Consider the following 69,072-nt stretch of genomic DNA (forward strand, 5'->3'; position numbering starts at 1 on the left):
GCGCAGTTTAAGCTGATCATCAGTTCAGTTCACACATGAAGATGCTGTTTGCAGAAAGAACCTTGAGACACATCATTTCACGGACCCCCTCAACCTGTCCGAGGCTCCCCTCATGGCAAAGGCCAGCACCCCAACTCTCGGGCGGCGGGAGGCCCGGCGGGCAGCCTCGTTTCCAAGGCCTAGGTCGGTGAGGAGAGTCACACGTCTGAGTCCCGTCCCCTGTGCTCACGTGCTGGTGATGGGCGTCCAGAGAAACGTGTCCGTGTCACACAAACCCAAACCGCAAACAGGCCCTGGAGGGCACCCGGGCAGGGCGGGACCCACGGGACCCGCGGGACCCCGTGAGAACGTGGCGGAGTCATTTGCCCAGAGAGACGGTGGGAGGTGCCCATGTGGACACCCCGCGCCGCGGCTCCCGTAGGAGCAGACTCTCCCCAGTAGACAGCGCCGGTGCCGCTTCCCCCAGTGATGCAGTCAGTGGCAGCAGTCACATCCGACTCCCCCAAGACCCCTTCTGCCGTCTAGGACCCGACTCTCAGAGAGCTGGGACTGACTCCCCAAGCTTCCCGAAGCAGGGACACTGTGTTTCCCCGCCTTATGAAGACAAACCTGCCGAGAAGGCAGGAGCTGCTGCTGCCCACCTGAGTGCCCGCTGCTGCAGGAGAGAAGCGCTGGGGCCGGCACATAAGCCTGACGGGACCTCGGGGGCTTCAGAGGCCCTGCTGCGCCAGGCGCCCTTCCAGACCCCTCCAGGCCCTTCCAGGCGCCCTCACGTGGGCCTCACAGAAACCCTGCAGAAGGGTTCAACCTCATCCCTGTTTCACAGACAAGGAAGGACAGGGAGGCAAGGGGGCATTTCATCTCCAGGTCAGGCCAGACCCCACGTTGCTGTCTCTTCACGGCAGAGAATGTAACTCCTGTGACTGAGAAAGACTCGGGACTTGTGTCAACTCGTTCCCAGAGCAGATTCACCACTCGTTACAACAGGGTTTCCAGGATAATCCTTTAATTCTGAACCTGGCGGGGGGTGGGGGGGGAGGTGACTTGCTGAGACCGATGCCAGAAGACAGCCCTGCCCGCGCCGGGAGGCCCGCCCTCACCGCAGCCGGCTGGTGAGGAGGCTTTCTGTGCAGCCCGAGGACGATGATGGCAGAAGGGCTGGGTGTTCAGCACGTACTCTAGACGGAGGCCACTCTCAGATCACAAGATGGCATGGAGTGCGTGCGGCTTCAACTCTGACTAAACACACTTTTCGGCACACTGGCTGCTCACCCAGGCACATGCTCGAAGTCCTGGCTCAGAAGTCCTTCCGCAAACACGGGAGTCACTTTCTGCCTCTTGTCTCAGGAGCCACACCCGCTTAATGAGTCTTGACGATCAAGAGGCTCATAGAAGCCCTCTGCTCCAGGTCAAGTTCCCAGCTTAGCAATTTAAGTGCTGAGAATGGGAACCCAGATCCTGTTCTGACCGACAGCCTGACGTCAAGGAGCCAGCTCGGAAGATGTTCTGAGACCGAGTGCTTCCACTCAGCAGGGCGCCCTGTTTGCTGAAGCGAGAGCCTCTTAGGCCAAGGGAGCCCCAGGGCCACCATGGGCGCCGGCGCCCCGGAGAGGGGAGTGGAGAGGGCGGAGTGTGAGGCACAGGTGTGCACAGGCTCAGGCTGTGAGCAGCGCGCGCAGGGTGCCCACCTGCTGTGCCCACTCCTCCAGGCTGAGCAGGGGATACGGCTCCACCCCCCCGTGCAAGAGGCCTTGCTGAGGACCAGACCCCCGCACTCATGTGCCTGCGAGAGGAGCCCAGGGAGGGCGGGGGCCGGCTTGCATGGACCCCACCCCCACCCCCCAGGCCTGAGTGGACGGTGTCCTCACCTCCCCGCTCGCTGCCCTCCTCCTGGGCCTCTTTCCAGACTTCCTCAAGAGTCCAGTCCTTCTCGGAGAACCACTCCTCCTCGGAGAACTCCCTGACCCTCCAGCAGGAGTTGCTTCTCCCTTCCTCAAGTTTCGGGACCTTTCCGGCACCTCTTTCCCACACGCACCTGCTGGGCCCACCTGTGAGGGTGCAGGTGTTGCCCCCAACTGGGGGCAGACCCACATTCGCAGCCCAGGCTCCCCCTCCCCACCAGAGCCTGGGACCTTCTATATGCTACTTAGATCAGGAGTGTGGAGGTATATGTCACTGCACCTTCCAGAAGAGACTTTTCAGGTCTCCAAGTGAAAGTGTTCTTCTCTTTTTCAGACGATAATATTATATAACCAAAATATCTCAGGAGCTGAGAGCAAAGGTGGCGTCTTTGAGATCTATCTCCTGAAGCCGACAGTGTTCTAGATCTTTGAAGTGATAAAAATGTTCGGGAGATATCAGACCAGCCAGGGCAGCAGGCCCTCCTAAAGGAGAGAAGGGTGGTCTTTGGGGAATGAAGTGGTATGGGAAGGGGTGACGGGAGCCAGGCCAAAGGCCTTATAGGAACTGGGAAGAGAAACAAGGGGGTTGGAGAGGAAGCAGGGAAGGCACATTCAGGCGCATTAAGCGGCTTCCACATCAACGCACAAAGATCAGCACCTACATCTATGTCCACACAAAAAGATCAAAAGCATATCTTGTGGGTTTTGCTTAGGCTTTGTTTGTGTGTGTGTGTGTGTTTTGGCCCAGAGATTTTTTAGTCCAAGCATCCCTAGTGGCCTCTATATTCATTAGGATTAAGTTTCTGTGCAAGTAACAGAAAAATCCCAAACAATCACTTAAAGATGGAAACGCTTACTTCTTCTCACAACCGCAACTGCCAGCAGTAGCCACAGACGGTTGGGAGCATCCTTCATGTGGCCCAGGACTCATGCTTCTTCTCTTGGGTTGGCGTGCTAGCATGCCTTCCACTCCCAGAATCGTCTCGTGTCCCAATATGGAGGCTGTGGCTCAAGCCACACTCACCTTCCAGCCAGCAAGAAGGCACCCTCTCATCACATGCACCCTTCAAGTCCCACGAAGCTTGTGCTTGCATCCCGTCTGCTGCCAGAGCTTACATTAACCACGCCTGGGGCAGGTGGGCTGGGGAATGCAGTCTGCTCTGGCTGGCCAAGCTTCCCTCTGAAACGTGCGTGTCCTATTGCTAAGGAGCTGAGGCCAGGTGTGACCGGGCCTCCGACCCTCCTCACAGTGAATCGCCTGCTTCAGGAACATGCCCTTCTTCTGAAACGTGAGGTCTCTCTTTGGAACTTCGACTGTAAAAATATTCCGATGCAGTATTTCTCAATGCCAACTGGAAAGAGTTACTATAAGCAATTTTTTCATAAAAGATCACTCCTTTGAGAATGTGTTCATATTTTGCTTTTTCTGACATTTTGGGAAGCAAAATTACATGCAAACATTTGTGCTGCAATTGTAATGTGTGAAGAAGCTGTGCCTCTAGTTTCAAAATCTAGTTTGCGCCGAGGCCCACAGAAGAGCGCGTCATCTCGGCTCAACGTTTCAAACTGGGGAGCCCTCGCTCCATGCCGAAAAATGGAACAGGTGATGCTGCTAAAGGAAAGGGGGTGTGGTGATGACCAAACTCCCAGGGCCATTCGTCTCCGTGAAAGGGGCTTCGGATCGCCAGCTGCAGCCTCAGCGTTCCCCCACGTGGGCTATTAAACGACGGCTGGAAACTACACATGAGATGGAGCATCGTGTCGAGTACCTAGATTCTGACTTGAGGCCCAGGGTCTTTATCTTTGAGGAAAACAATCTTGTCTGGAATCCGCGTGTTGTAGAGACAGGACCTCTCTCTGGAAGGCCACCTGCAGAGACAGGTGACCCAGGACACGGACCACCCTGACTCGTCCGCAGGAGGAAACAGCTTCAGCCTTCACTGGTCCCGGATCGGATCTCAGCCGCTGTCTCCTGTGCGGCGATTGTCCTGTCTATGAGATGGCTCTAACCTAGTCCAGGTGAGAGGGACGTAGAGGAGGGGTGGGCGGGTAGGAGAGGCCAGGAGAGACGAGGGAGACTGGGGAAGCTGCTGTCGGGGTGGATGAGGCGGGGGCGCCGCCAGCCCAGGGAAGGTGGGCAGAGACTCCAGGGGCATCTGGGGGCCCGAGCAGGAAGGCTGAGAAGGAGGGGGTCAGCAGAGAGATGCCTTTGAGCGTCCAGGGACCCGCGGCGGGAGCATCTCTGGGAGGGCGGGCAGCCTGTGCCAGGCAGTGGGTTCAGGCGGCTCTGGGTGTAGCGGCTCCAGCCCGTGGGGCCCACAGTCCAGAGAAGGCGCCTCCGCCATCCTGCCACCTCCAGAGCTCCCAGGACCGCCAAGGTGCTACAGGCAGCAAACCAGTACAACGGGACCGAGACGCGGGACCAGCCGGCCCCTCCTGGGCAGCCCGGCTCTGCCCGAGACAGAGACTCCCTGGGCCCATCCTTGTCTCTGCCAGGCCTGCAGGGTAGGAAGGGCCTGAAGGCCACCCACCCAGAACCCAGGAAACACCAAGGGAGCCGTGTCGTTTTAAGGAGACGTCAGTTCCGTAGTGCACAGAAGCAGTGTCTTCCTTGGGTTTCCACATTGGACTGTGCTCTCTGAGACCGCGTGGAGTACAGAGAAGATGCCTCTCTTCACTGAGGACCAGATGCTTGCAGACGCGTGCAAGAACTCTCGGCTGGCTGACGCTCAACATCATGTGTGGACGGGTGGCAGTCCCCAAATAGGTGATATTTTCTTTTCTTTCTTCAGATTACATCAGTGTCAAGTTGAATAAGGAAGCTCCTGATTCAACAGGGGCTCCTTCAGAGCCTCAGAAGCACACCCACCCACACCGTCCCCTTCTGCCCCCTGCCCTGGGGAGGGGCCCTGGGGAGAAGCCCCCATGGCTCTCGGGGGTTTGTGCCGCACAGACACCTCCTCACTCAGAACACACCAAGGACTGGCTGGCCGGTGGGTGCCTGGGGCAGCTCGGCCAGCAAGATGCGTGGTTTGGAGAACGTAGAAACACCGCAGCGAGCTGGGCGCCCGGGCATCTCATGGCAGGGTGTGTATGGAAAACCCTCCCAAAGGGATCACCGAGCGAAGCGAAGAGGGAGAGGGTGCTGGTTGGGTGGGGGCCGCGGTGACCCCAGGCCCCAGAGCAGGAGGGGCCCCAAGGCCCACGGGAGAGCTCGTCCAGGGCTGGCGCGTCCTGTGACTCCCTGAGCCGCCTGCAAGGGTGCCCGTGCCGAAAGGTCGCTTTGGGACGCAGGGGTCTTCGCTGAGCTGCTTCCACTGAGGTGACGACGCCCAACCCACGGGGCATGGAGTTCCGAGCCCTGACCTCGACCGGTGACGGAGGGGATGGCCCGAGGGGCCAGGTGCAACCAACACAGGCTGAAGTCCATCCTTATCATCTATTCATGCATTTCGCCAAAAATTGCCCAAGATTAGCTGGCTGCAGTGGGGTGGACTGACCCTCCTCCCACTCCCCTAACCCCCGCAGAAAGACATATCCAGGTCCTGACACCCGGTACCATGGGAAAAGTGTGACCTTGCTTAGAAACAGTGTCTTTGCAGATGTAATTAAAGTAAGACGTTAAGATGAGACCCCCCTGGGTTTAGAGAGAGCCATACATCAATGACTGGTGTCCTTCTAAGGGAAAGAGGGAGGGGACTTTCTTGGTGGCCCAGTGGTTAAGAGAAAGAGGGAGATTGGAGACCCCAGATACTACCCTTCAGCTATAAAAGAAACTGAATCCAAGTTTAAAAAACACTCACGGAAAGAAAACTGCACACCCGGAGGGCTTCATGGGAAATTCCACCAGACTTTTAAAGAAGAGATGGTGCCAGCTCCACATAAACGCTTCCAGAATTTCCAGAGTACTGAACACCCTGTCGAAGGGCTAGCACCGCTCTGATCCCAAACCCAGACATGGTTGTTACAGCAAAGGCGGCAACGCGGTTTGTGAATATGGATACAAACCTTTGAAATGTCTGCAAACAGAAGCGAACAGCATAAGATAAGGACTATACGTCAGCCCGTGCCAGAAACGACAGCGCCGTCCACCCTCACGCCTTCTCCCCAGAGCCACACTCCTCACCAGTAGGAGAGGAAGACAAGAGAGGAAGGCGTGAAACTGCCTTCATTTGCACAGAACGTGGTTTTCTGCTTAGAAAGCACAGAACCTGTGAAACAGACGGTGGGCCTTTCAGGCGGGTCCAGTCAGCTCCGGACACGGAGTCTGTCTGAGAACCGCACTGCGTTCCCGTGTGCTAGCGACGGACGGTCAGAGCGGACGTCTTTCCACCAGCGTTTCCCGCATCACACAGGGACCGGCACTCGATATCTCGCGTTCCTGTCGTGTCCTGCTCTTTGCAACTCCATGGAATGTAGCAGGCCAGGCTTCCCCGGAGCTTGCTCAAATTCATGCCATAGTCAGTGACGCTATCCAACCACCTCATCCTCTCTCGCCCTCTTCTCCTTTTGCCCTCAGTCTTTCCCACATCAGGGTCTTTTTCAGTGAGTCAGCTCTTCCCATCAGGTGGCGAAAGGATTGGAGCTTCAGCTTCAGCCTCAGTCCTTCCAATGAATATTCAGGGTTGATTTCCTTTAGAATTGACTGGTTTGATCTCCTTGCAGTGCAAGGGACTCTCAAGACTTCTCAGCACCAGAGTTCGAAGGCATCAATTCTTCAGTTATTGGGAAAAGTCAGAAGCTAACACAATATTGAGCATCAGCTACCGTGCTGTTCAGCAACTCAGTCACAGTGGGCAGAGCAGACGGTCCCGAAACAGAAGCACACATGTGCGGTGGACTGCCGACAAAGACACAAAGGCAGGTCTGTGGAGAGAGGACAGCCTTTACAATAAACCGTACGGAATCACGAATGCCACGTGCCAAAAAATGCAACATCTCGCAACTCATAAAAAACGAGCTCACAGGGACTTCCCTGGGCCCCGCGGCTAAGAAGCTGCCTTGCAACGCAGGCGACTTGGGTTTGACCCCTGGGCGGGGAAATAAGATCCCTGTTAAGCACAGATGCTTTCAGGTATGACATTAAAATGCACGATTCACTTAAAAATGATGGACCAAAAAAAAAAAACGACCATGAAGGACAGAACTCAAAATAAGGAAAATGTGATCGAGCAGAGGCTTGTCCAGAAAAACAAGGTTGGTTTAAGGTTGGGACATCATCTCCGTTAATTCAGCGTATTAAGAGGACTGAGGAGAAAAGCTAGATGATAGATCTTTGACAAAATGACAAAAATTCTCAGCCAGCTCCAGCTGGGACTAGAAAGGAACGTCCTGGACTTCACCGAAGGTGGCCGTGAAGACCCGCGGCTGAAGTCAAGATGGGACGTGTTTCCCAGGACTGTGAACAAGGCCCCACCTCTGCTCAGCATTGCGACCTGACGCCACCGTCAGTGAGGTGACAGAAAATAAGAACAGAAGGCATCGTGTTCGGAGGGGAGTGTGAAACTACCACGACCCACAGGGAGCATGACAGGGAACGGAGGAAGCCCTGCAAACACGCCATCAGAATGCCAGTGAGTCCACCAGGGCTGAAGCACACAGCATGAACGCGCGGAATCCAGCGGCGCTTCTCTGTGTGAGCAGCAAACTTGCAGAGACCGAGATTGAGAAACAGCCCCGCTTGGGATTTCCCTGGTGGCCCAGTGGTTAAGACCCGGCGCCACCACTGCTGGGGCCCAAGTTCATCCTCGGTCTGAGAACTCAGATCTCACAAGCTGCAAAGGTCAGTCAATAAAAAAGAAAGAAAAGAAAAGAAAGTCCCATTTACAAGGGCATCAGAACATAGAATACTTAGGGGCAGAATTAGAAAAGCACAGGCAAGACCTATAAGTGATAAGCAAAAGTTACAAAGCACAGCTGAGAAAAACTAAAGAAAACCTAAATGAATGACATAAATAGCACGTTCAAGGACAGACAACAGTATTACTCAGATATTGATTTTCCCAGATGAATCAGTAGATTCAACAAAAATCTCATCAAAACCCCCAGCAGATGTTTTGAGACATTAACAAATGGATTCTAACATTTGTAACGGAAGTGAAAGGCTCTGGAAGAATGAAAACAACCCTGACAAAGAGGAACGAGGCTGCAGGACCCACGTGATCTCATTTCAAGACTCACCACAAAGCTTCAGCAACCAAGGCAATGTGATGTTAGCAAAGGTTGTCGGCACACAGGTAAACGGGACATGGGGTCCAGAAATGAACTCCAGATTCACGCCACAAAGTTGCCAAGGTGAGTCAAAGCGACACACATGGTCTCATCAATAAATGGTGCTGGACACCCTGAGAGAAATAAACATTAAGCATCTGCCTCCATCCTCTCCACAGGGCCTCAAAGCATAGCAAAGTGTGATCCATCAAAGACACACATGAACCAGGCTTCATCAAAATTCAAACCGTCCTTTTTGAGGAACGTTGTTGATGCTTGGAATCCACCCCGACACTCAGGGACCCACTGTTCCTTGTGATGCTGCGGCTTTCCTGGGAGGTTTGCGCCCTGTACAGGCTGGGGTCCGTCACTCAGCTGCGACGGTGGGGGAGTGGGGGGCTGCAGGAACCCCCCCAGGGCCCCTCCCCCCCAGACTAACCTCACTCAATCCCCAAGATCAGCACTGTCCCTTCACGCGAGTCAGGAACAAGTAGAAAAAGGAGTAAGAAACAAGATTCCTTTATTTTGCAACTGCAAGATTACAACAAATCCAGGAATCAGTCTAAGAAAACGTGGGATCTTTATGTAGGAAAGATTTGAATGCTATCAAAGAAGTAAAAGAAGACCAGTGTAAACGGAAGCATAATCGCACTGGTGAAAGATAATGCTTAAACTTGCAGTGTCTGTATCTTCCGCACTAATAATGTTTTAACACAGTACTCTGATGTCTTGTGCAGAAGGAAACGGCAACCTACTCCAGTAGTCTTGCGTGGAAAATCCCCTGGGCAGAGAAGCCTGGCGGGCTACAGTCCATAGCGTCTCAAAAGAGGTGGACATGACTGAGCGACTGAGCACACTCTGATGTCTCGGGGCCCGGCTGACCCAAGGGACCACCCTTAGGGCTGCTTTCATGGGGCTCATCCTTCCAAAGCAGACGGGCCAAGCCAGAGCCACACCCAGCCCTCCGCCATGGGGCTCAGACTCGCAGCCACTGTCACAGCCAGCAACAGTCCCCTGGGACAAGCGCCAGGAGCCAGGGAGGTGATCCACAGCAGCCAACTCTGGGCCCGCTCACCCCACCCGGGCCGTGCCCGCCTGCGGGCACCACGTGGGCAGGGCTGGCCCTCACTTTCTCCCTGCCCTCGGCCTCCTGAGCAGCTGGCGCTTCCCCAGGGGCCCCGAGGCTTGTCACCACTCCTGTCTCCGGGGACCCGTGGGACCCGCTTCTTCCTCCAAACCCATCTTCCTGTATCTGTGTATCTCACCAAATACAAAGCAAAGCCCGGGTCCCCTTACAGCACATTCTTACCAAAGTAATACAGACACTCCATGCACTTCCAGACAAAACTGTCAGTGGGGGTTTTCGGTGACTGCACACACTGATTCTATGCTGTTCGACAGCTAAGTCCTGTCCCACTCTTTGCGACCCCATGGACTGCAGCACGCCAGGCTTCCCTGTCCTTCACGATCTTCTGGAGCTTGCTCAAACTCAAGTCCATTGAGTCAGTGATGCCATCCAACCGTCTCATCCTCTGTCACCCTCTTCTCCTCCTGCCTTCAATCTTTCCCAGCATCAGGGTTTTCCAATGAGTCAGCTCTTCCCATCAGGTGGCCAAAGTATTGGAGGGAGTCTCAGCTGTAGCATCAGTCCTTCCAATAAATATTCAGACTGACTTCCTTTAGGATTAACTGGTTGGATCTCCTTGCAGTCCAAGGGACTCTCAAAAGTCTTCTCCAACACCGCAGTTCAAAAATATCAATTCTTCAGCGCTCAGCCTTCTTTATAGGCCAACTCTCACATCCGTACGTGACCACTGGAAAACCATAGCTTTGACCATAGGGACCTTATCAGAAAGCGGTGTCTCTTTGTAACACGCTGTCCAGGTTTGTCCTAGCTTCTCTTCCAAGGAGTGAGCGCGGTGGCTGCAGTCATGAAACCGATTCTATATTTGGATGGCAAAGCTGAGTTCTATGAATCATTAAGACAGCTCTTCTTCAGTTTGGCTGCACTGGGTCTCAGTCGTAGCACGTAGGATCTTCGCCGCGTCACTGGGGATCTTTCGTCGTGACCTGCAGGCTCAGCTGCTCTGTAGCACGTGGGATCTTAGTTTCCCCACCAGGGATCGAACCTGTGTTCCCTGCATTGGAAGGCGGATTTGTAACCACTGGGTAGTCAGGGAAGTCCCAAGACAGCTCTTGAAACAGCAACTGGAACTCCTGCTACTGGTGACCGTGGCACCTTACTCCACAGGCATCGAGATTAGAACAGTGTGGAACCGGCACAGGGGCCAACAAACCGATGCGGTAAACAGGGCGTCCGGAAAGAGCTTCATAGAAACACTGCTGTGTGCACCCAAGGCAGGGCAACGGCAGGGAGACTGATCACTGGTGTCAAGAACATCCATGTACCATGCGGACGAGAAACATCTGCAGACGGGTTAGAAACAACCCCGAACGGCAGATCCAAAACCGAACATTGGAGCAGAAATGAAAGGGCCGCTCTTCCTCTTCCTCAACAGCTCTAGAATTCAAAACATAAACAACCCCCACCACCCCCACCACCCAGCAACAGGCGAGGCCCAAGAACGCTCGTGACCTGGAGCCGGAGGTGCAGCGCCTCCGTCTCCAGCCCCAGCAGGCGCGCACAGACAGCGGCAGGTCTGAGCTGCGTCCCCAGAGCACAGCCAGCGCCCCTGGGTCCGAGGGTCCTGGAGGTCCCAGGCGACCGGCTTCAGTGGTTCAAGGACACACCAGGAGGTTTCACCAAAACCAAGAAGCGAGGGCCCAAAGATAGTTGAAGCCTTTCTTCTTCGTCCACTGAAAGGAGCTGCTGTAACTGCCCACCAAGAGCAGCTTCTCCCGACCAAGCTTCTGCAAACTTCCACGGCACCGTGAAAACCAGAGCCCGCCTGGGAAAGACCAGTGTGAACTGGCGAGCTTCCCGGCCCCCGCCCCTGCCCCACCCAGTTCCCAGCTTCCTCATGGGGGACCCTCGCCCCCAGAGGCTCCCCCCAAACCCGTCCCCTGATCTGGGACCCTTCAGGGATTCCACCTCCCCTGTAGGGGGCTGGCTTTCTGCTTCCTGCCCCCAGACCCTCCCCCAGGGAGCCTAACCCCCTGGATCCTAGCCCCCTCCCCAGGCCTCCACCTCCCTCTTGCTCCTCCAGCCAAGCTTTCCCACTGCCCACGGCAAGCGGGTCTCCACCGTGTTGACAACCACAGAGTGGCCATCCCAGCTCTATACTGGCCCGTCCTCCCAAGGGGATGACCGCAGATTCACGCCTCACTCCCCAGCCCAGCTCTCCCAGAGGGCGGCCCTCCACCCTCCCCAGTCACTTGGGGCCAAGCAGGTTTCAGCCTGTGGTCAACAGGGACGCGCCTCCACCCCCTTCCCCTCCACCTGCCCAGACCCTTGCATGGTCCCACCAGCCCTCCATGCCGTCAGAACAACGGCAACTTAATGTCCAGGAGGTCAGCAGAGGGCCAGTGGCCTCAGAGAGTCTCCCACGTCCAGCAACACACAAGGTCAGCATGGTGCCCAGGGCGTTTGCGTGGCCAGGCACTGCTCTACTGGCCTCTTACAGACGCGACTCCCCAGATTCTGCGGACTGGTCACTCACCCAGGCGAAGCGTGAGGCTTCGGGGAAGCCTGGACCCAGCCTGCACTTTGCCTTCTGGGCTAACAACTCCCGTAGGACGCCAGAGACTTCAGGGGGGACCCCCTCCCCGCAACGTCTCTCCACAGAAACACAGAAGGGCCTTCAGTAGGGCGAGTCTTCACCATGTCATCTGGTAACGCCATCCGGTGGGTCATCGGAGGCCCGACCACTCCCTGACTCACCGCCCAGGCCCGGAGTGGCCCGGAGCCCGGGCCTTGGCAGGCCAGCCAGGCAGGGCTGTGGTTTCAGGCGTACACATGCCAGCTGATCCTTGCTCAGCGGACACCCGCGGCCTGGCCCTCTCCATCTCCTGCCGTCTGGGCCGCAAGGACAGACCTGCAGAAATGTAGCTATTTGTGACACTAAGGCTTTGAGCCGGCTTTGAAATGTACAGATTTTTAACAGGGTGTACTTTCAGTTGCCCTAGTAAGCACTGTGCCCACCACGAACCAGAGACCCCCGTGTCCCCCACTTCACCCACAAGGCCATGCCAAGAACTAAAGTCATTACCCCCTTCTCAAACCACTGGGTCCCAGTCAGCAAACGCCTGGACCCTGTGATCGGGGTGGACCCCAGGCGTCTGGGATGAGGCCTGCCCTTCTCGGCCGCTGGTCCCTCGCCCAGAGCCGGGCGAGCGGGACCAAGCAGCGCGGCGGGGCGCATCTGAGGAGGACCCGGGTCTTCGGCGGGCATGCAGCGGGCCCTTACACACGCGGCCTGGCCAGGCGCGGTCCAGCGGTGTTCCTCTGGTTCTGAGCGGACAGCCCGGAGGCTCGGCGCCCCCAGCCCGGGGAGCGAGCGCCAGCCGCGCCGGCCGCCCCCACGTGACTGCAGGCGCCTCCTCTCCCGGCCGCGCCCCGGGTGGGCGCCTGAGCAGCGGAAGGGGACAACGTGGCGGGGACCCAGGGGGCGCGCCGCTGTGGTCCCGCCGCCGGCACGGGCTCTCGGCCAGGGCCTCGGCGCCGCTCGGGACCCGCCCCCAGCGGCTCGCCGAGCAGCCCCGGAGCCGGGCGTCGGGCGCAGAGGGCGGCGCGGGGCGCGGGGGCGGCCTCTCGGCGCCCGCGGGGCGGGGCCAGCACACGCCCCGCCCCGGCCCGCCCGCCCCGCCCCGCTCCGCCCCGCCCCGCCCGCCCACGTCATGCAGCCGCCCGTCCCGCGCCTGCGCGGCCGCGCGCCCGGCCCGCTCCAGCCGCCGCGCATCCTCGCCCCGCGCCCCGCGCCCCGCGCCCCCCGCTCCGCACCCGGCCCGGCGCCCCGCGCCCCTCGCGGCGGGCGGCGCGGCCATGAGGCTCCGGGGACGCGATCCTCGCGCCGCCCCCTCCTCCAGCGCAGGGGCCGGCGACGCGCGGCGGCAGGCGCCCCCGGGGCGGAACCCTTTCGTGCACGAGCTGCGTTTGGGCGCCCTGCAGAAGGCCCAGGTGGGTGTCCGCCGGGAGCCCAGGCCGCCCCGGGCCCGGGGCCGAGCCGAGGCTCGGGGATGCGCGGCCGGAGGGGCCCGGGAGGGGGGCCTTGGGCGCGGCCCAGCTGCGCGCTCCCCGGGGCCCGCTGCCGCCACCCTTCCCTGCGACCCGCAGCGCTCATGCCCCGCCGTCCGCGCCGCATCCCCGGTTCCCGCCGCCAGCGCCCGGAACCTGGCTCCGCATCCCTTTTCCCCAGGTCCCCGCACCCGGCTCGTCCCCCCTTTCCCCGACCCCTGGACCCCCCGTACCCCTTTTCCCTAGCCCCTGCATCCCGGCCTCGGAGCCACTCCCCGCTGGGTGGGCGCCGCGCGGTCCCCGGTCCGGGCGCCCACTCCCGCCGTGTGCAGGCCCCGCGCCGAACCGGAGCGGCTCCCTCTGGATGTAAGTTTGTCGCTTGATGCGCTTCGCGTGCGGGGACCTCGCTGGTCCCTGGAGTCGGTGCAGCAGCGGTGGGGGCGACTCTGGGGTCCTGAGGTGACGGCAGAGGGGTTTTGGGGGGGTTCTGGCCTGCCCCGGTTCCAGGTTGTTCTGGGGGATCCTGGCGCTTGTCTAGGGCCTGAATCGGTTACACAAAAGCAGGTCCCGCCTGGTGAACAGTCCAGGCGCCTGCTTTCCACACGCTGTGTCTGTGGGATGCTCTGGCCCTGACTGGGGGCCCCTCGGGGGCGCCCCTCTCCATCTGTCCTGCCTTCCGCCGCCCCTGACCTGGCGGGCTGCTTCTCTGCCCTGGCGGGACCCCTGAGTGGACCACGCGGACTCTGCGTGCGAGCTGTGTGTGCCTCTCGGTAGGACTGCCCACAGGCCGGCCTGTCTGTGACTCCAAAACTGCCTGCGGGAGGAGCAGAGACTTCCTGGTTCTCCCGGGTGGTCTAGCCCGTGGGGAGCACACCTCCGTCTGTGACAGCTTTTTGTGGGGACATCGGGGTTTTTAACGTGCAGAGTAATTCATCCGAAGTAATGTTAAGCGAAAAGTTCTTGAAGTCAGTTTAAGGTTGTCATTTCCCCAGATGCCTGCCTTTTTCTCTGTGTGCCAACTCAGCGGGCCTGGGCACCGGAGGCCCGGCCTGGCCCTTCTCCCTGGCGTGTGGCTGAGGTCAGGGAGGAGCAGGCGGGCTGTGTTCTCACCACCGGGCAGGGCAGGGGTCCTCTGCACATCCCTCGTCCCCAGGCAGGGTCGGGGCTGAGTCCATGTTTGTCCAGAGGCCTGTGGCGCCAGGCCTGACGCGGGGTGTGCGGTCACGGACTGTCCGCGTGCCAGCCCGCGGGAGCGTCTTGCTTTTCGCCAGCAGCATCCTGCACAGCTTTTCCCCTTCGCGTGCTTAGCTTGCAGAGCCGACTGGCCTGTCCACGCAAGGGCAGCCTTCCTCTCGAAATCAGCACATAAACGGATCCCTCGATGGCCGAGGGAAGGGACATCGCTTCCCTTCATCCTGAGTTGGGACTGACCAATCTGGTGCCCGTGTTTACCTGTTGGCCTTTGCTTGGGGGGAGGGACTGCGGCCTGTCTGGGGATTAATGACCCCTGGGCCCATCTGTCATTTAACGGCAGATCTAGTGAGGAGCTTAAGCATCTCTTGGGACAGGAACCAGCAAGTTGAGATCCGAGAGCTGTGACTCGTGGGCCATGGGGCCCTCGCGTGGAGGTGGTGCTGCTTTGCAGTTGGGCAGTGGTCTCCTGTCCCCCCTGGGTTTGGGGACTTCCCACTGGAAGCCCCGGGCCGAGCACACCCCGCAGCTCTGGTGCTTCCCCATTTCTGAGCCCCTGAACTGGTGTCACGGAGAGTTTACTTCCTGGGTGGCAGCCTGGTTTCCCGAACACCCTGGAACTGGGCCCCAGGGGTCACCAGGAGGGTGAGTCCAGGGACAGGCCTGTCCAGGGTGCCTGCGTGCAGCCTGATCCCCCAGAAGCGGTGGTCTTGGTCTGGCAGAGCAGCAGCAGGTACCTGGGGTCTTGTCTGGATGCAGCCTTAGTTAGGGGGGCCCTCGGGGAGGGGGGCAGGCACGCTCCCTGGCTGCTCACGAGGAGGAGTCTGGTTCACATCCGTGGTGTGCCCCTACAGACACACAGGCCAGGCCCCAGCCTCTCCCCCACATCTGGGTGCTCCTTGCACCCACCCTGGGCAGCCCTTCATCCAGCCCCTTCTGGGACCCCCAGGCCCTGCCTGGTGGGGTGGGGAGGATGGGTGAATGGGGAGGTGGCCTGGCCTGAAGCCCGTGTTCTTGGGGGACTGGTGATACCGCAGCTGGGAGCGGGTGCTGGGGTCCCTCCAAGAGTGCGAGTGTCCCAGGGCAGGCCCAGGCTCGGCCCGAGGCCCCCGTCACCTTCTGACGGCCAGGAGCGCAGCCCTGGGCCCCGGGCAGGTGAACAGCCGGACCATGTCCCCGCGTCCAGGCGAGGGGCCGAGGCGCAGGCCCCGTGCTGTCCCTGGACTCCAGGCCGCGTGGGCTGGCTCCGGGCGGATGTCTGACCTGCCCGCTTTCTCCTCCGACCTGCCGGGAGCCTCCTGTGACCCGCACGTCATCTTCCGGAAGGGTCCGCGGGGGAAGCTGAGCTGTGGTCAGTGATGGGGACTGAGAAGGGGGTCAGGGTGGCAGGCCACCGCTGCCGCCTCCCCGCGCTCTGCTGTAAATATTTGGCTGTGCCGGGTCTTGGTTGCAGCCCGTGGGATCATGTTCCCACCCAGGGATGGAACCCGGGCCCCCTGCGTGGGGAGCGTGGAATCTTGGCCTCTGGACCCCCAGGGAGGTCCCGGGGCTTCTCCCGAATCACGCTCTTCTGTCCTGGGAATGCACACGTGCAGTTTTCTCTTACCCCGCTCTCATCTCTGAGCACGGAGCTGAGCACGGTCAGCCTCACTCCTCACTGATAGAGCAGGATTTTGTCCCCGAGAGCGGACCCTGCCCGCCCGTCCCCGCAGGTGCCCGGGGGTCTTAGCAGGGCCCCCACAAGCCCCTGTCACCGGGGTCGACTCTGCCCCCCACCCCGGGGCCGTCACACATGGACAGAACAAGGGCCCGGGGCCCTCACCACACGGACGGGACAGGGCCCCCCCGCCCCGGGGCCATCACACATGGACAGAACAAGGGCCTGGGGGCCTCACCACACAGATGGGACGGGCCCCCACCCCGGGGCCATCATCACCCCCTCGCCCCCACGGCCAGGCGAGCGCTCGGGGGCTCCCTGCAGCCTCAGGGCGGGGCTTCCTGTTTCCCATAAGCCCCTGTCTCGGTGTGAGTTGCTCTGAAAGGAGCCCAGAGACATTGTGTGTCTGGAAACCCCTTGCTGAGGCTTGTGCAGCTGTGCCCCCTGAAGCCCGCCTCACCGCCCAGACGCCCATGCCGGTTCACCACGCTGTGCTCATTCATACACTGCTGCAGCCTGCGAACCAGTGTGTGTGTGTCTGTGTGTCTGTGTCTATGTGTGTATTTGTGTGTATATCTGTGTGTGTGTCTGTCTGTGTTTGTGTGTCTCTGTGTGTGTCTGTGTGTGTGTTTGTGTCTGTTTGTGTGTGTCTATGTGTGTGTGTCTGTGTATGTCTGTGTGTGTATATCTGTGTGTGTGTATGTGTGTGTCTGTGTGTGTCTGTTTCTGTTTGTCTATGTGTGTGTCTCTGTGTGTGTCTGTGTGTCTGTGTGTATGTCTGTGTGTGTATTTGTATGTATATCTGTGTGTGTATGTCTGTGTCTATGTGTGTCTGTTTCTGTGTGTCTGTGTGTGTGTGTCTGTGTATGTCTGTGTGTGTGTGTCTCTGTGTCTGTGTGTGTATTTGTGTGTATATCTGTGTGTATGCATATCTGTGTGTGTCTGTGTGTCTGTGTCTGTGTGTGTGTCTGTGTCTGTGTGTGCGTCTATGTGTTTGTGTGTCTGTGTATGTCTGTGTGTGTATTTGTGTGTATATCTGTGTGTGTCTGTGTGTGTGTCTGTTTCTGTGTGTCTGTCTATGTATGTGTGTCTGTGTGTGTCTATGTGTGTGTGTGTCTGTATGTGTGTGTGTCTGTGTGTGTCTGTTTCTGTGTGTCTGTGTGTGTCTGTGTGTGTGTCTGTGTATGTGTCTGTGTATTTGTGTGTATATCTGTGTGTCTGTGTGTGTGTGTCTGTGTATGTATGTGTGTGTGTCTGTTTCTGTGTGTGTGTCTATGTGTGTGTGTCTGTGTGTGTATTTGTGTGTATATCTGTGTGTCTGTGTGTATGTCTGTGTCTGTGTGTGTGTGTGTCTCTGTTTGTCTGTGTGTGTGTGTCTGTGTGTCTGTCTGTGTGTGTATTTGTGTGTATATCTGTGTGTGTATGTCTGTGTCTGTGTGTGTGTATGTGTGTGTCTGTGTGTGTGTGTCTGTGTATGTCTGTGTGTGTGTGTCTGTGTCTCTGTGTCTGTGTGTGTATTTGTGTGTATAGCTGTGTGTGTGTGCATATCTTTGTGTGTCTGTGTGTGTCTGTGTGTGTGCGTCTGTGTCTGTGTGTGCGTCTATGTGTTTGTGTGTCTGTGTATGTCTGTGTGTGCGTCTGTGTCTGTGTGTGCGTCTATGTGTTTGTGTGTCTGTGTATGTCTGTGTGTGTATTTGTGTGTATATCTGTGTGTGTGTCTGTTTCTGTGTGTCTGTCTATGTATGTGTGTCTGTGTGTGTCTGTGTCTGTGTGTGTCTGTATGTGTGTGTGTGTCTGTGTGTGTGTGTGTGTCTGTGTGTGTCTGTTTCTGTGTGTCTGTGTGTGTGTCTGTGTATGTGTCTGTGTGTGTATTTGTGTGTATATCTGTGTGTCTGTGTGTGTGTCTGTGTATGTGTCTATGTGTGTATTTGTGTGTATATCTGTGTGTGTGTGTCTGTGTCTGTGTGTCTGTGTGTATGTCTGTGTGTGTGTCTGTTTCTGTGTGTGTGTCTGTGTATGTCTGTGTGTGTATTTGTGTGTATATCTGTGTGTGTCTGTGTGTGTGTGTCTCTGTGTGTGTATGTCTGTGTCTGTGTGTCTATGTGTGTGTCTGTTTCTGTGTGTCTGTCTATGGGTGTGTGTGTGTGTGTCTGTGTGTGTGTGTGTGTGTCTGTGTGTGTAACCGTGGCCGATCGTCCCCCTCCCTGCGATCTCAGCCTCCCACCTCTGGGCCTCCCTCCTTGCACACCGTGTCCTTTGTGGTGCTCCGCAGGGGTCTTGAGTGGGGGACGTGTCCGGCGGCCTGGGGCCTTAACAGTCCCAGAGCCAGAGGAGTGACTTTTTTTTTTAATATAAATTTATTTATTTTAATTGGAGGCTATTTACTTTACAATACTTTAGTGGTCTTGCCATACATCAACATGAATCCGCCACGGGTGTACACGTGTGACTTCTTTTCCCTAAAAAGTTAGCTGCCACTCTAGAGTTGTTTAAACACTTTTTTCTGGACCTTCCCGTCCCCCGGGGTGGGGACACACAGCTGGACTTCACCGTGGGGGGGCTGCACTCGGGGTCCCGAGGTCTGGAGCAGGAGGATGGGCCGCCCGGCGGGCCCCAACCCCAGCCACCCTTGGACCCCACGCTGGCAGAGCAGCCTTGGTGCCAGGACCACAGGGTGCTGACGGACTGGGCCAGCCTTAGGTGGGGGCCTCTCCTCTGGGGGTCCTCTGTGCCCCCGGCCAGCCCTGGAGGACCACGGTCCCTGGTCCAGAGCAGGCGGCACGACGCCCTCCGAGGCAGTGGGCGCTTCTCCCCAGCAGGGAGCCCCCGCCGCTGCTGCGCCTGCAACCGTCGGCCGGCCCTCCCCTGGGACGCCTGCTCCCCCCTCCCGCCAGCTCCCTTCATGCTGCTGGTCGGGAGCCTGCGATCACCCAGCATGGAGCGACCGTGTGGGACGCAGGGAACCCACCCCCCCGTTTCCCCACTGTCCCCAGACGAGTGACCGCCTGGCCGGGGGACAGGCTGCCTGAACACCTCTCTCCTCCCGCGCCCGTGACCAGGGCCCCAGTGTGCCCAGTGGGCGCGGCGCTGCCTGCAGCCAAGGGGGCAGAGCTGGGACGTTAGGTGGGGGGGGGGTCTGTCTGCTACTGGGGAAGTCCCCGCCTGGGGGTCACCTGCAGCTGGAGGGGGTGTCCCACCGCTGTGATCAGAGCCAGGATGTGGTTGGGGGGAAACTCCTTGCATTTGGGGGATGGGGACAGGATTTGGGCCTGGACCTAGAGATTTGGTTCGGGGCCTCTCCAGCCTGTGGGGGTGGGGTTGAGCTGGGAGGTTCGGTGGAGGGGGCTCCTCGTACCTGAGGGCGGGTTGGTGTAGGAGGTGCCCAGCTGGGAGCCCGGCCCCCACCCCTGCCCTCCTGCTCTGGGCAGGTATTTGCTAAACAGGTGAAACCCGCAGGAAATGCTGCAGGTCTTGAACTTCGAGATTCTTTTACTCAAACCCTGCGGTAAAGGGCCCTGCGGAGCAGGCACGTCCAGCACCCCCCGCAGCGTGGCCTGGCTCTGGGCGGCTCTGAGATGGGGGTGGGGGCTGCTCCGAGCTTGTCAGGCCCCTCCTCTGCAGGCAGCCCTGCTGCTGGGCTCTTTCCGCACCCCGCTCCCCCCGCCTCATTCCCACGGCTCCTGCCGTTGCTGGCCACCCGCCAGGGCACCCACTTCAGACGGTGAAAGTGTGGAAGGCGTGTCCTTAGAGCCCCAAGGGCAGGGCTCCGGGGACATTGCCAGGGCCTCGCATATTGGTGACCACGGCCTCCAGCGCTCAGACCCCGAGGTGCCTCAGCTCCCCCGAGTCCCCTGCTCCCATCTCCTCAGGGAGACGATCCCTGAGGCTGCAGGACACCTGGAGCCCGAGCTTCTGACCCATCTGGGAGGAGTGCGGCCTCCTGCGTCCATTTCTGCAGGTGGGGCGCTCAGGACTGTGGACTTGCAATTCCAGGATGTCCAGGCCCGACCGGCCAGTCGCCTGGGGAAGCAGCTCAGTGGCCGCTGCATCTCTGAGCCCTGTCTCTGGGGGACCGTCGGGCCCAGAAAGCCGTCCTCCTGGGCACGGGCAACACTGGGCTCAGGGGACCGGGCAGCGCAGGAGGGCTCCAGCCTGGGGTGGGCTTCACTGTGAATGTCACGCCCAGACGGGGCAGGGGCTGAGGTCACAGTGACCAGGGCCCCGGGGCGCAGGGGTCCTGAAAACCCAGACGAGCTGAGATTTTGTACAAAACTCGAGTAAGTTGGGAGAGCAAGGAGAAGGCCTGAGGGGTCACAGGCAGAGCCTGGAAGCCAGCCTGGCGGCCGCCCTGCCCACCCACTGGCCCACCCGCTCCTCCAGGCCCAGCCCCACGTGCCGAGCTCTCCCCTTGCTTCTCACATGCTTCCTTCCATCTTTGCTTAAGTCCTGCCCGTTATAATTCCAGAGGCCTTTCTCAGCTGCCCTGGAGATGTGGCGTCCACGTGGCAGGCGGCTGGCTCGTGGTGGCCTGAGGCTTCACCCCCGTGCAGCCTCCGTTGTCCCGAGGGCTCTGCTGGCCCCTCCGTGCCTCCAGCGCTGCAGTCCCCCGGAGGGCCCCAGTGGTCCCACCACGCTCACCGCAGACCCTGGTGTTGTTTTTCTGACTCCTTCCCCTGTGGACTGTGGGTCTCGCTGCCCCCAGCTGCCCACGGGGTCTGGGAACTCGGGACCTGTACGCGCTGGCCCTCTGAAACCATCATTGTGGGGGCCGTGGGCCAGAGGGGCAGGATCGGCAGATGTGAAGGTGTGACCCTCCCGTCCCCTGCCCCAGACCAGTGGCTGGGGCTGCAGAGCCTCACACTTAGGGTCTGATCCCCCAGAGAAACGTGTGCAGAGTCTCATACTTAGGGGTCTGATTCCCCAGAGAAACGTGTGATGACCAGGGCTGCCCCCTACAACCCCATCATCAGCTGCCATGTGCCAGGAGTGGTGTATGTGGTCATCCGGAAAGTTGCTCTGTGGTTTTTTTCTCCTGTGGGACAGGTTTGTAAGCTCAGTGAATTACTGAAACACACCCGTCCTGTGGAAGCCTGCAGCCTCGGCGATCCGCGCTAAGATTTGAGTTGAAAGTTCTTGAATAGAGTGACTGGGATGGTGGGGAAGTTGAGCCTGCCTGAGGGTTTGAAAGAAAAAATAGCTCTTTTAGAAAAGCTATATTTAATTTTAGATTTGAGTGGGAGCACTCAGAAGAAACAGCTTCTATACGCAGTCAGCATGGGCTCTGAAAGGAGAGTTTTCCCAAGTGGAGGCACAGGTTATCCCCATAGACACAGCAGGGAGGAAAATCTGAGGTCAGATGACACCTTAATAAGAAAAAGACGGTGAACCCGGTGTGAATTTGGGCACAGGGTTCACCTCAATGGCAGACCCCAGAGGAAGCCCAGATCCCAGCAAGCATAAGGTGCCCCCTCAGCCGGGGGCGGGACCGGGACCCCTGGACCCCACCGGCGCTCCCAGTGACCCTCGCTCATGACTGACCTTGGGCCTCTCGCCACACTTGGCGTTTTGTCCGACAGTAGAGCGGAGCCTTGTCTGCAGGTCAGATGTGCATGTGACAAGGTGCAGCCGACAGCCTGGGCTCAGGCTGCCAGCTCTTTCTGCTTCACTTCTCCTTTCACCTGTTTGAACTATTCGAGTTACTTGTGAGGAGGACTGCCTGTTTGCTATTTGAAGACAGTGTATGGTTTGGACCAGAAGGCATTTTACCTTTAATAAAGGTGTTTTTGCAGATGGGGCAAGCGGAGGGGCGGTGTCTCCAGGTCGGTTTGCTGGGCTTGCACCTCACTGTTGGGTCCCCAGCCGACGCTCCCCCTTTGCCGCTGTGAACTCAGGGGCCTGGGATGGGCAGTGCCAGCTGGTGGGACCCTGGGACCATCGCTGTCACCGTGCCTCCTCTCAGGAGAAAACTGAGGTTAGGTAGACGTGTCGCTCTTTTCTCACTGCTGCGTCCAGCAGACGAGAGTTTCCCCGAGGCTTTGCCCACCTCCTGCCTTGCTAGGCTGGGGCGCAGCCCCATGCTGCCGGGACGTCCGTGTTGCCTTCACACTTTTAGCACCTTCTGTCCACTCTAAATCAGCAGTCTCAAAGACAGCTGGCTTTATCGTTTTTGATTTGTTTTTTAATATAAAGTGAAAGTGTCGGTCTCTTAGTCGTGTCTGACTCTTTTCAGCCCCGTGGACTGTAGCCCTCCAGGCTCCTCTGTCCATGGATTCTCCAGGCAAGAAGACTGGAGTGAGTAGCCATTCTCTTCTCCAGGGGATCTTCTCCACCCAGGGATTGAACCCAGGTCTCCTACATTACAGGCAGATTGTTTACCGTCTGAGCCACCAGGGAAGCCTTTTTTATTATAAGGCATCCACTGGGGAGGTACCAGGCTGGGGGAGGAGACCTGGAGCCTGAGGGTGACCGCAGCCCCACGCGCAGGGTGGGGAGGGGGCCTGGGCTGCACCTTGGGGTAGGGGCATGCCGAGTCTGAATTTGGGGGCGGAGCTGGGAAGAAGAGGAAAGAAAGGTATTAAACATGATGCCCAAGTGTGTGTCTGAGGAGCCGGCGAGGGGTGGGGGGTCGCCTGGGATGCTGGTTTGAGCGGGTTTCCAGTGACGCAGTTGATGCCTCTGGAGCCCAGGGCAGCTGGGACGGCAGTGTAGGAGCGTGGCGCCCATCAGGCCCACGTCCTGGACGTGCGAGTGCTCGCTGGAGGTGGGTCCCGTCCTGGGCTCCGCCGGCGGCCCCTCCTCCCCCGGGTGGCCCCTCCTCCCCCGGGAGGCCCCTCATCCTCCAGGTGGCCCCTCATCCTCCAAGTGGCCCCTTCACCCTGGCGGCCCCTTCTCCCCCGGGAGGCCCCTCCTCCGCCGGGAGGCCCCGCCTCCCCGAGGCAGCCCCTCCTCCCCAGGAAGCCCCTCCTCCCCAGGAGTCCCCGCTCCCCCCAGGCGGCCCCTCATCCCCCAGGCGGCCCCTCATCCTCCAGGCAGCCCCTCCTCCCCCAGGAGGACCCTCCTCCCGCACCGCTTCTCAGACTCTGGCTTGTCTCTGACCGACTTCCCTGGCTGGCCTCAGTTTCCCTGCCCGTCGGAGCCCATGAACTGTGGGTGCTTAACCGTGAGGGTGGTCCACACTCCGCCTCCCTGGAAAAGCCACCTCTGAGCCCCGCTCCCCCGGCGGCCTGCGTGCTGGTCGGGGGCCGGGCCTGCTCGCCGTGGTGCCCTCACTGGGGTCACCCGGCGCCTGTGTCCTGTCCTGGGGTCCTGGCCTCCTCCTGGGATTGCGGAGACCACGGGTCGGGGTGGCTTTTTCCCCCACACCTTGGAGCCGAGCATCCTGGCGGCAGGCTCAGTGTGCCCCCGGCCCCTGTGTGGCCTGTGTAGCACCCCATTCATCCAGGCTCCACCTGCTCCCCCAGGGCCCCCCGGCCAGGAGGGGTTGGCGCCCTCCCTGAGTGTCCACTGAGGCCTGCCATCCTTGTGAACACCAGTCCAGGCTGTGAAGCCATCCGGCTGTTTCTGTTTTGTCTCTTACCCTTTCCCCCAAGTGTCACGTCGGGGGGTATCCTCTGAGGCCCATGTAGCTGGTGGCTCCTCCCCGGGCTGGTCCCTGGCCTCCGTCATGCAGGTGACGTTCGGTGCACCTAGCCAGGTGCCCACCCCGAGGTCTCACCGGCTGCACAAAGGCCCCAAGGTCCTCAAGCCCGGGGCCGGCCCTGAGCTGTTGCTCCGGGAGCCCCAGGAATACCTGGACCCTGGCGGCAGCCGTGGCCCCGGCTCCGCGCTCGGCGTTCACAGCGAGGCCGCGTGAGCCCAGGGCCGCGTAAGCCCAGGGCCAGCGTGTCTGTGGCCCACACCCGCCTGTCGGCTTGCGGGCCCGACCCACCTCCAGAGGGTGGTCTGCTGTGGCCACGGGCGGATCGAGAGCCTGGCATGTCTGCTCCTATTTCTGTCGCGTGCCGCTCGGAACCGCTGAGAGCGGAGGGCCAGGGATGTGGGCCCAGCGCCAGCATCTGCGGCCAACAGGCCCGCGTGTGGGCTCGCTGACGTTTTCCTCTCAAAGCGGGAGGGGTGAGTGCATTTCCCTCCAGCCTCTTGGAGGTGCGATTCCCTTGGGATGGCGGGATCTCCCTGCGAGGCCATGGTGCTGGGTGGGAAGAGGCCTTCGGGAGAGTCTGCCGTGCCTACGGTCAGCAAGCTGACCACCGTCTTGGGCAGTGCCGACCCCCCCGCCCCCGTGCGTCCTGCCCACGCTTGTCCTGTCAGAGCCCCGCGCGGCTGACTGGGGTCCCCGGGGGTGGGGGCGGGCGCTGGACGACACGGGCCGCATGGTGCCCTGGGGCCCGTCCTCCCCCAGGAGAGGGCGCGGGTCTCTGCAGAGGTCTTGTCTCTTCAGTAGCACGCGGGTGCTTCCACGCTGGTTGTGAAACACAAGGCACTTGGGCCAGCTTGCACGTGGGTGATGCCAGTGACCCCGGTGGCCTGGGGAGGGCAGGGGCGGGGGAGTGCTCGCCAGGCCGGTCTGAGCCTGGCGTCGGACTGTGGGTGCTGCCCGTGGAGCGCTCTGGACCTGTGGGCTCCACACGCTCGCTGTGAGCTGGAGAGCGTTTTCCATCCAGAACAGGCGTTGTCACTTTCACGCTCTTGCCACAAGCCGTCGTGAGCACACAGCCAGTGGTTTGCTTGGGCAACTGGATCGAAGCACCGCAGGGGAGCGGCCCCACCCCCCGCGTCCCCTTCCAGCAGTGATCTGGAAGCAGTGCCCAGATGTCACCACTGAGCCCGTAAAGATCCCATGTATATCTGCGTCTCAAGGACAAGGACATCCAGCGGCCACCATGCGGGCTGTGTCGCCCTTGAAGGCACAGTGCGCTTCTTGGCACTGGGGGCAGGCACTGGGCTCGGCCAGCAGGTGCCCGGTTCTGGCTCTTGGCTGCGCACGCACCCGCACGCACCCTCTAATCAGAGGGTTCGATTTTTCTCTCGCACTGTGTCTGGGGTGTCTGTGCTTGCTGGTGAGTCCTGTCTTCTGTGTCTTCTGGAAGCTGGTGGCCTGACCTGGAACTGGAGGGCTCCCATCTCTCTCAGGCTGTCGGGCTGGTCTGGAGGGAGGGCTCTGGATGCCCATGCCAGCCCCTCACGGGCATGTCCGCAGACACGCCCCGTCCGCCCCTCGGCTGGTGCCACAATCAGAAATGAGTCTCCTAGAGTCCAGAGGCAGCCGGTGAGGCCAGGATGCATACGTGTGGACGTGGCGTGTGCCTGTGTGGTCCCCCCACACGTGGACTGTTCCTGTGTACCTGTGGCTCCATCTGCGGGCCCTGGGTCCTTGTGGTGGGAAGCGGAGCGCCGGGCCTGGACAGATCACCAGCGGGACCCACTGTGCCGGGAACTCACGGTGAAGCGTGCTGGCTGAGAGCGGGCGGTGCACGCACCTCTCTGGGTTAGACGACTGACCTACAAACCGGACGTGCTGGGAACATGCACGCCCGAGTCTGTTCTTGCTGAGCCCATTTTGCTCTGTTTACACCGAAGCCATTTTGTATCAGGGTGTAGCCGCTTAAGAGCGTTGCTCAGGTGAACAGTGAAGGGATTCAGCCAGGCGTGCACGTGAATCCATTCTCCCCCAAACCCCGCTCCCGTCCAAGCTGGTACGTAGCACTGAGCAGAGTTCCATGTGCTGTTCAGTAGGTCTTTGTTCGCTATCCATTTTAAATACAGCGGCTTGTACGTGACATGAGGACAGTTTCTCGTGAGCAACCTCTGATAGTTGTGCTGAGAAGCTCAGCCCAGGACCCTGAGTGTCACCCTCGTGTGGCCTTCAAGAAGGGTGGCCACACAGTCGACCTGGCACTTTTGAGGATAGTGGGCTCCTGAGGATGGCGGCGGGGTCAAGACTGTGGGCTGTGTCTCAGGAGGGAGGCGGGTCCCAGCTTCTCAGGAACCAGGCCCTTCTGCACCCCGTGGGCTCCGGAGGTGCCCGCCTCCTCCAGGCAGCCTTCACAGCCCAGCGTGCTTCCTGCCCGCCCGACCCTCCGCGGAGCCCGGGCAGGTCTGCAGCTAGGCCTCGTTCCCTCTGCGCCTGCCTGTCCTCGTCTGTCGGTTGGGGCTGTATGGTCACTCACACGTGTCCTCCCCTGCTGGCTGCAGAGCTCAGGCACCAGGCCCACATCTCCGGGGCACACGGGGTGGGCACAGGGTGCATTCCGCGGGGGCAGACGTGGTCACACGTCATCGCCACGGGAGTGGCTGGTGAGCCCCGTTGTAGTCAGGACGCTGTCTGCTCACTAAGCTGCACCTTCAGCAGCAGCACTTGTCGCAGCTTTGGGGCTCCCCCTCCAGGCCTGCTCATCACTCCCTGTTGGTCCAGACGCACTGGGGTGCTGCCCCCGAGCCCCTTTCAGCCTCAGTCCTCCGAGGCCTGGGGTGGGGCGTTGGCCACTGGTGTTCTTCCTGAGCCGCGTCGTTCCTCTCTGTCACCTGGAGGAGCAGCCGTCCTGGGTGTGGCTGCACCGTCCGGGTGTGTCGCTGTGCACCCGTGAGCGCTCTGAGCGTGGTGGCCCCCGCAGCTCCTGTCCACCGCCGCTGTCTGCTTGCTCTCTGACACAGGCAGCAGCTTGAGGGTCCATTTGTGGGGACACACAGGGGACTCTCCAGGGACCCAACCGTCTGCACCCTGGAGGGGCTGGCAGCCACAGGTCATAAGGCGGAGCAGGCTCGCAGCACAGTCCCTGGTGGGCCCTGGACGTTCTCCTAGACAGGCAGCCGGAGAGGCAGGGCCAGTGGCCGAGGAGGTGGGGAGAGGCGGGGCCAGACAACCTGAGAGGCGGGGCCAGTGGCTGAGGAGGCGGGGCCAGACAGCCCAGGAGGCGGGGCCATTGGCTGAGGAGGCGGGGTGTCTGCCCTCTATTTCTTTGCAACAAAGTTACAAGATAATAGCAAGGCTTCAAAAAGATATAACATTTAACCTAAATTTTAACAGGAAGGAAAGGCTGTTTTAAAACTAGTGGAGTTGAATTTAAGTACTTATAGAAAGCAGCGATCTCCGTGTGAACTGGGGGAGATAAGGTTCTTCTGAAAATAATGCTCCAGTCTCTTCCCTCAAGGAGTTAGAGCAGCAGAGGAAACACGAGCGGAAGAGAGAGGCGCCTGTGAGATCCAGAGTTCACACGGCTGAACGGTCACAGCAGAGACGAGGGACAACCTGCAGGTGGCTCTGTGAGCAGGTTCTGTGAGGGGCGAGTGTGTCCTCTCAGCCTGAAACGTCTCGGAAGCACAAATCACGCGAACCGCACCCTGGGCGTCAGGGCAGGGTTCACGAAACTCCAGGGCTGCAGCTTCACGCGATGGCCCTGAAGGTGAATGACGGGAAATCCAGTGGGAAGAGCGCCTGCCAAGGACCCCCAGAAACTTCCTCCCAGGCGAAAATGCAGACGTAACTCCAGAAGGTGGGAAATCCAGGTAAACAATTTGAAAGCATGGGAACAGCCATCAGAAAGCTCCGTAGGAATTCCCCCAACAAGGTGGGCTGGTGTCTGGGGTGATGTCCTCGCTGAGGATGGCAGGGTGGAGGCGGTGGCCAGGCTGGCCTTCCAAAGCCGTGTCTACAGACTCTGCGAGGCCTTCAGAGAGGTGCTTCCGAGCGCTGGAGCCGAGGCTGTGATAGAAAAGCATGAGGCATGAGGACGGGGTGACCCAGGGATGCTGTGTGGCAACGTGCACCCCTTCATGTCGACCCCAGAACAGGACCCTTAGAAACCCAGGATGGGGGGCACCTTCCCACCAACATGGTCCTGGAGTGGGACACACACCCCCTACTTAACAGGAAGCTTCCCACGACAGAGCCGGGGTCACCGTCCCTGTTCCACCTTGTGTTAAAACTGGAGGGTCGTCCGGGGGACCCCCGCCCCTGAAGGGCCGGGGAGGAGAGGCAGTTCAAAGGCGCTGTGGTTACGAATGCAAGTTACCATGCTTGCTTCTGTTATGAAACAGAGAGCGGGGAGGTGAGGAGGTAAAATGAAAAGGCCGTTAATCTTGCAGACATTTCCTGGAAGGGCCGGCCTTGGGGAGGGCCATGTTAATTCCTTCCTTCCTGTGACCTTCCACAGGTGGCCAGGGTTCCGCGAGTCAGGCCCTTATGTATGGACAGAATCCTTTTAGTGCACAAAAGCAACAGGAAGCAAAGGTTAAAATAATAAAACAGTTCCAGGGGAATCACGATTGGCTCCCGTAACAGCAGCGTCTGGAGACGGCCCACACCGGCCTCAGGCAGCATAAGCCACTGGTGGCTGCTGGGCCCCCAGAACGTGGCCTATGTGATTGAGATGCGCTGTGTCTGGATCCCTGGACATGACGGGAGAGAGAGTAAAGCGGTTCATGAGTGCCTGCTCAGATGATGGAATTTGAGGGGTGTTGGCTTAAATTAACTCCTTGTTGAATTGATTTCATCACCTTTGTGTTTTTAAATGTGGCTGCAAGAAAATGTAAAATGACTCACGTGGCGTGCGTTGTATTCCTGTGCCGGCCTTGATGGAGACCCCAGGGATCAGCAATCAGTCGGGCTGCGGGTCTGCAGGTGGCAGAGACCAGCGGCGGGGGCGGGGCGGCGGGGGGCGGCAGTGAGCTGCTCGGACTTGGATCTCTTCCTTTCTCTTCTGTGTCCTGTGCGCCAAACCTATGTATCTCGTGTGTGTATTCTTGCAAAGCACCAAAAACTGCACCTATTGGTCATGAGGCTCTGAGCGTCTTGAGTCTTTGCATCTCTCCGTCCCCTCCCCATTTTCTAATCAGCGCCCCCTGAGATCAAGTTCATCACAAAACTCACTGGTCCTGAGCATCCCCCTCCCCCCACCATGTGGAACCAGAGCGTCTTACGTGCAGAAGTGGTGGACCTCCCGCACCGCTGCCCGTCCACTCGGCCCTCCCTGACTCGGCCTCCGCTGACCCCGTGGGTCCACCCTCACCAGCCCCCGCAGACTTGTGGCTGTCCCCCTCTCCTGCAGGGCCTCCCCTCCCCACAAGCCCCAGCCAGCCTTCCCTGTGTCCTCTGGACCAGACCTGTGACTTTGGACGCCTCATCCCTGCTGGGCCCTCCTCCCGTCCCTGACTTCCTGGGGCTGGGAAGTCCTTGGGTCCCCCTCTCCTTGCGGTCCAAGCCCAGTCCTGGTGGCTCTGTGCCTCCCGTGGCAGGAAAGTGTGCCCATGCGGGGGCACTGAGAGCAGGGGGCTCCGATGGGCTGTCTGCTGGGAGTGGGCGGGCTGTTTGCTGGGAGTGGGCGGGGCTGTGCTGGGAGTGGGCGGGGCTGTCTGCTGCCCATGTTGGGGCACTGAGAGCAGGGGGCTCTGGTGGGCCCTCTGCTGGGGGTGGGCGGGGCCGTCTGCCAGGAGTGGGCGGGGCTGTCTGCTGCCCATGTAGGGGCACTGAGAGCACGGGGCTCCGGTGGGCCGTCTGCTGGGGGTAGGCGGGGCCGTCTGCTGGGAGTGGGCGGGGCTGTGCTGGGAGTGGGCGGGGCTGTCTGCTGCCCGTGTGGGGGCACTGAGAGCACGGGGCTCCGGTGGGCCGTCTGCTGGGGGTGGGCGGGGCCGTCTGCTGGAAGTGGGCGGGGCCGTCTGCTGGGAGTGGGCGGGGCTGTGCTGGGAGTGGGCGGGCCGTCTGCCGGGAGTGGGCGGGGCTGTCTGCTGCCCGTGTGGGGGCACTGAGAGCACGGGGCTCCGGTGGGCCGTCTGCAGGGGGTGGGCGGGGCCGTCTGCTGGGAGTGGGCGGGGCTGTCTGCTGGGAGTGGGCGGGGCTGTCTGCTGGGAGTGGGCAGGCTGCCTACTGGGGTGCTGGGAGTGGGCAGGGCGCTGTCCACCAGGAGAGACACCCCCATCTCCAGGTCGTTCCCTCGGCGGCTGCAGGAGGCATCTTGGCGGCTCCAGGAAGGGGTTGGGCAGCTGGGGCAGGGCGGGCCTGGCGTGAGGAGCCTGGGGGACAGCCCCCGAGTGACCGTGCCGTGTCCGCAGGTGGCCGTCTTGACCCTGACGCTCTTCCCTGTCCGGCTGCTGGCTGTCGTCCTCATGATGCTGCTCGCCTGGCCCCTGGCGCTTGTGTCTTCGCTGGGACCCGCCGGGCAGGAACCGGAGCAGCCGCCGGCTTTGTGGCGGAGGTGAGTCCGTGTCTGCGGAGGCTCCGGGGTAGTGGGGGGTGTCCCAGGGCCGTTTCTCCGAGGCTCCGTTCTCTTCCCTGTCCCGGGCACAAGCCCCCTTGCCCCTCGCACCCCTGCCGCCCCTGCTGCTGTCCTACCCTGAGGCTCCTTCCAGGGCTCCGCTAGCCGCCTGACCGCTGTGCTGGGTCCTGAGCGCAGGCTCCCGCGTGTTTCCCTGCCCCCAGCCCTCGAGGCCGTGTGTTAGCCTGCTGCCCCTGTCTGCTCTCTGTTTTTACACCATGGACGGTGTTAAACCATGGCTTCGCGTCGGTAGACGTGTAAACGCAGCTTAACTAAAGCTCCCACAGGGATCCGGCGAAACCAAATGAAGTCACAGCCCTTTCTTGTGTTAAGTACCTAGCGCTGTTCCTTAGCTCTCTTTGCTGGGCTTCCCTGGTGCTTCCCCACCTGCATTGCCCAAGCCGCAGGTTTGATCCCTGGGTCGGGAAGATTCCCTGGAGGAGGAAATGGCAACCCACTCCAGTATTCTTGCCTGGAGAACCCCATGGACAGAGGAGCCTGGCGGGCTGCAGTCCACGGGGTCACAGAGGGTCGGGCTGAGCGCACATGCGGAAGCTATTCTCCTCCTCTTTGCTGTTAGTGAAGGGAAACGTTGAGCCAGTGGACGGGTTTTCCTGGGCGTTCTCAGTGTCTTAAAAGAGGCTGTTCCTGCCCTAAAACCAGGGCACTCATCTGCTTTGTCCACATCTCTGATCCATCCTGAGGGCCCTGGGATGGTTTATTCAAAGCAGAAATGTCATGAGTTTAGTTCGGTTTTATCATTAACTAACAATAAAAATGTTACTAGTTTAGACGAGCCAACAGCCCAAACGTGCTGCCGCCTGTTCTGTGAAGCAGGTTTTATCGGATGCAGCACTGCCCATTCATCTATGCACCAGCCCGGGCCGCTGCTGTGCACTGAGGGCTCCTGTGGCCGAGGCCAAGGGCCCACACGGCCTCAGCTGCCTGCCGCCCCGCCTCCAGGGTCTCCAGACCAGCTCAAGGTGCTCCTCTCTCTCCCGCTGTCGGATGGCGCCCTCAGAGGCTGCGAAACTGGCGTGCCTCCTGGGCCGTGGTTCTCCGCTGCCCACACGCCGTGCTCCGAGCGGCAGTTACCACGTGCCGGCAGAGATGGCCAGCTACGAGGCCAGGGTTTCCTGAGCCGTGGCTGAGCGCTGCGCCCGGGGGACCCCTTACCCCTCGCAGTATTTCTCGTCTGCAGACCGTCCCCAGTCTCTAGTGACCCGTGATCATTCTTCCTCCCTCAGAACCGGGGGCAGGCGTGGCCGGCTCCACGGATGTGCCCCAGCACAGCTGGGCCACGGAGCCTGCCTGGTGTCACGGAGTCTCTCCAGAACGAGTGATCGGGTCTGTGAGTGAGCAAGCGGGAGGGGACGAGGGCGAACCAGAGGGGACGAGGGAGCCGGGCTTTCTAATCTCTTTGGAAATCATAATTTACCTTGAGAGGTTTTTTTAACTAAAACACGAGGGAGTAGGGAGTGAAAGCCGCTCAGACGTGTCCGACTCTTTGCAGCCCCATGGTCTCTACAGTCCATGGAACTCTCCAGGCCAGGATACTGGAGTGGGTAGCCTTTCCCTTCTCCAGGGGATCTTCCCAACCCAGGGATGGAACCCAGGTGAATTTGGTACCAAATATATAATCAAGGAAAATAAATCCAGGCCAAAAAGGAATCTGAATTTCAGTTTCTCTGGATTAAGAACCCTCAGAAAGAAGAGATTTTGTAGTTTTTACCCAGAAGGAGTGGTTTGATAAAAGCGTCTTATTCCCTGTTCCCTCCCTCTGCTCGGGCGGGGCTCCTCTCCCTCCTGTTCTCACCAGGGAAGGAGGAAAGCTCGCACGGCCTCCGAGTCTGTCTTCACGCAGGTGACTTGGGGCTCCTTGGGTTTCCGTGTTCCGACTCCCTGCGGCTTTTCTTGTCTGCAGTGATGCACTCGATCTCATCGGGTGATAAGCGGACCACAGCAAAGTTTAGTTCCAGCAGCCCACGTCACAGAAGCATCGCGCGTGGTGTGTTTGTGTGTGAGTGAGCGAGAGAGAGAGGGAGAGACGGGCACACGACGTGTCCCACGTGCGCAGACATGGGGCAGTTTCACGGGAGGTCTGGGTGTTCATGTCCACAGAGACTCATTCCGCGTGCATGCGTGTGTGTACATGTGTGTGCACAGATGCGTGTTTGTGTGTGTGTGCCTGTGCGTGCACGTGTTGGTGTCCTGACGTGTACCCCAACGGCACGCACACCCACCTTGCGTGGCTCTGCCGTGGCCTCCATCGCCCAGGGAAGGAGTCAGCCTGTCGGGGTCAGAGCCCAGCCCTGAGGGGCGCCGAGTGGCCGGCGGGTCTGGGGCCCCGGCCGGGCGAGGGTGCCGGTCGGGGTCACCATGGGCTTCCCTCACACGTGGCTTCTTGAAGTCACCTCATGTCCGCCTGCTGGGTGAAGCCTGACCTTCACTTCCTGTATCGTGTTTTTCCGTTTTATGGAATTTCCAATTTTATGTTGCCTTTTACGAACAGAACGACAAGCCCTGAGCGTAGCCTCAAAATTCTCTGTCCCCGAGGTCCCGCAGCCACGGCCTGGGGGTCGCTGTCCCCCGGGGCCTGGGGCCCTGACCCCGGCCGGTGTGCGTCCCTCCGCTGCTGCTGCCTCGGCCGTGGCCTGCGTTTCCTGGGCCTGTTTGCTTTTTCCTTTTGTTTTTCATCCAAGATTTTCTGGAATGTCGGGTTCTCATCTCGGAAAGAAGATACGCGGAAGGAACTCACTCCCCTTCTGGGTCTGGAGGTGTCTTTATTCTGCTCTGTGCGTTGGTGGGTAGTGGGGGTTAGGTGTAGAGCTGACTCAGCACTTTCGCGACGCGCTGCTGACTCCCTGCAGCTAGATGCTGGAAGCACGCTTGCTCCTCTGGGAAGTTTTGAAGTCTTTGTTGTTGGAAACTTGAAAGCTTTTGAAAGGAGATTGCATGAATATTGTTTTTTCTTAACAAAATGCGTTCTGGTCAGCGCCTTGGCATGGTGCTGGGACCTGTGCCTTCCTTCAGTCTGAGAAGCTGTTTCCTTCGTGTCTCATAGTTCTGTCCTGGCTTTTTCCAGCATGTTCTGGGAGGTTCCCTCTCCATTTTCCAGCCTTTTTGGGGCGCTGGCATTTCTGCAGGAGACAATTGATTTCCACACTGCTTTCTTTTTCTCGTTCCCTGGACGGTCTCAGAGCACCTGGCTCCGTAATGTGCTGATGTGGGTGGGTTCTTCCACCTCTCTTCTGATGCCTGCCCTGGGGCCTCGGACCTTCCTCTTCTGCCCACAGGCCTGAGTCTAAGGTGTCTAAGGGAGGGCGGTGGGGGAGGGCGGTGGGCGAGGGCGGGTCCCTGCCCTGGTCGATCGCCTCCCAGCCCCCTCCCTGGGAAGGCTCCGCGTCTCCAGTGCCCCCGGTGCCCTTGCCTCAGGACGGGTGCGGGCGCCATCTGGGGTCGGTGGCGCCCTGGCGGGGCATGGGCCCGAGGCGCTGTCCCTGACGGCCGTGCTTCTGTTGCAGAGTCGTGGACGTGCTGCTCAAGGCCATCATGCGCACCATGTGGCTCGCCGGCGGCTTCCACCACGTGGTCGTGAAGGGGCGGCAGGCGCTGCCCAGCGAGGCCGCCATCCTCACCCTGGCTCCACACTCCTCGTACTTCGACGCCATCCCCGTCACCATGACAATGTCCTCCGTCGTGATGAAGGCGGAGAGCAGAGACATCCCCATATGGGGAAGTGAGTTACCCCCATCCCGCTGGGAGAGTGACGCCCATCCCGCTGGAGAGAGTGACCCCCCCCCATCCCGCTGGGAGAGTGACCCCCCATCCCGCTGGGAGAGTGACCCCCCTATCCCCCTGGGAGAGAGTGAGCCCCATCCCGCTGGAGAGAGTGAGCCCCATCCCGCTGGAGAGAGTGACCCCCATCCCGCTGGAGAGAGTGATGCCCATCCCGCTGGGAGAGTGACCCCCCTATCCCCCTGGGAGAGAGTGAGCCCCATCCCGCTGGGAGAGAGTGAGCCCCATTCTGCTGGGGGAGTGACCCCATCCTACTGGGAGAATGACCCCCATCCCGCTGGGGGAGAGTGACCCCCATCCCGCTGGGAGAGTGACCCCCCATCCCACTGGAGAGAGTGAGCCCCATCCCGCTGGAGAGAGTGAGCCCCATCCCGCTGGAGAGAGTGACCCCCATCCCGCTGGAGAGAGTGACCCCCATCCCGCTGGGGGAGTGACCCCCATCCCGCTGGAGAGAGTGACCCCCCATCCCGCTGGAGAGAGTGACCCCCATCCCGCTGGAGAGAGTGACCCCCATCCCGCTGGAGAGAGTGACCCCCCATCCCGCTGGAGAGAGTGACCCCCATCCCGCTGGGGGAGTGACGCCCATCCCGCTGGGAGAGAGTGACCCCCATCCCGCTGGGAGAGTGACCCCCATCCCGCTGGAGAGAGTGACCCCCCATCCCGTTGGGAGAGTGACCCCCCTATCCCCCTGGGAGAGAGTGAGCCCCATCCCCCTGGGAGAGAGTGAGCCCCATCCTGCTGGGGGAGTGACCCCATCCTACTGGGAGAATGACCCCCATCCCGCTGGGGGAGAGTGACCCCCATCCCGCTGGGAGAGTGACCCCCCATCCCACTGGAGAGAGTGACGCCCATCCCGCTGGGGGAGTGACCCCCATCCCGCTGGAGAGAGTGACCCCCCATCCCGCTGGAGAGAGTGACCCCCATCCCGCTGGGGGAGTGACCCCCATCCCGCTGGAGAGAGTGAGCCCCATCCCGCTGGAGAGAGTGACCCCCATCCCGCTGGAGAGAGTGACCCCCCATCCCGCTGGAGAGAGTGACCCCCATCCCGCTGGAGAGAGTGACCCCCCATCCCGCTGGAGAGAGTGAGCCCCATCCCGCTGGAGAGAGTGACCCCCATCCCGCTGGGGGAGTGACCCCCATCCCGCTGGAGAGAGTGACCCCCCATCCCGCTGGAGAGAGTGAGCCCCATCCCGCTGGGGGAGTGACCCCCCATCCCGCTGGAGAGAGTGACCCCCATCCCGCTGGGGGAGTGACCCCCATCCCGCTGGAGAGAGTGACCCCCCATCCCGCTGGAGAGAGTGACCCCCATCCCGCTGGAGAGAGTGACCCCCATCCCGCTGGGAGAGTGACCCCCATCCCGCTGGAGAGAGTGACCCCCATCCCGCTGGAGAGAGTGACCCCCATCCCGCTGGAGAGAGTGAGCCCCATCCCGCTGGGAGAGTGACCCCCCATCCCGCTGGGGGAGTGACCCCCCCATCCCCCTGGGAGAGAGTGAGCCCCATCCCGCTGGGAGAGTGACCCCCCATCCCGCTGGGGGAGTGACCCCCCCATCCCCCTGGGAGAGAGTGAGCCCCATCCCACTGGGAGAGTGACCCCCCATCCCGCTGGGAGAGAGTGAGCCCCATTCTGCTGGGGGAGTGACCCCATCCTACTGGGAGAATGACCCCCATCCTGCTGGGAGAGAGTGATCCCCATCCTGCTGGGAAAGTGAGCCCCACCCCTCCAGTCCCCTCATCCTTGTAGCAGTGATCAGCACCCCCATCCTGCTAGGAGTCAGCCCCACCCCCTCAATCCTGCTGGGAGACTGCCCCCCATCCTGGTGGGAATGCTGAGCGCCCCCTGATCCTGAGGGCACTGACACCTGCCCTGCTGGCTGGTCCAGGTCACATGGCGGCAGACATGTCTGCACAGGTCCCACCCCCGCGAGCTAGGCCCTGGACCTCGACCTCTGTGTTACGATTTCTTCTGATATTACTGTGATTTTCATTTTTTATTAGCACACAAGTACCCTCAACTCTGAGGGTTACAGTGCTCCCTCGAGTTCTAACAGAGCCCGTTACCCTTAGCTCACAGAAGCGCTGGAAGCTGGGGCTAGCTCAGTATCTGTCCCGGGGGGTAGTTGCTGGGCTGTACCGGTTGGTGGGCTCCCCTGCCTCAATCTTCTGGGTGGTTCCACCAAACCTCCCCTTCTCCTTATGGCCCTTTTAGCAGCTTAGGAATAATCTGTGAGGAAAGATAAAATTGTTTCAACTGCACGAAAAAGCAAACTGTTTCAAGACACAGGACAAAGTATCACTGAGATCCGCTTAGATTTGAGTGCCATGGACCCAACTAGGTAGAATTTTATTCTTTTTAAAAATATTTTCTTTTCACTTTTGTAAGACCTCCAGGAAATAAAGGTCATGAAATATTATTGTTTACAAGTAGCAAAATGCTCAGAAAAGAAGCTCACAGCCCATGTTGGGCCCAGTGGGGAGTGGCCCTAGGGCAGAGCAGGTGGAAACTCACAGCTGTGGCCTCACCAGCCGGGAGGGTAACCGACAGCCACGGCCTCTGCTTGCCATCAGGTCAGAGTTTTCTCTCCTGAGAAGTATCTTCCGACCTTTAAATCCTTATTCAAGGACTAGCGTGTTGCTTTTTGCCATCAGCTTTGGTTTTGGGAGTCCTGAGTGCCGCCCCCGCCCACACACACACACACACACACACACACACACACACTTGGCAGGGGCTAAGAATGGAGCTTCTGTGTCTTTTGTTGCTAACCGTCCAGCTTGCAGGGCTTTAGTTCCCTGAGCAGGGATTGAACCCATGCCCTCAGCAGTGAGAGCACAGAATTCTCGCCCTGGACCCCCGGGGAGTCCTAAGAAGGGGTCTCTGTGTCCTGGAGGGTGACCAGGCACCGCAGAGCCTAGATTTAAGCAACCGAAACGCGTCTTCTCTCACTGCTCTGGGGGCCAGAGTGGAAGGTCCAGGTGTCAGCAGGCTGGTCTTGAAGAAGCCGTTGCAGGCCCCCCTCCCACGTCCAGTGTCCCTGCCCTCCTGGGCACACCCCAGCCGTGGCCGTGTCCCCTCGTCCCTGTCTCCTTTGTCACCTGGCCATCGGTCCTCCTTACGAGGACACCAGTCCCTAAACAGGGCCCACCGCGTGCAGCGTGACCTCATCTTGACTTGGCCATATCTGCAGAGGTCCTGTTTCCCAGAGAGGTCACCCACAGGCCCGGGGAGGTCAGCCGCGCGCCCTGGGCTCCCTGGCTCTTCCCTCAGTGACACAGGTGACCGGCGGGTCAGCCCTGTCTCTCTCCTGACTTCTTGTCTGTGCCCCGCAGGCCGGGGGCTCCCAGCCGTCCTCTAAGGCTTCATTGCTGTCCCTGATCCCTTGTGGTTGGCACAGCCCGCGGGGACCCTCTGTGGGGCTCACCACGCCACGGGCAGCGCCCATCAGCCCCACCCTCCACGAGCACCCCTCCCTCTCTTTCAGCTCTGATAAAGTACATCCGGCCAGTGTTCGTGTCCCGGACAGACCAGGACTCCCGCAGGAAGACGGTGGAGGAAATCAAGAGGCGGGCACAGTCTGGTGGGAAGTGGCCACAGGTGGGCGGCCGTGCCTGTGTCCTGCTCGGATTTATTCCGAAAGACATGACCGTAGGGGTCAGAGGGGCAAGAAACCTGAGGGCCAGAACTTGGCTTCCTTGGAGACCTTGTGTTTCATATTATTTTTGATAAGTGCAAATCCAAAAATGTGCTTGTATATCAGATATTTTTGGTTCTGGCATTTTAAAATAAGAAATCGGGGAAAATAATTTTCACTTGCATCTGAACTTCCCTAGTCATGTTTTAAGTTCTCCGTCGGAAATAGCCGGCTGGCCTGGCTCCGGGGTCAGCGGTGTCCAAATACGCACTGGGTTGCATCCCTTGCTCCTCAAAGCTCCGAGCTCGCCTGGCATGCTTCGGTTCCCTCGGGGCCCCCGGGAAGGCTGGCCTGGGCTGTGGGGCAGGCTCCTCAGCCAGTGGTAGCGTGGGTGCGGTTTGACCCCTGCTGTATACATGCATAGTTTTTCTTTTCTGTTGAGCTGCCCTTGAGAAGCTGGAGCCCCACAGGACTCCCTGGGTTCTGGCTGCTCAGAAAACAGTGACGGCCTTGCTGGTGGGCCCCCTGCCTGTGGATGGGCAGCCCCTGGGGGGCTGTGCTTCCAGGGTCCTGGTGCCGCCCCCACAAGAATGGCATGACCCCCTCCTCCATTCAGCTCACCTGCCCGACCCAGGGTTGGACCCAGCCCCCTGGAGCTGGTCTTTCCTCCAGGGCCCAGGGTTGAAAGCAGCCTTATGAGCTGTATTTTCCAGCACGTGGGGGAAGTTAGCTTCCATCCCCCTGCCGGAAGTTGGTACGAGTCAGAGAGATGGGAGATCCTGGTGACAGGGCGTTAACTTTGCTGCTGGTTCCAAGGGTGCCTGCGTTGTGGGCCCGGCCCCGGTCCACGAGACCCCGTCCCCAGCCTCACGCTGCCCGCCCACGCGCCTCTGTCCGGCTGGTCCGTGTCTGGCCCACACGGCGGCTCCGGTGGACACTGCGCATCCCGCCGTCGGGAGGCGCGCGCTGTTTATGTGTCCGCATTGCTTCCAGATTTCAGTAAAAGCAGCAGTTAGAGGGGGGACTCATGAACGCTTCTGTCTGCCTCTTACTTTTCTCCACTGAATGTGTTTGAAGTGTCTGAACCACATCAGGCCCAGAAGAAGCAGGTTGGGAAGCTGGCCCCTGAACTGGCACTTTGATGCTGACTTTTTTTTTTCCTCTCATTTCAAGATAATGATTTTTCCAGAAGGCACGTGTACCAATAGGACCTGCTTAATCACCTTCAAGCCTGGTAGGTAGTGTCTTCATTTCTCTCTCTTTCTCTGCGAGACGGTGGGGGAGCCCCTCACCCCTGGCAGAGTGCCTCGGCCCGGAGTGTTCTCCTGTCTGTCTCCTGCAACCCTGGGGTTTGGTCTGAGTGTCCGCAGCTGGCACGGGGTGTCCACGGCCGGCGCCCGGAGGCCTCTGACCAGGAAGCCCACTCTGTTCCGAGACCCAGCCGGGCCGTGCGGGCAGGGGACGTGCCGCTGCAGAAACGAGAGGTGTCCCTCCTCCCTCCACAGGTGCCTTCATCCCGGGGGTCCCCGTCCAGCCCGTGGTTTTGCGGTACCCGAACAAACTGGTGAGTGTGTTCTCGCACACGTGCAGGTCCAGCGAGTGTCCCGGGCCTGAGAACGGCCCAGTGTTCCAGAGTGTCCCCCGTATTCACTCCGGAAGCCCTGCTCTCGTGGGTCATAAAGTCCTGGCCCGTCCTTGAGCCGGGCCCGCTGGTGTGAGACCCCCATCTCCTCAGCAGCTCTGCCGCCCAGCTCACACTGGGGACCTTTTAAAACTGAGACTAACTCACACCGAGCTTCCTCGGGAGCCTCGTCATGATGGGTCATGGGGGGGGGCGGGGGCGGGTGCAGACACAGTGGGATCCCTCTGACGTCTGTGGGCCCCAGAGGCGTGCAGTGCCCCTGCTTCCAAGCCGGGTCCATGGGCCCAGGTCTGTACGCTGACCCTGTGCCTGCCAGTGTGGACAGACCCGGGGCCTGAGCGCCTGTAGAGCCGGCAGCCATGTGGGCTGGCGCAGCCATCCTTACAACTCTGAAGAGGCGCGCTCATTGGCCAGTTTCTGAGAACAAGGATCCGTCACCAGCCTGTAGAGCTCTAGATTTCTCCCTCTTCAGTTTGTTCCGTCAGCTCGTTTGAAGCAGGGCGCTGGGCGGCTCTGGGAGGAGGGGGATCGTGGGGACGAGGGGCTCTGTCGGGACTCACGGCTCCTCTCCTGCCCCCAGGACACCATCACGTGGACGTGGCGAGGCCCGGGAGCGTAAGTCAGAGCCCGCGCTATCCTCCCCTGCAGGGGCCCCGAGCCACTTACTTTAGGGGTCGCCGCGCCGGCCAGCAGTTCGGTTCAGTCCAAGGAGTCCAGCTGCGTGAGGCAGCCTTCCCTGCACCCAGGATCCCGGGACTGAAGTTGCTGGTCCTCCCCTCCACGGGGGGGAAACGAATTCCTCTTCTTGCCTGAGTCTGTCCGCTCAGTGACCAAGTGCACAGCTTGACCCCAGGAAGGAAGGGGGCTCCCATCCACACAGCTCAGGGGCACACAGGGGGCTCAGGTGCCGACGTGTGTGCTGGTGTTTGGCGGGGAGGGGTGGTCCTCCCAGGGCCTCTGGCATGCCCACGTGGCAGGGGTGCATCACCAAGGCTGGAGGGGGGAGTGGGAGGTGAGGAGCCAGGGGGAAGCTGGGAGAGGGTCTGGGAAAGGGGTCCTTCAGGGTCCCGGCCAGCTGGGCTTGGAGCAGGCCGTGAAGAGGTGGCTGGTGGGAGGGGTGCCACGACCTCGGGCCTGGGGTGCACGGAGGGGCCTGATGCTGGGGAGACGAGGTGTCCTGAGCTGGAGGACAAGTGGGGGTATGGCCTCGGGCCAGGGCAGGCAGGCGTGGGTGTCTCTGATGAGCTCAGCCTTGCCCTCAGGGCTGCGCCCAGGAAGGCTCTGCGCGTCCCAGAGACCGGCCTGCTCAGGGGTGCCCTCTGCAGGGGAGCGGGACGTGGAGACCCGGCTTCAGAGCTGCAGGGAATTGAGACTTAACCCTGCTGTAAATCTGTTCACATTCAAGGTTGAAAATCCTGTGGCTCACGCTGTGCCAGCTTCACAATCAAGTGGAAATTGAGGTTTGTCTTGACGCCGCGTTACGTTACTCAGCGTCTTGCGGAGCCGCTGCTGACGTGCGGTTTCGCGATGTGCTGTGTGTCGTTGCAAATGCTACATTGCGTCACGTTAGGGCCTCCACGGACAGTGTTACCAGGCTGACGTATACACAGATGCAATGTTATGTCGGACCTCTGTGGACGTGGTATCGTACGACATCGTGCTGGTATCTCTACGAGGTTACGGGTCGTCTGTCTTGCTTTGAACGCTCCCTTTCTCACGGCTTCTTAGAGGGCTTCCCAGCGCTTCCGTCACTTTGTGTCCCTTGTATGACCTTTTATCCATTCAGATAGGATTTTAAATATCAACAGGAAGCTAAGCCCATTGTTCCCTTATTACGGTTAGTGTAGCTTAAGAGCATATAAAGTTCGCACACAAGCAGTTAATGATTCTCTTGGCTTATATTTTTCCCTGATGCTAACACGGCTGGCATCCTTGTCCTCTGTTGAATACCTGGTCAGACCAGGCGGCCTGCTGGCCAGTCTCCAGCCCGTCTCCAAAGTCCCAGTACACGTCCTTTCTGCTCAAACGTGCCACGCTCATGCAGCCTGCAAGTTTAGTTGAGTAGATGAGGAATAGTCTGTTTTCTTAAAAGTGGAATTCACTTGCTACTCCTACATCTGAAAAATGAAAGACTAGTCTTACGCAACGTAGAGCTTTTCATTTGCTACCTTCCAGTAAATACTGCAGAGTAATGCTGAATTTACACATGATCCCGGCCTTCAGCCAGGCTTTTCACTTCAGTAGAAATAAGCCACTTAGTAAAGCACTGAGCTGAAAGGGCCGTGGCGCGAGTCCAGGGGTGGCCGGCCCACAGCCCAGGACGTCTGCTGTGGCTGGGAGGCAGCAGCAGGGCGAGACTCCGGGGAGGATGCTCTGGTTCAGACTGGCTCCTGATTTGAAGAGTTGAAGTTGTGTGGCTGTGTGGCGTTGCCCCGAACTCCTCCCTGTATTGCCCTACAAGGCGCCCGTGCTGAGGGGGAGCGGTTGCAACTTGCAGGTTTTAAACGGAGCAGTGAGTGCGAGACCAGAGCTACCCGATGGGCGTTGATAGGGTGGCAGGCGTCCTGCATTCTTGAGTATCTGTGTTAAAAGGGTGCGGTGATGGTTTTTTTTTCCTTTTCTCCGATGGAACCTGGCCCGAGGTGTGGGTCTTATGTGCATAAAACACTGTGTGAGCTTCAGTCACACAGAGACCCGAGTTTCTGGGGCGATTTACCCTACTCTCCAAATGCAGCAGCTGTCCAAAAGCTGCTGAGAGCCTCTCACGGGAAACCCAAAACTGAGACCATGAGAAACGGGGCACATGTATGATTCTTCTGCATCTAAAGACTGAGCCCCCGGGTGAAGTTACCGCCCCAGGCCCTGACTCCTGTGTTGAGGGAGCGGTGCTCCTGGTGGGGCAGGGTGGTTTGGGAGTGTGCACACATGTGTGGGTGTGTGCGTCTGTGTGTGTGCACACGTGTGCCCCTGCTTGAGCAGGAGTCACGACCCCGAAGACAACTCTGGTGGAAGGTGCTCGACAGCCCTTGACCTGCCAGGGTGGAGGTCGAGTTGCGGTGGTGGCAGCGGCGGGGCAGGAGGAGTCCGCGCCCGTGTGGGTGACCGGCTTCTCTGTGTGTGCAGTTCCTCCCCGTGTACACGCCCTCAGAGGAGGAGAAGAAGGACCCCGCCCTGTACGCCAGCAACGTGCGCCAAGTCATGGCAGAGTGAGTGAGCCCCGCGCCCGCCCCGCCCCCCAGCGCAGCCGGGTGGGGGTTCCCCGGACGCCCCAGTGCCCTGGGCCTCAGCAGGCACTCACTGCTCGGTGTCCTTGTCCGCCGGTGTCCCGGCCTTGCTGAAGACCAGCCGGCAGCGGGGGGGATGGGTGCGAACCAGCCTGGCCAAGCTTCAGCCAGAGTGTGCTTGGCCACGCGCTTTGTCTCCCCGTCCTGTTGGAGGACATTTCTGCTTGTTCAGCCTTCGGAGGATGGGTCATTGCCCCCGAATCCTCTGCACTGCAGCCTGTCCTGAGAGCCAGCAGTGCCCGCGGGGCTGTGTCCGCATGAGCCCCGTGGAGACAGGCAGCGGGACCGTGGGCAAGAGCGCACTGCAGGGCCTGGGCCGGCAGGTCCTGGCTGCCCTCCACCTGAGAGCGCCACTGAGGTGCTCCCTCTGCTGAGCGTGGGTTTTGTGCACTTAATCCCGTGTCGCTTACATGATGGCGTGCCAGCAGCCAGGAGCATCCCCGCCTCAGTTTCCCTGCAGCTCCCGGCTGGTTCCAGGCCCCAGGCGTTCGGTCTGCCCACGTGCCTCAGAGCCTTGGCGCTGGGAGCAGAGTTCGGGGGGACACGCCCCCACCCCACCCCCGACGCTGACTCTGGGACACAGCCGCCAGGTGGCAGGAGGCACTCGAGTCTCACCTCTTGGGAAGTCAGGGCGGTGAGGGACCCTGACCAACCCTAGGCAGGTATACTCTCCACAGAGCCGGAGGCCTGACGGTTTGGGTGTGATTTATTTGTTGCTGTCTAGTTTACATTCAAGTAAATTAACCTTTAAAAGCCTTAAATGTGTGCCCTAAGGAAACTTTTAGCTGTCACGCAGTCTGTATTGGCCCAGTGGGAAAGGACAGATACCCACGGGGTCCCCTCTTGCCTCACGGGTGCAGGAGCGTTCCAGAACCGTGAGGGTCCCACCCAGGCTCCCACAGGCCTTGCAGGCAGCCCGGGGACACTCTGGGCCTTCCCGCCCCCACACGGCCAGACTGAATGCTCTTAAGGGGAATTCAGCAGCCGGGGAACAAAGCCTGCAGTCATCACCATGGCAACCAGGAGCCACAGCCTTGCGCTCGTACCTGCCCGGGACTGGGTCCAGGGCCCTCGGAGACCAAAGCCCAGGGAGGCCCAAGCGCCTCGGGTGCGACGGTCTCGTGTGCTGCCCACCGTGTCCTGGGATGTGGAGCCTTGGATCTGGAGGGCCGGCTGCCCCGCCAAGACGAGGGGAAGCCCACTCGGTTATGGAGATGGGGTTGGCAGGGTTGTTTTCAATACCTGGTAAATTTCCTACCGTGAATACGCTTTCCATAAACGTCAAGAGAAGGCTGTTTTCCTTGAAATCTGAGGCAGCCTGTGGGATGGCCCGGTTCTGCCTCCCTCTGACCTCAGGGCAGCGCCAGCCTGGTTTCCAGGGTGCCCTGCACCCCGAGGGCGGCCTCCTGTCCCTGAAGGTGCCTGATGCGGGCTCCATCCCTCGTGGGCAGGACTGCAGAGGTGCCAGGCTGGCCCGCAGCGGGGCGGCCCCGGGCCCCACGTCTCTGAGTCTGCGGCCAGCTGTGCAGCCTCTGTGTCTCGTGCCGAGCGCGGCACTGTCCTTGCGCAGCGGGGCGGCCCCGGGCCCCACGTCTCTGAGTCTGCGGCCGTGTCCGGCCTCTGTGTCTCGTGCCGAGCGCGGCACTGTCCTTGCGCAGCGGGGCGGCCCCGGGCCCCATGTCTCTGAGTCTGCGGCCGTGTCCGGCCTCTGTGTCTCGTGCCGAGCGCGGCACTGTCCTTGCGCAGCGGGGCGGCCCCGGGCCCCACGTCTCTGAGTCTGCGGCCGTGTCCGGCCTCTGTGTCTCGTGCCGAGCGCGGCCTTCCTGTTATTGCTGCTGTCTGTATTTCGGCTGCACTGCTTGGCACACGGGCTGGTTCCCTGACTAGCAATCGACCCCAGGCCTCCGCAGTGAAAGCGCCAAGTCCTAACCTCCAGGCTACCTGGGAGCTCCCTGAAATATGCTCTTTAAACATTACCGGTTCACACGCCTCGGCATCCAGAGCACTCAGTGCCCAGTGGCTCCTGGTAAAGGCTCCTACGGGCTCCACGGGCACCCTCAGCCCATCCTGCAGGCTTGGGGCAGCCCAGGGGGGAGGGTCAGGGGCTCCCTCCTCCCTCCAGGCCCTGCTCAGGCCCCCACAACATGTGGCTTCTGGGGGGGACCTGACAGGTGGGGCCTCAGTCCGCAGGGCTGGGGGCAGGCCTGCAGCTTCTCCCCGCATCACGCGCAGGTGGGAACAGCCCAGGAAGCCGAGCCTGCCCCCCTCCGTTGGATGGGAGGACTCATGGGTGCTGCCTGTCCTGCCTCCCAGGCCGGGAGCGGGGGGCCCCCAGAGTGGCCCGTCCCCTCACGTGTGTGTGTGCTCTCCTCTGGCTTTCACACCCTCTGATGCCGCAGGGCCTGCCCCCCGAGTCCTCCTCGCGGCTGAGTACCGGCAGGAGACTCCGAGCCGTGCGGACACGCCTGGGGCTGTGCTGGTGAGGCTGCCTGTTTCTCCCGCAGCCCCGCACCCCACATCTCATCCAGAGTGTCGCTCCTGTTCTTGGGGAGCTGGTTCTCTCCATGACTCTCCCCCCAACCCTGAACGCAACCTGTATTCTCATCAACTTCTACTTTTAATGTGTAACTAAGCTTCACTGAGGCTGCAGAACGTGGAACCCTAAACAGAAGCGCCACTTACAGGGCAGACAGCCTGGGTCGTGCGGAGGGCGGTCTCTTGTTAAAAATGCACGTGTTCGGGGGACAGGCCGCTCCAGGGCGCTGCGCCCACGGGTCCCGGAGCAGGAAGTAGGATGTGTGAGTGGGCAGGCGTCACTGTTGCGTGGGTCTCCGCCGTCAGAGCTGAGCCTGGAGCGAGAGGGCCCGAGACTCGGGACCTCCGCATGACGCTGCTGTCTGGCTGCTCCCCTCCTGGGATAGTCCCCCTGCAGCCCTGAGGGCGGCTGACCCGGCCTGTCCTCTCCCGCAGGGCCCTGGGCGTCGCCGTGACCGACTACACGTTCGAGGACTGCCAGCTGGCCCTGGCGGAAGGCCAGCTCCGTCTCCCCGCCAACACCTGTCTTCTGGAGTTTGCCAGGCTGCTCAGGGGCCTGGGGTGAGCTTCCCTCATCCTTTATGCACGAGCACTGAGTCGGGACGGCCATCTCGTGGGCACTTGGGACAAAGGAGTGAGACCTTCCAGCGGGCACAGGCTTTGTGTGGGCCTGACCCTGCCAGGCCCTGCGGGGTCCCTGCCCAGGCACTGATGACAGCCCAGAGGTCACAGGTGGAGGACAGCTGAGATAATTAACGGTGCCCTTTCTGAGGTTTTGGATGTTTTTCTTTTTTCAAACACCAGCATCATTCCACACAGAAGTGTCTTAAACCCTGAATGGCTGACCTGTCTCTTTATGGACGGCCTCCCCGCCCCCCAGCCCCGCCCTGCATCCTGGGAGGGCCTGTCCCAGGGTGGGCCCGCACGCTGCAGGGTCCCAGTGCTTGCGGGGGACACAGTCAGCCCTCAGGCTTCCAGAAGAGCCCCTCTCCCTGAGGACTGACTGATGCTCCGTCTAGGAATCATCTTCGTGGTTTGCTGGGTCTTAAAACATAGCAGCAAAGCTTCTGCGACTTTATTGAAAACAATCTTCCCCTCTTTTTTTTCTTTAGACTAAAACCAGAAAGACTTGAACAGGATCTGGACAGACATGCAGAAAGCGCCAGAATGACGCAGGGCAGGAGGGTGACGCTCCCCGAGTTCGCAGCGCAGCTGGGGGTCCCCGAGTCTGAGTCGCTGGAGGACCTGTTCTCCCTGTTTGATGAGGTAGGGGGTGGGCTGGGGTGGGGACAGCTGTTTTTCCCTGGGGGCAATTTTGGAAGCAAAGGAGAGACCAGCCTTCGAGGCCCATCTTCCTAGCCGCTCTGTCTTTTGGAGTGTCTTCTCCTGCGCATCTCAAATGTAAATAGAAATTTGGCTTCTAAGTCAGCGTTTGCCGACAAGCTCGCCTGTAGTTGAGGGAACTGAAGCAGGTCGCTCGAAGACCCCTGACACCACGTGTGCCCTCGGGAGGTGGTGGGGCCCTTGCTGAAGGTGTCTCTCCCCAGGGCGGCGGCGGGGAGGTGGACCTGCGCGAGTATGTGGTCGCCCTGTCTGTCGTCTGCCGGCCAGCCCGGACCCTGGACACCATCCAGCTGGCGTTCAAGGCAAGTGCGGCGCTTCTGCGACTTTAACGTGTGGGGTCGGAGAGACATGGGCTTGTCCGACCTGTGATACACTTTGTAGTCCCTTAGGAGGTTGGGGAATTTAGTTGACCCGGCTCTTTTCACATGAGCTTGCACCAGCCATTGCTTGCAGAAAGGCCCAGAAGTGCCTCTGCCTGGCTCCTCCTAGATGAGAGTCCCCGCTCCCCTTCCCGGGTCCTGCTGGTGCCGAGCGGGGCTGCTGGGCTGTCTCTCCCCACACAGCCTCCCCATCGGCTGCTGACTGGAAGGAAACAGGGTTTCGGGACTGGAGAGCCACCTGCCCCAGTGTGACTCCAAGCCAGGCTGCTGGCAAGGGGTGCGTGAGTCTGGGAGGCGGGGAGAGGGTCATGCTAGAGTCCGGGCCCACCCAGATCCACCCAGCGGTCCCGAAGGCTGATCTCATGGGGTCAGTCCCCCAGGATGGAGCGAGGCAGGCCTTGCCCGCCGAGAGACAGGCTCCATCTCACAGGTGCAGCTCAGATGAGCAAGACTCACGGCCACCTGCCGTGTGTAGGTCAGGGGACCCCTGTCCCTCAGTGGTGGAGAATGCCGCCTCTGCCTTCCAGCCCCAGCAGACCTCCCCACGGCTGGGAGGGTTCCCCACGGCGCAGGGTGGCGGTCACAGCAGAGGAGTTAACGGGCGGCATCAGTGCTTGGTGGACCCAGGCTCGGAAAGCCCGCCCGCATCCTCCAGCCTCAGCAGGCACCTCTTGGGGCTCATCGCCCTGTGTCAGCCTTGCTCTGGCAGGTGGCCCGCAGCAGCTGCACGGACGTCACTGAGTGGAATCGGCCGTCACGATGGCGGCTGGTAGGGGGCAGGCGACCTGTTTTCAGTGCAGCCGCCGAGCACGACCGTGAATGCTAGGGTGCCCGCCCAGGTCCAGGCGCACCGGCCGGGGTGGGGGGCAGGGCCGCCTGTGCGGCTGCCCCGAGTGTCCTGGCGCTTCTCCACGACAGCCTCCCCTGTAGGGACCGCCCCTCCCGGGCCCCGGACAGTGGGCGGCCCCCATGTCCCATGTCCCCACAGGGCGCCCCCGAGTGCTGCCCGTCTGGACAGGCTGCCCCACCTGACGCTGAGGGCTCACAGATCCTCCCTCCATCCCACCCGCAGCCCAGGATTGGGGCGCATTTCAGTGGGTGTGGGCAGGCGGCCCTGAGATGTGGTGAGGGGGTCTGCGCGGCGCCCTGCCCGGGGTCTGCACGGCCCCGAGATGTGGTGAGGGGGGTCTGCGCGGCGCCCTGCCCAGGGGTCTGCACAGCCCCGAGATGTGGTGAGGGGGGTCTGCGCGGCGCCCTGCCCAGGGTCTGCGCGGCCCCGAGATGTGGTGAGGGGGGTCTGCGCGGCGCCCTGCCCAGGGGTCTGCGCAGCCCCGAGATGTGGTGAGGGGGGTCTGCGCGGCGCCCTGCCCAGGGGTCTGCGCAGCCCCGAGATGTGGTGAGGGGGGTCTGCGAGGCGCCCTGCTCTGGGGGGTCTGCGCAGCCCCGAGATGTGGTGAGGGGGGTCTGCGAGGCGCCCTGCTCTGGGGGGTCTGCGCAGCCCCGAGATGTGGTGAGGGGGGTCTGCGAGGCGCCCTGCTCTGGGGGGTCTGCGCGGCGCCCTGCCCGGGGTCTGCACGGCCCCGAGATGTGGTGAGGGGGGTCTGCGAGGCGCCCTGCTCTGGGGGGTCTGCGCGGCGCCCTGCCCGGGGTCTGCACAGCCCCGAGATGTGGTGAGGGGGGTCTGCAAGGCGCCCTGCTCTGGGGGGTCTGCGCAGCGCCCTGCCCGGGGTCTGCACAGCCCCGAGATGTGGTGAGGGGGGTCTGCAAGGCGCCCTGCTCTGGGGGGTCTGCGCGGCGCCCTGCCCGAGGGTGCAGACGCGCCTGTGCCTTCCTTGTGTGCTGGCCGCAGTCCCTCCGGGCCGATGGTTGAGGTGCAGCATTCCCGTGCTGGCCGGGCCCCCCGAGCGGCACTCGCGGGCAGCACACGCACCGCTGGGTCCCTTGTCTCCACCTTCTCTACCTGCTGCTGTCAGTTCAGTTCTGTTGATCAGTCGTGTCCAACTCTTCGTGACCGCATGGACTGCAGCACGCCAGGCCTCCTTGTCCACCACCAGCTCCCAGAGTTCACTCAAACTCATGTCCACAGAGTCAGTGGTGCCATCCAGCCATCTCATCCTCTGTCCTCCCCTTCTCCTGCCCTCAGCCTTTCCCAGCATCAGGGTCTCTTCAAATGAGTCAGCTCTTTGCATGAGGTGGCCAAAGTACTGGAGTTTCAGCTTCAACATCAGTCCTTCCAATGAACACCCAGGACTCATCTCCTTTAGGATGGACTGGTTGGATCTCCTTGCAGTCCAAGGGGCTCTCAGGAGTCTCTCCAACACCACAGTTCAGAAGCCTCAATTCTTCGGCGCTCAGCCTTCTTTATGGTCGTCATCACCGGATACAGTCCTGGTACAAACCCCGTCAGCTCAGGAAGGTGAAGGCAGGGAGCCCCAGTGGCTCCTGGCCTTTCTCAGACAGACGGCAGGGTCGTCTCTGGATGTAGAGACAGGTCCCCTCGCTTTTGGCATCACAGATTCAGGCTTCAGGCCCGCTCATCCCCCGAAAGCGTCTCAGCGCTGGTGGGTGGGAGGCACCCACGGGCCGGGCTGGACTGTGGGGCTCTGGAGGCTGCGAGAGAGGTTTGTCTGCAGATAATCTGGTTCAACAAGCCTAAAGAGGAAGTGAGATACGAGGGGACTCAGGAGCTGTCCGCTCCACAGCCCCAGGCCGGGGAGGGGGAGTGGGCTGGGCCCCGGGGGTGGTGGAGGCAGCCCCCAACACGGAAACCAGGCGGCGGCTGCTGGAAGCGCCTGGTGGCGGGTCTCCCACCTGTGAAGGCTGTGTGTGTGGGTGGCCGGCTCGTCTCACTGACAGAATTCGGTGAGTCCGGGCAGGGCCTGAGCTCTGCCTGGCCCGGGGAGCAGGCGTCCCGCCCTGGGGAGCCTGCCTCCAGGCAGGAGGGCAGAGTGGACACTCCAGAGGCCCTGGGGTCTGGGAGCAGCTGGGCCTGGGGCCCCAGGCCACAGAGTGGGGAGCAGAGCCCGCAGGCGGCACGGGGGGTGGCCCGCAGCTCTGCCACAGCCTCGGGGGCCGGGGGCCTCCGCCAGAACTGGGTGAGAGGGGTGGCGTTGGGAAGGTCAGCCGCACAGGGACAGGGGCTGCGGGTGGGTCTCAGCCCGGTGGTAACCGAGGCTGTGGGTGCACCTGCGGGTGTGGCCTCACTGTGGCCCGCAGCGATGACCGTCAGGGAACCCTGAGAGGACAGGCCCGTCACTCACAGGTCCTGGAGGGCCCACGGCGCCCCCGCACGGCAAGGTCACAGGTCACGGGGAGAGAGGGGATCGGGCTCTGCCTTTGGGGGGTGAGGGGGCCTGGGGCTTCGGGGTTCACTCTTCAGCAGTGAATTCAGAGCAGGAGCGGGGAAGTTAGAGAAGGAGGGAAGAGGGGGTCACTGCGGTGGTCCGCTGTGTGGGTCACTAGGGCTCCTTGGAAGGGGACCTCAGGGGCTGGGGGCCGGCCTTGCTCCTCACCCTGCGGTTCTGCCAGTGACCACAGGTCACGGCCGTGGTGCATTGACCCAGGGGCATGTCTGAAGTGGGCGCCTCGTAGGCAACGCCCGAACGCCAGGCCATCGCGTTGCAGCGTCCACGGCACCGTGTCTGGTGGATTTAAGACATAAGAGCGGGGAACTCAAGGCCCCAGGGCTGGGTCGTGGAGCTGAGCTCCTGCCCAGCCTGAGAGCGGAGCAGCCCCGGGCCACGTGGCAGGGGAGGCCACTGGGTGACGCCCGCCCCTCCCCGCAGATGTTCGGGTCACAGGACGGCAGTGTCGAGGAGCACGCCCTGTCCAGCATCCTCAAGACGGCCTTGGGGGTGGCGGAGCTGACCGTGACCCACCTCTTCCGGGCCATAGACCAAGAGCGGAAGGGCAGGATCGCATTTGGTGAGTGGCTGGGAGCCGGGGAGGAGTCCCCGGCGCCCCCGGAACCTGGCAGGGCTGGGGCGGGGCTCCAGCCTCCTCTGTGCGGTGGTTCACTGCACGGTCTGTCTGGCAGGGAAGCAGACGCCTCGCAGGGGCTGCTGTCGGGCGGAGATCAGGGCCCCTGGGAACAGGAGGGGTTCCGCCCTGACTCCTAGGGCACCTCCTCTCCGGTGGGCTTGGCCCTGGCACTTGTCGCCATGCATGGTGGGACGGCTGCGCGCCTTGGGCAGGAATCCACCCGGTCGAGGGCAGCAGGAGCCCCCGAGGGCAGCCGGCTCATTCTCTGACGAGCCGTAATCTCCCTGAGATAAGAGCAGAGTTTGCTCAGGAAAGGTCACCTTGTTTGGCTTTGTTTTAAAATCACATCCAAATGTCAGGAGGAGCCGCCGCGCCTCGCTTTGGGTGTGCACGCCTGCGGTAAAGGGGCCGCGGGGAGCCGAGGCTGCCGCTGCTCTGAGCCCCCAGACTGCAGACCCCGTGGAGGCTGTTCCCGCCGCCCGAGGGAGCACGGGCGCTTCTCTGCAGCCGCCTGGAGCCTGCGGCGCCTCGACCTGGGGCTCAGAGCATCGCCGAGCCCCCGGGGCACCCCCAGCAAAGCCCCAGGGCGTCCCCCACCCCGAAGCTGGGACCCAGAGTCACCGGGAGACAGGGCACAGGCCCCGCGAGGGCTCAGGGGGCCCCGGAACCAGGTGTCCCCACAGCACAGCCGAGTGCATCTCAGGACGCTGAGCACCCGGGACACGCCACGAACGTGACGCTTCAGTGCCCGGAAGGGCAAGGCCGAGGCAGCGTGGCGGTGCCCTGGACTCCGCAGGGACCAGGGCGCCGCAGAGAAGCAAGCGCGGGGCCTCCTGGGCGTGCACGTAGATCCCAAGACGCCCCTGGGTGTGAGGGGTGCCCGGAGAGACGCCAGACTGGAGGCCTTGGCCCCCCACGCTCCTAACCAAGGTGCCCGTGTCTCTCCAGCCGACTTCGAGAGGTTCGCGCAAGCGAACCCCGACTTTGCAGAGGAATACCTGTACCCCGAGCAGATGCGCCCCCGGAGCTGCACCCGGACGCCCCCGGCTCCCACCCCCAACGGCTTCTGCGCCGACTTCAGCCCCGAAAGCTCGGCCACTGGGACGGAGCCTGTTCGCAAGAAGCTGGACTAGGGCGGAAGGGTCTGGGGAGGCCAGGCCTGTGCTCAGCCGCCAGCCCATCTCACACTCCCGCGCGTGCTGCCCCTGCCCTGCCCTCGGCCGGGTCCGGGGTGGGCCGGGCCGGGCCGGGCGGCCCTTGCACGCCGCCCGAAGGAAAGCCACAGCAGCTCGCGAGCGGTGCGCAGGGGGCCCTCAGTTGCTTTGTCCTCACCTCGAGCCCCCCATCCTCTCCCTGGGCCCTCCGGTCCGGTCCGGTCCGGTCCGGGCAGTGCGGGCCGGCGGCCTCCACGGGCACGTGAAGGCGTGACTCCCGCCCGCGTGTCGACTCCAGCGCAGTCCCCGCCGCCCTCCGCGGAGCCCGCGGGCAGGGCCGCCGTCCGGTTTTTAAGCATTTCTATATTTGCAGGAGCTCGTGAGCCTTTTGTAAACTTCATTTAGATACTTCAGGAAACATTCAGCCTTTTTTTTACAAGAAGAGAATCGTTTTTCTACTTCGTTTTCCTTTGAGGGTCAGAGGATATTTATTTATAGGCCCTTTTTTGATAGATCTGGGGCTCTCTGGGGCTTTGAGTTGACCTTCTCTCCAGCCCCTCCCATCTGGGCAGCCCCCCTGCCCCGCCCCAGCATTGGGGCGCCACAGACACCCCATCCTGAGCCGCCTTCCTGCCGCCTCAGCCCTTCTCAGCCCCGCTGCTCTTACACCAGCCTGGGGTTTCTGTTTCGGGGTGACCGGATCCACTTCAGTGAGCGCAGGCTGGGACCAGAGCCCTGAGCGTGGGGAGAGGAATCCGGCCGCTGTCGAAAGCGGCGGGGGCGCCTGTCTCCCCGGCTGGCACTTCAAGGGCACAGTCAGTCCCCAGGAGGCTTCGCCAGCCGCTGACTCCCCCCAGCAGCCCCCCTTTCCCCCAGGTTTCCTGGGGTGTCAGGAGCCAGGGGAGCCTCAGGGAAGGGAGGTGTGGGGAGCAGGTGGTAGGGTTCAGGGAGACCTGGGGGCTGGGGTCCCTCTCTGTGCCCGGAGGTGGGGGGCAGCGGCTCTGGGCTCAGGGAGGGGCTCCAGGGGCCTCCTCCACGGTCACGAAATCACCTTGATTCATTTCCTCAGGACGTGATTAGAAACGTGTCCTCAAAGCACAATGACAACCACACAGTGTGTGTTCCTGGAGCAAAGCTTCTGGGTTTGTTTGGGACTTTTTTTTTTTTTTCTTAATTTCTAAGGCGATTGGATTTTGTCTTGGGGCCATGGAAAGTGGCCACCAGGGCTGGAATTGCAGAACAAATATTTACTGACTTCCTGAGGCTCAGAGACCTGCGTGTGGACAGACAGAGGGACAGGCGTCAGGAAAGGAAACCCCCTTCACTTCCGTTCATTCCAGAGCCCCTCCCGCCCCGCGTGGGGCAGGGGCACCTGACATCATTCCAGGGCGCTGGCCCGTAGGATGCAGAACTTCTAGCACAGACTTGGCAGCAAACAGGACTGAGGTCATGACCATAGAGTGCATGAAGGCTCACCTTCACAAGACAAAGCCCCGCGCCCGGCCATGAAGGAGGTGAACGAGCCGAGATGTTCTGAGCAGGGGCCTCGGCCCGCGTCTGTGGATGAAGGGGTTTTGAATGAAACGCTGCTGTGCGTTTTCAGGAAGAAATCTCTGATAAACAGACCTTGAATGGATGTTTGTTCCTCCTGATTCTCTTTTCTCTTTCGTAGTGACTTAGGGCCGTGGGTTCAGAGCTGTGAATGTACAGAGCTCAGGGGTGAATCCCCCTTGCGTGGGACCAGGAGCTGCGAGGGGCCCACCGCCTGCAGGGGCCCCTCAGGGTGCTGGGGGTGGGGGGAGGGATCGGGCAGCTCCAAAACAACCGGAGGTTTTCAATAGAATGAATAAAACATAGCATCTTAAATGCTTGAGGATGTGTTTTTCATTGGAAAGGCAACTGCAGGCTGACTCAGGCCAGCACAGGAGCACCGTCTGCCTCAGGTTTCTTGCTGCTTTTCTAGGAGGCTGGGAAAGCACAGTCATTGAAATTCCGTAGGAAACACTTTCTGGATAACAGGAGGGTCTGGGTGTTTCACACTCACATAGACAGCAGCTGACGTTTCCCAGAACTCAACCTCCCAGGCTGTCTGCAGACCTGCGGTGTCAGTTTCTGTTCTTTCTCTGAGAAACCCACACCTCTTTCTTCACACGCTGTTGAGTAGAGACCGGCAGGGATCTTGAATTCGGGCCCATCGACTCAGTAAAGGATTTAGAAATAGAAGGGAGAGCTGCAGCCCCAAGAGCCGAACGTCGTGAGTCGTGAACACGGGGTGCTCCCGAGAGCAGCGGGAGGCCGGTGACCGCACTGTCCATCCCTGCGGCCACAGTGTCCGTCCTGACCTCCCCGTGAGGCAGTGATCACTCCCATGATGTCATGACCCCTCCCCCACGCGCTCGCTTCACTTCCGAGAAAGTGGGGTCCCACTGCGTCTGCTGAGTCCTGGTGCCAGTGGACAGCGGATGCTCGGTCACGTGGGAAACGAGATGGTGAAGTTCCCAGTTACCACCACTGCCATCCCCACTGTAAATCGAGAGGGGCTGTGTACACACGTGACGCACACACACTTGTACATGCACGCATGTGTGTATATACAGGCACACGTGACGCACACACTTGTACATGCATGCACATGTGTACACAGGCATGTGTACACGCACGTGTATGTGCACAGGTGTGTGCATGCATACACACATGCATACACGCACGTATGCACACGTACATATGCATACACATGCATACGCATGTGCACACAGGCACACATACATGCATGTATGTGTGCACGTACACAGGTACATGCGTACACATACACGTATGCACACGTGCATGCACATCACAGGTACATACATACACATACACGTATGCACACGTACATATGCATACACGTGTATACACGTGCACACAGGCACACGTACATATCGCGCGTGCACACAGCATGTACACACCGGTGTGTGCACCCATACATATACACGTATGCATACACGTGCATACATGTGTACACACAGGCACATGTGCACATACATATACCTGTGCACTCAGGCATGTGCACATGCACACACGTGCGCACACTTGTACACACATGCACATGCATGCACACACATGCATACATGTGTGTACCCACATGCACGTGCATACATGTGTACACAACACACACACACACATGCCAGTCAGGAAGGCAGTCACTAGGGCATTGCAGTCCTGCCTCCCGGGGCTGGTGTGCGGCTGAGGCTGGTATTCTCTGCTTCCTTCCCCTCCTCCCCGCCCTGAGGCTGTGGTCCCCATATACCTTGACCAGTCCGGTCTTTCCCAAGAGAAAGGAGTCACATTTTCTTTCCAAAGCACCTGGAGCCTCTGTGGTCTTGCCTCCACTGGTCACAGGATCAGCTGGGAAGGAGCTGAGAAGCGTCCAGAGGGCCCCCTGCCCCGCCCCGCTGTCATCAGCATCTGTAACGGCGCCCCATCCTGCTGCCTCCCTGCAGGAGGACCCCCGACAGCTGCGACCACCTAAGCTTGCAGAGCAGTGGCTGCACCGTGTCCCTCAGTAGGAGCATCCCACCCTGGGGAGCTGAGCCCTGGAAGACGGACGAGCCCGGGGCGGCAGAGAAGCTTCAGGGCAACGACAGGTGACCCCACTCACTGTCCCCAGGCACCCCCCACCCCGTGCATCCCTGTGTCCCCATGCCCCCATAGCCCCTCTCCTGGGACCCGCCAGGCAGATGCTCGGGGAAGAGAGAAGACGCTGATGCTTCTGCAGAAGTAAAACGCCAGCCCCACTCACACTTCCCAGCCACTGTGCACCACCTGGCCCCGAAGTCCCACAGGCCGGACAGGTGTCCAGTGGACGGTGAGCCAGGACATCCCCAGACACAGAGCCACACAGGCCCCCGGGGTCACCAGGCGAGGGTGAGAAGAGCTTTCCCTCGGCTCCTCCCACCGCCCCTCACCCCGTGTCACAGGTGTGGGCCCCGCCAAGACCAGCTCGACACACATCCGACGTGCCACGGGCACCCCGCTAGGACCGACCCCGGCACTGAGGTGGCAGACGCTGACCCTCCATCCGTCAGGCCAGTGCTTCTGGTGGGGACTTGCTCAGAGTGCCAGGCTTCCCTTGCAATGAACTAAACCCCTTCTCGACGTAACACGAGGTGGGCAGTCAGCGGTGGTGAGCTCTGCCCTCGGTGGTGCTGGCGGAGACTTGGAGATGGGGAGAGGGACAGGGACAGCATTACGACAGGACAAGCCCTTCCCCTCCAGGACGGGAGGGGCCGGGGGCAGGCAGGGTCTGGCCAGAGCCACGCCAGCCTTGGATGCTCCTGGCTCGGCTCTGGGTGGGAGTGTGCGTCCCCTTAACCCTTCTGACCCTTGTCACCCTGTACTCGCTGGGCTGGCTGAAAAGAGAAGCCACAGCCACCACCCAGGTCCCACCCCGGATGGAGTACCTGAGACGCTCGCTGCAGAGCAGACACTGTGAGCCCCTCGTGTACCCATGTGTGCATCTGACGCAGCACACACGGAGGAGGAGGCTGACCCAGAGCAACAGTAAGGGTCCCATCACGGAGACGCCAGTCCCAGAGGGGAGCACAGGACAGAAAAGACACCAAACAGACGTTAGCCAGACTTCTCCCAAATCTATCAGCTCAGACGGCCAAGAAGCTCCATTAGCCACAAACAGAAGAAATATAACAAAAATACCACAAGGCTCATCACAAAAGGTTCTGGAAGCCGGTGGTAAAGAGAAACTTAAAGGCAGCCAGATAAAAAGAAAATACTGCTGTGGAAAAAGGTAAGAGCGAGATGCATGTGGGAACCCGACTGCAGAAAAGTGTTATCTGAAGACCAGCGTTATCTGAAGGGAGACTGTGAAAACTGAAAAATGTATGGTAAGCCTCCAGAGAACACAAACACAGAGGTAGCAGTTCCCTGGTGGCCCAGTGATTAGGAACGTCTGCCACTGCAGGGGACATGGGTTAAATCCCTGATCGGGGAAGTTCCCACAAGCTGTGGGCAACTACGCCCGCGCACCAGGAATACTGACGCCCGCACCCTAGATCAGGGTCTGCAACGAGAGAAGCCACTTTAATAAGAAGCCTGCACACCCCGACCCGAGGGCCGACCCGCTCGCCCCGACCCGAGAAAAGCCCGTGTAGCAAGAAGAGACCTAGCACAGCCAAAACTAAATAAACAAAAATAAACGAATTTTCTGAAACCTAGAGGCCTAACTAACAAGCCTATAGCAGCAATAAAATGGAATGTTTTCTGACAATAATGTCATCCAAACTAAGCAGGACAGCAAAGAAGAGAACAGGGAGCCGAGAATACAGATAGAAGACGAACTGCAAATGGGAAATTCAATCCAACCATGCTAGCAATTGCATCAAACACAGACCCAGAGCTCCTAAAGGACAGTTGCTAGGCCAAACGAAAAAACAAACAAAAAATTCTAGCTATATGCTGCTTAAACACATACTGAAAGTTAAAAAACAGGAAATATATGTAATATGCAAACATATCCCTGAGACAGTTGATACGGCAGGATTAATACCGCACTAAGTGACCTTTAAGACCAGGAGGATTACGGCGGCAAGGCAAACACTGCAGCTGATACAGGGTTCAGCTCCCCCGAAGGACCCGTCATCCTAAAGGCGCGCGCCCCCAGCAACGCAGCTCGGAATGTGCTAAGCAAACACTGACAGAATGAACAGGGGAAACAAATCAGCAAAGAGAGTTGGAGATTCTTCACACAATTCTCTCAGTAATCGATAGACCCACCGAGGGAAGGAGCGCAATCATGCAGAAAATGTGAGCAACCTTTCTTACCAAAACTGACTGAACTGCCGTTAAAAATGCACACAAAGCAGCTGCTGAAACAGACTCTTTTCCGGCTCGGGGTCCCGGCTCAGGGTCCCGGCTCGGGGTCCCGGCTCGGGGTCCCGGCTCAGGGCGACTCTCAATAAACCGCCCAACGGTGTCTGTCCTCTCACAGAGCTCACAACCAAGGCCTGAAAGAATGGCCAAACTCTTTGCAAGGAGCTCACCTGCAGCCCAAAGTTCCAGAATATTCAGAGGGATATACAACTACCCAGCACCCAAAGGGTCAAGTTCCCAACGTTCTGCCTCCCATCAGAAGTCATGTAGGTGCAAAACTCCAGGAAAGATGACCACTCATCCACAGAAACAGACCCAGAAGTGACTCGGGTGATGGAATTAGCAGATGAGAGCACTGGCGATCACTACGCAGAATCGCTGGACTCCGTGTTCAAACGCCGGCTGGAAGCAAGGCTGGCCATGAATGGTGGAGATGCAAACGGTGTCTTTTAAAAGACACATGCCTGGACTTCCTGGCAGCTCAGTGGTGAAGACTCCACCTGCCAGTGAAGAAGATACGGGTTCCGTCCCTGGTCCGGGAAGATCCCAGAGGCCACGGAGCAACTGAGCGTCTGCACAGCTATAGAGCCAGCGCTCTAGAACCCAGGAGCTGCAAGCACTGAAGCCAGAGCCCGCGTTCCAGAACAACAGACGCTCCACGGAGAGAAGCCCGAGCTCCGCAAAGGGGAAAACCCGCACAGCAACAGGGCCAGCACAGCCCAACGTGCGCACAGAAACAAAACCTAAAAAGACGCACGTCTGAACCCTGCAGAGATGAGCCACAGCGCCTGCGGTGGGGCGCCGGGAGACCAATACCACAGAAGAGACGGCGAGGAGCTCGAAGGGCAGCGGCAGGAACCACCCCAGACAACACAGAGACGCGAGGCAAGCAGCTGAGGGCGGGACTTCAAGTCGCCGAGAGACCTGCTGCTGGAGCCCCGGCGGGAGGAGGGCGCACCGAGGAATGTGCGAGGAGGTGCTCTCCCAAGCTGGACACAGACCACGGACCCCCGGGTCCAGGAAGCGCAAGGATTCCAAGCAGGAGTGCCTTGAGGAGACACACCAGGAGCACCGTCATCAGACGCTTAGACCAGACGAGGGACAGAGGCAACCGAGCAAAGGACGCAGGGCGGCAGGGTGAGCAGAGGGGCCCACGGGGCAGAGGACGCTGCACGCAGCAAAAACACTGCTTCTGCAGCGTGTATTTTCTTTCAATTTTAATTTTTTTAACACCAAATTAAAAAAAAAAAAAGAGAAACAAAAGTGATTCTAAACTCAGAAGCTGAAAGAATTCATCACCAGCCGGCCGGCACACCTCACGGCACAGTGAGAACGCAGGTCCTTAAGCCTGAAGGGGACTCCGCTCTGGACTCGGGCCTGCAGGGGCTCAGCCGGAACCACGTGGGGGAACAGAAACACTGCTCCTCGTCACTCAGATCTCCGATCATCTGAGGCAAAAGCGACGAGGCATCCTGGGATTCGTGACACACAGCTGACGGCGGTGGCCGGGAGGGGCGACGAGCGGCGGCCCCGGGCCAGTGCAGAGGCGGCGCGCAGCGGCGCGCATCTTGCCAAGGGGACGCCAGAAGAGCACAGCAGAGAGACACGGCCCAGAGTCCAGCAGAGGCGGGCGTGGACTCAGAAACAAGCCCCCCGGCCTACAGGTCAGCAGAAACGCCGCTAAGGGGCGTGGAGGGCACGGCGTGGTGCCTGGGGGACTGAACCCAGGCGTTTCAGCACCACACTGAACGGCCAGCAGAAACCGCCAGACAGGACGTAAAAGTGAGACCTGACCACGCGACGCTAGCAAGCACACCAAACACGGATGCCAGCGGGCCAAGGGAGAGGGCGCCAACTCCATCAAGAGAAGGTGGGGTGGACGCCAGTCTCAGAGCCCAGCTGGTCAGCGGGTCTAAGTGAGGTCATGCACGACGGAAATGTCGCTCCCAGGAGGACGTGGTGACCCTAAGGCGTGCGGCTGACCAGAGGGCTTCCCCGTGAACGACACATGTTGGCAGGACCACAGGGACACAGGGGCCAGCCCACACGGCTGTGCCCCAGGTTCTCAGCACGTCTCTGCATGACTCACAGGACAAGAGAACGAAACCGACCTGCACTTTACACCACGGGAGTGTAAAGCGGGTCCTACACACAAGGGTGCAACCTGAAACTTAGAACTCGTAGAGAAAACCTTAGGAGAAAAATGTTTTCGATCTTGGGTGAAGTAAAAATTTCTCAGATACAGCACTAAAAGCAGGATTCCCTTGAAAAGCTGGTAAGTCGGGCTTCATCAAAAGTGATTTCTGTTCTTCAGAAGACTCAGTCAAGAGAATGAAAACACAATCCTAGATTGCAAAAGACATTGGCAAGTCGTCTGTCTGATGAAGGACTTGTATCCAGAATATATAAAGAACTCCCCAAACTCAACAATTGTGTAAGAATCCAACATAATAAGTGGGCGTCCCTGGTGGCTCAGACGGTAAAGAATCTGTCTGCAATGCGGGAGACCGAGGTTCGATCCCTGAGTTGGGAAGATTCCCCCTGGAGAAAGGAATGGCTATCCACTCCAGTATTCCTGTCTGGAGAATCCCATGGACTCAGGAGGAGCCTGGCGGGGTACAGTCCAAGAGGTCACAAAGAGTCAGACATGACTGAGCAACTAACACTTTCACATAACAAACAACCCGAATGTGCAGATTTAAACAGCCACTTGACAAGAAGTGATGAGGACGGCAACCACACACAGGACTGCAGAACAGTTCAGTCCCTAGAGAAATGCCAATTTAATCCGTCACAAGAATCTACTGCACACTCACCGCAATGGCTAAAACGCAAACGTTTAAACCAAGTGGCCATTCTAAGTGCTGACAAGGACACAGAGCGAGAGAAACGCGCATGCACGCTGCCCATGGAGATGCCGAACGGCATCACCGCTTTGCACAACAATCAGGTTTAAAAACCAGTTAGACACACATCAACACAAATGGCCCAGCCACCCCACAGCTAAGCTCTTATTCGAGAGATGGAAGCGCGTGTCCACGGAGACATGTGTGCACGTGTTGACAGGGGTTTTATTTGTAAGATCCAAACGTCCATCAGCCAGTGAAGGGTGAACAGGAGATGCGCCATCTATAAGGACGGGAACACTAGTCAGCAGTGAAAAGGAAGTCACCGACTCGTGCAACAGCACAGATTCACGGCAAATATGCCGGTGGAAGGAAGGGACCCAAAACACAGTCCTATGGTGTGATGCCATTAATGTGAACTTCTAGAAGAAGGCGTCTACAGCTGGCAGACAGTGGCTGCCTGAGTGGGGCGGGTAGAGAGGGATCTGCAGGGGCATGAGGAGGGTCTGAACACAAGGAATGTTATCCTCACGGTGCACGCGTCCTGTGACCACAGAAACCGCCTAAACTGTGCTCTTCACGTCCGTGCAGTTTACGGTTCATCGATTAAACACCAATAAAGCTGTTCGTAAAGCAAGGACACAGATGGCAAGATAATGACAGAAAAGAAGATCAGCTTTACGCGGGTGGTGGGGCTACGAAACGTCCTGCAGTCTCGTTTTTTCCAGCAGTGTTTTGGCTCTCCTGGGTCCCTACACATTTAGGAACCGACTGCTTGAGGTCTTCAAAGAAGCCAGTTAGAATTTCAGTTTGAGAAGAATCGGCGTCTTCATGACACTAAGACTTAAGATCACGGATGAGGTCTCTCCACTTGCTTCAGCCTTTTAGTTCTTCAGCAGTGCTTCCAACATCTGTGTCTTGCACACACAGCAGTTTGTTTTGGGTCCTATTCTAAATGAAATCACTATGAGTTTATTTTACGATAGCTTGCTGCTGGCACACAGAAACACAGCTGGCATCTGCATGTCCAGCAGCCTTCTCACTTCCCCTGTTGATTCCAGCATCTGTCTTGCAGATTCACTCAAGACTGTCTGCATAGGTGATTATGTCATCTGCAGATAAAGCTCTTATCATCAATTCTCAAGTTTCTGTGACATCTCCACGATACACTAGCCAAGTGCAAGAATCACCGAGGCTCAGGGCGCCCTGCGGGGGCGTCGAGGCCCGCACCGCTGACTCTCCCCGCTCCTCAGCTCAGGGTGCCCTGCTGGGGCGTCTGCCCCCCAAGAAGATTCCCCTCCCTCTGAGCATAGCTGCCTCGACGGCAGGGCCGGTGCACCGCGGGATCCGCATGCTTCTGCGGTCATATGGTTGTGGGACGTGCCCGTGATGCCCAGGAATGGGCTAAGGGAGTGCCACGGTTGGGGGTGGGGGGCGCGTGCTCCTCAGCTCACAGAGAGTCTCTGTAGGAGCTGGACAGGTGGGCGAACATTGTAACTGATGGGGCTCGGCTCCCCGGGTGACCGGGCTGTGGCTTGGAGCATACTCACCCCAAATGAGAACAAGGGTTTTCTGAAGAATGTTCGGTTATTCTCCAAAACCCCCAAGGTCTGCACTGAGTCCCTGAAGGGGCTGCCAGAGGCTCCACGCGGCACCCCTGTCTTCCAGAACCTTCCACACCCCATGGGCCCAGCCAGGTCCCTGCTTCTCGGAGTGTGGTCCAGGGACCAGCCGCAGCTCATCCCCCGGGAAGTTGTTAGGAAGGCAGGCCGCCCCCCAGGCCTCCCCAGTCCTCCCCAGCACAGCTGAAGGGCTGATGGGTTCTCAGGGTGAGCCCCGGTTCTGCGCTCTAGGTGCGGCTGGGGTTCACGCAGCCCCCTCGGGGCTGCGGGGGTGCTGCTCTAGGGCTTGGTGCCCTCTGGGAGAGCCACTGGCTCCGGGCTCCCCTCAACATTCAACCTTGGGAACAACTCGGGCGTGCACCTGCCTACCTGCCTCCTGCGCGGTCTCTGCAGCTGCCCGCATGCACTCGGCCAGCTCTCCACCGCACACTCCGAGCCGGGCCTCCTCGAACCCTCGGGAAGCGTGGTCCTGAGCTTCCAGCCCCCTGCCGGGGGCACCCGGGGTGTGGCCGGAGGGGTGCTCCCAAGGATGCGTGTGGGGTGGGGGGGTGCCCGGGGATGTGAGGCGGGGATGGGGACAGGCACCCAGCCATGTGGCAGGAGGGGGGCTCCCGGGGGTTGGGGGGGCGCCTGGGGCGGGGCGCCGGTCCTAAGAAACCCGGGGGGGCGGGGGTGGGGGACCCGGCGGCGACTTCTCACTCCGGCAGCCCCACGCGGGGCCCCCGGGCTGCGGGGTGGCTCTTCCTTCTTTGCTCACGGCCCTCCATCCCCACACGAGGGGCAGGCGGGCCAGGGCGTTCGAGAGCCTCCGAGGGCAGAAGGCTGCTGAGCAGAGAACCCTGCGGCACCCTGAGGGTCTGTGCCTGAAGCCGTGGCTCTTTGGGTCCTCTTTGCACCATGTGAGGGTGGTCAGTGAGCAGGGGGGTGGACAGAGGCCAGGACACTTCATGAAGGCAGTGCGACCCCGTGAACCTGGGGTTGGGCCTCAGGCGGGCACCCCGAGTCCTGCCAGCCCCATGGGCACCGACTCTCAGGGCAAAGGGTCAGGAGGGGCGGGGGAGCCGCGCACAGATGACCCAAGGGCTCCGGGCCGCAAGGAAGTGCGGCCGCAGGGCTGCTGGCCCCTCACTTCTAAAGCGTGGCTGCAGGGAAGGAGGCCGAGCCAGGGCCCTTGGGTCCTGCCAGTGCCTTGGGAGGGGGCATCCTCTTCTGCCCTCCACTGGCAGCGCTCCCGAGAGTCCCTTCTTCCCTGAAGACATCGGCTCACCAGAGGCCAGCCCTCTTGCACCGGCTCTGGCTGCCTCCAAGTCTGTACGCCCTGGCCTGAGCTGTGGAACCATGCGTGTGTGCACGTGTGTGTGTGCGTGTGTGCATGTGTGCGCGTGTGTGCATGCGCGAGTGCGTGTGCGTGCATGTGTGTGCGTGAGTGCATGTGTGTGTGTGTGTGAGTGTGTGTGAGTGCATGTGTGTGTGTGTGCCTGTGTGTATGTGCGTGTGAGTGTGCGTGTGTATGTGTATGTGTGTGAGTGCATGTGTGTGTGTGCATGCGTGTGTGCACGTGCGTGTGTGTGTGCGGGTGCATGCTTAGTCACTCAGTCAAGTCCGATCTTTCCCCGTGTGTGTGTGTGCATCATGAGTGCGCGCGCACGCGTGTGTGAGTGTGCATGCGTGCATGTGTGCATGTGTGTGCATGTGTGAGAGTGCATGTGTGTGTGCATGTGCGTGTGTGTGTGCCTGTGTGTATGTGCGTGTGAGTGTGCATATGTGTGTGTGAGTGTATGTGTGTGAGTGCATGCGTGTGTGCGTGCGTGTGTGTGTGTGCGGGCACATGCTTAGTCGCTCAGTCAAGTCCGATCTTTCCCCGTGTGAGTGTGTGTGCGCGTCATGAGTGTGCGCATGCGTGTGCGCGCACGTGTGTGTGTGTGCGAGTGTGTGTGTATGCATGTGTGCGTGTGTGTGTGTGAGTGCATGTGTGTGTGTGTGCATGTGTGTATGTGCATGTGTGTGCGTGTATGAGTGTGTGTGAGTGTATGTGTGTGAGTGCATGTGTGTGAGTGCATGTGTGTGTGCGTGCGTGTGTGCGCGTGCGTGTGTGTGTGCATGTGCGCATGCTTAGTCGCTCAGCCAAGTCCGGTCTTTGCAGCCCCATGGGATGTAGGAGGCTCTGACCAGCTCTGAGCTGCTCCCCTGGAGAATAGGCTTGTTGCTGTTGTTCAGTCGCTAAGTCGTGTCTGACTCTTTGCCCCTCCATGGGCGCAGCACGCCAGGGCCTGTTAAGGTTTCCATTTGTTGTGGGTTGAACTGTGCCCCCAAATTCAGATGTCAAAATTCTAAGCCCCAAGACTTCAGAATGTGGCCTTAATCGGAGATGAGTTCTTTACAGGGGTTGCCAAGGTAAAAGAAGGCATTGGGGCAGCCCTGATCCAACATCACACACACACACACACGAGCACACAGATATATGAACACCCACACAGACACACACACACACACATTATATCTGTGAGCACACAAGCGGAGAAGGGGTGGTGCTTCTTCAAGCCCGGGATACCAGCAAACCCTCAGGAGCTGCAGGTCTGGACCAGAAACCCCTCAACTCTCAGAAGGACGCAGCCCCTCCGGGACCTTGATCTCAGACTTCTGGCTCCACAGTCAGCCCTGGAGGCCAGAGCAACCCTGCGTGGTGAGTTCTGAGCGTTCCAGCTCTTCTACTGAGCTTGAGGAAGCATGTGTCCCTCCAGCCAGGCACCTGCTGGCCTGTGTGGATTGGGGACGGACCAGCACGTCCCGCGCTGCTGACCTGCTCTGCTCCATCCCACCCCACTCTGCCATCCTTCCCTCCAGGCGGCCTTCTGATGTTTAGATAGAATCCTGCATTCACCCACCAGGGCTCCAGCCTCTCGGGAACCTCAGAGGCACGACCCTGATGTCAGCGCGTGGCCTTCATCCTCTTGTGAGTGGGGCGGGGTGCTGAGACAGGGCCACACCCGGCAGCGAACTTCAGTGGGGCAGAGCCGCAGTGGGGACAGCGGCCTGGCCACAGGCTCCCCCGGCCCCCCGCCCCGGGCCCTGCGGCTGCAGCTGGTCCACAGCAGACGCTGAGCGACTGCTTGAGGTTAGCAGGATGGGACTCAGTCACCATCACCTGTGGAAGCCTCCAAGCCAACAGCAGCCACTCTGAAGATAAACCCTGGGCCGAGTTCCAAGCCCGTGAAGTCTGGCTGTTTGATCAGCTCTGAACCCCACAGGTCCTACCTGCACAGGTGCGGGCTGGGGGCCGGGGGGAGCCCCGCCCAGGACGACGCAGGCGCAGCAGGCATCAGGCAGCCAGGCTTCCCGGGCCTCTGCAGCCCGGCCGTGGGCCCAGCTCCCGCGGTCACTGCCCTCCAGCACCCCTGGGCCCCTCATCCTGAGGCTGGGCAGGCGGCAGCACCCCTGCATGCCCACAACACCCTTCTCCTCGCGCAGGTTAGCGACGCCGCGACAGGCCGCTCCTGTCTGGGTCTGTCTGGCACGGAGGCGGCAGCCCCGTCGGGGTGGGCTTGTGCCACACGGGCCCCCGTGGGGACCGCCCGCCTTCCCAGGCCTAGTGTGTGTGCTTGCAGACACACACGTCTGAGCTGGCTGGTTCCACCCCGTGTTCCTATGACCCTGTCCATCAACCCCCAACCTAGGATGCCTCTTCTTTCTCGAAACTCAGGACGTGGAGTGTCTGTGGGCAGACAGCCTGCTGGGGTGGCCGCTGGTCCTCACAGGTTCGAGGCGATGCGTCACCATCTCGTGCAATCCCTGTCACCTCCCTGTGTGCACGTTCTCAAATCCATGCTGACGCCCTCACCCCTCCCCTCCGCCCTGGGATGGTCCTGGAGGGTGGGTCTGGCAGGTGATGAGGCCCAGGCAGGGGCTGAGCCCTCAGGAATGGGGCCGGTGCTCTTTTAAAGGCGGCTCCGGAGTGATTCTGGGCCCTTCTGGTTTGTGGGCACTCGACTTTGTAAGCCCCCCAGCTGGAGACATCTTTGTTACAGCAGCAGAGAGGCTGGGACATTGAGTGCTGGGCTCTTCCCTGGACCCCAGTCCTGCCTGGGAGGGTGGTTCCCGCCAGACGCCAGGTACCCGCCCCTGGAGGGGAGGCTACTGGAGAGGCAGGGAGACGTGGTCTCTGGAACGAGGCTGGAGCCCTGAGCGCGGTGGCATTGAGGAGCCAGGGTGGGCTGCAGGCCCTGGCAGAGGGACACGGCCAAGCCTGTGGCTCAGAGCGGAGAGAGCGGTGTGGGCGCCCCCCTGCAGGGGACGCAAGGTGGGAAAACCGAAGCTTACACGGAGGGGGAGGGGGAGGGGGAGCGTTGCCATCCCGGACTCGGTCCCGCGGGCTCCTCCTTGTGCGGAGCCAGGGTGCCACCTACCTGTACGCCGTCCTGCACCTGAGGGTCCTGGGCCTGCTTGGTGGCTTGGGAAGTGCATTCCTCCGCGTTCCGAATGTACAGTCTTGCGGGGGGTCATCTCTGCCAAGATCCCAGTCCGCCGGGTCAGGGAGCGGGTATTGACCGCTGAGGTTTCCGGCCATCCGGGGAAATCGTTTTCCAATGCGAGTGTGATTCAAGCCCTTTGGTTCCAATCGATTCGCGCTCCAGGTCGGCAAAGCGCCGGGACGCTTCGCTCCTTGCCCGACGAGCGGACCCTGGATCCTGCGCAGGCGTCTCTCGGGCCACAGAAAGACGCGCGTCTCTGCAGCCCGAACCCAGACGAGGATCGGGTACCTCGCTGTCCGGGCGCACAGCCGGAGGAGAGAGGGCGGAGACCGGGCGGGGTCTGAGACTGCCCACCAGGGCGAAGCCGGGGTCGCAGCAGGACCCCCGCTCCCAAGCCAGGGACGACTGGTCAGGGAGATGTCCCCAGAGGGCCAGACAGACCTCGGGAGGGGCGGCTGCCGGGGGAGGAGGCGACGGAACCGACAAGAAAGTTCCAGACTACTGGTCTGGGGAGCGGGGTGGGTACAGCGTCAGGGTGGAGGTCGGTGCAGCGGCGGCGTGGAGGAGAGGAAGCGGAGGGAGGCAAGACCCGCCTCGATCCCCGCCCGCCGCCCACCTCCTTCCCCGTTGCGACTGCCCTTCCCGGGCTTCACTGGGGCGGAGCAGTGGGTGGGCCGAGGGAGCCCCAAGCTCCAAGCAGATGCCGGTGCGCGGGGCAGCTCTGGGGTGCAAGCTGGGGTGGGAAGGCCACGGAAAAGAGCCCTTCCTGGAGAAGGAAATGGCCACCCACTTCAGTATTTTGGCTTGGAGAATTCCAAGGACTGTATAGTCCGTGGGGTCGCAAAGAGTCGGACACACTGAGCGACTTTCACACTTGGTCTTGCGAGGCCTGGGACCAGAGGCGTCCCGGGTCCCACGCGCCCCAGGCCCCAGGACGCGCCAGGCCGCGGGCACAACGCGCTGCGGGCGGGGGACCGGCGCCGCCGTCCCGACAGGGCGGTGGGTTCCCGGGGCGGGGTGCCGGGGCGCGGGGCGCGGCCACGCTCACCCTCCGCCCACCCGGGGCGGCACGGAGGCGGAGCCAGGGCGGGCGGGCGCCCCCGTCGGCCGGCGGGGCGGGTCCCGGCGACAAGATAAGAGCCGTGAGCGCCGCGGGCCCGGAGCTGGAGCTTTCTCGGACGCCCGCTGGCGGGTCTCCAGCGGCGCAGAGGCCGGGCGCGCAGGTGAGTCCGGGCCACCCCCGTGGGCCGCGCCGCGCACCGGCGTCCCCTGAAGTCTGAGGCCGAGGGCGCGGGGCCCGGGCGGGAACCGTCGGGGCGGGGTGCGGGGGAGGCCACAGGTAAAAGTAGCCGACAGTTGGGATGCACAGAGCGCTGCAACAGGGCAACTGGCCATCTGAAGGTGAGGTGGCCGAGAGGTGTGAGCCCGAGAAAGGCGCGGGGCTTTTGTGTGTGCCCCCCCCCCACACACACACACACGCCGTGTCCCCTGCCCCTGCCCCGCCCCAGGCTAGGAGCGGGCACTGGGCAGGGGGCGGCTGGCCCTGGCTTCCCTGCCCGGCTGGCCCTGTGAGGCCGGGGCTGCTTGCTCCCTGTTGAACTAGATCTGGGCCTGGTGGGGGCCGCCCCCAGATCCAACCCGGGCGACTTTCAGCGTGGCTTCTCCTCGCAGGGCTTAGCCTTTGCAGTCTAAGATGGGGCAGGGATGCCCAGGAAGGTGGGGGTGTGTGCAGGTGCTGGGCATCCAGGCTGGCTGTAGGGGCAGACTGCAGCTCTGCTTCTGTCCTGGGCTCAGAACCACGCTGCCCAAGCAGCACGTTTTGCTTTCTGCACCCAAAGCTGGCCTGTGAGGCCGTGGCTTCAGGCACGAGGCGGGCTCACCGCACATGCCGAGCCGGGGAGTCCCCAGCAGGTGATCTCTGGCTCGACTGTGAGGGCCGCTGTCAGAGCAGTCCGCTGGGGTCTGCTCGAGCCCTGCCTGCTCCCCTGGACCCTGCCGGGGCCAGTTCCTCTGCTCCACCCCCCAGGTCCCTTCTGTGCCTTTTCATTCGTCTCAGGAATGTGCTGTGATGAGTTGTGTTGTGAGTTTCTGTTCAAACTCGGATGCAGAGGAAAGTCACCCCGCTTCCGCTGCCTCCTGCTGCCTTCTTCTTCAGTGTGTGTGTGTGTGTGTGTGTGTGTGTGTG

At 60.6% G+C, this 69,072-nt stretch overlaps 1 protein-coding gene across 1 annotated transcript; it reads left to right on the forward strand.

Moving 5' to 3' along the window:
- The first annotated feature begins 13,053 nt into the window (after window positions 1-13,053).
- LPCAT1 (lysophosphatidylcholine acyltransferase 1) lies at window positions 13,054-52,131 on the forward strand. The gene is made up of 14 exons (XM_068990707.1): window positions 13,054-13,188; window positions 30,137-30,279; window positions 33,864-34,078; window positions 37,616-37,728; window positions 38,939-38,999; window positions 39,271-39,329; window positions 39,988-40,022; window positions 40,813-40,867; window positions 42,531-42,613; window positions 45,662-45,787; window positions 46,339-46,492; window positions 46,774-46,872; window positions 50,736-50,874; window positions 51,880-52,131. Exons 1-14 carry the CDS (start codon window positions 13,054-13,056, stop codon window positions 52,062-52,064), a joined length of 1,602 nt encoding a protein of 533 aa, XP_068846808.1. The 3' UTR covers window positions 52,065-52,131.
- The last annotated feature ends 16,941 nt before the right edge of the window (window positions 52,132-69,072 follow it).

This window comes from Capricornis sumatraensis, chromosome 18 (assembly GCF_032405125.1).
Source record: "Capricornis sumatraensis isolate serow.1 chromosome 18, serow.2, whole genome shotgun sequence".
Lineage (NCBI taxonomy): Eukaryota > Metazoa > Chordata > Mammalia > Artiodactyla > Bovidae > Capricornis > Capricornis sumatraensis.

Excerpts from the sequence above, each read along its gene's own strand:
- LPCAT1 (XM_068990707.1), top strand. The coding sequence starts at position 13,054 with ATGAGGCTCCGGGGACGCGATCCTCGCGCCGCCCCCTCCTCCAGCGCA. Across the intron at positions 34,079-37,615 it reads AGACATCCCCATATGGGGAA|CTCTGATAAAGTACATCCGG; the intron begins GTGAGTTACCCC and ends CCTCTCTTTCAG. Across the intron at positions 40,023-40,812 it reads ACGTGGCGAGGCCCGGGAGC|GTTGAAAATCCTGTGGCTCA; the intron begins GTAAGTCAGAGC and ends TTCACATTCAAG.